The sequence below is a fragment of the Vigna unguiculata genome, chromosome 5 (assembly GCF_037176805.1).
Source record: "Vigna unguiculata cultivar grain cowpea cultivar isolate G323 ecotype 2 chromosome 5, ASM3717680v1, whole genome shotgun sequence".
Lineage (NCBI taxonomy): Eukaryota > Viridiplantae > Streptophyta > Magnoliopsida > Fabales > Fabaceae > Vigna > Vigna unguiculata.
This window is the reverse complement of record NC_140796.1, coordinates 16678322-16739956: the sequence shown is the minus strand read 5'-3', so window position 1 is coordinate 16739956 and position 61635 is coordinate 16678322. Positions and strand designations below refer to the sequence as shown.

Genomic DNA, 61635 nt, shown 5'->3' with positions numbered 1-61635 from the left:
GGGTATTGGATTGTTTTGTTGTAATGTGATTAAACCCTTATGAGATTGTATGAGAATTATGGGGTTTTGTGGTACTGTTCATGGATTATGGTTCAATTTCGCTTGGTTGGGGATCAATTTGGTGTCTAATTCGTGCTCTTGATATTTGCATTTTGTGATGAATTACTTAGCATAGTGGAGTGCAGGTTTTGGCAATTGGTTTGGTTTCTTTGTGTACATGACAGGGAACAGGTCCTCTATTCTCGCTCAAGCTAACTAGGTTCGCCTAGGCGAGAATAGCAGGAAAGAAATTTTGGGTTGTGTCTGCACATCTCGCTCAAGCGAGAGCAGCTTGCGTAGGCGAGGATTCGTGAAAATGTGAGGTTGTGCTCGAGGGTCTCGCTTAGGCGAGGAGCCCATGTTTTGAGTGACAAAGTACCTCGCTCAGGCGAGAGGTACTCGCCTAAGCGAGAAATCAGGGTTGATGCATGTGTGTTCTATTGTTTTGCCGCCTAGGTGAGAGATGTTGTGTTGAGCGAAGAGAGATCTCGCCCAAACGAGATGCGCTCGCCTAAGCGAGACTTCATACGTAACTTTGGTAGCACGCTCGCTCAGGCGAGGAAGCTTAGCTTGAGCGAGACAGGCCTGGTCGCTTAAGCTAAGGCTTCTTGCCCAAGCGAGTTTAGTGCAGCTTGTGTGTATTGTTTGTACGCTTTGATGTAAATGTGGATAAGGAGATGATGTGCCATGAGCAGGTAGGTTCATGGCTGGTGTTTAGCATGTGATGGTATGAGCGGGGAGGTTCATACTCGATTACTCTCCTGTGGGGATACGAGCGAGGTAGGTTCGTATGTTTCGTGCTCACAATTAAGAGATGTTACGTGCGGGGAGGTACATAGCTGGTGGATCACATGTGTTGGACTACGGGCGGGTAGGTTCGTAGAGTAGGACTACGAGCGGGGAGGTTCGTAAAGGTAGGACCACGAGCGGGCAGGTTCGTGTGAGCATCATGAATCTTGAGTCCATTGCTAACCTTGTTGCATGTTAGAGGTTGAAAAGCCTTGGGTTGTGTTGTGAACGTAAACAAAGTCTAATTATGATAATATGTTTGGGTGTTTTATATTATTTCAGTTAATTGATTGCTTATATTGTCGAGCTCACCCTTTCTGTTTGTGTTTGGCGATGATCGTGTATTTCTTTACATGGGAGAGAGGGCTATATTGGGGATTTTGAGTTAGGAAATTCTTAGGATTTTCATTATTTTGGCAGATTTTGGAACTTGTAATAAAAGTACTATGCAATTTTCTTTAAATTATGGCGTTATTATCACTGTGTTAAATTTTTCCCGCGTTGTAGGAGTAATAAAGTGCGACGTTTGAACTTATTTAATTTTATTTATATATTGATTTATTTTAATCAAGTAATTTACAGTAGGGATGTTACATTAGAGAGTTGGGAGAAGGTCCCAAGGTTGAAGGTTCAAAGGAAGGGCAATTTGGATCAAGGGGAAAGTTTAAAAGCACTTTTAGAACAAGGAATCTAGGTTAGGGGAGTTCCAACTATTCTTTAATTTTTTTTTTGTATAATTGCGTGTTGTACTGAATGATTAAGGTGCCTTTCACTTTCATTCTCATTCTGAATTTTCTTTGCATTTCTGGAATTTTTCCAGAAATCGACTGGCAGCATTGAAAACTAGTCAGGTGACACATGAGTTTTGTGCATGGTTTTTGCGTTTTTCTTAGAAACCACCTGGCGGCTATGAAGGCCTGCCATGCAATGTTGATTGAGTTCGTTGTTTTTTATGGTTTGTGCATTATGTGATGTTGGTGATGCCTAGATGGAATCTCTATATAAAATTGTATGGTTGTCGATGTGATTGAATGTCTAAGATTGCATTATTTGATGAAAATTGCTTGAGCATGGTCATAATTGGGGATTAAGGTTCATGTTGTGATTGGGGGATGATGAAATATGCTTTCTGGCTATGATTGGTGTGTTGTTTCATGAAAATGAGCTTAAATTGAACAAGCATGAACTCTATAAGTTTGATTGAACATTAAAGGTAATGCCAAAACGTGTGCCTTAATTGATGATTGGGGGTTTAGGGTTCGCGTAGATATAGGAAAATATGGGATTTTTCTAGAGGGACGAGTAATCACTCGTGGCAGCAAGTATCAACTAAAGTAATCATCGAATGATGTAGAATTAAGGGCCATCCAGAGGAAGATATGAATGTTGGGTTTGAGGGTTGGGATTCTCAGAAGGGTCATGGGTTTTAAATTGTTATTTATTATATATTGTATTGCATTTTATTTGAGCTCACCCTATTTGCGTGTGTTTGACGATGATCGTATAACTCGTTACATAGGAGCAGATGTTGATGCAGGTGAGGATGTGGATGCTTAGAGCCGAATAGGGGATAACACAAGGGATTTTATGGACTTTTCTTTATAATTTTGTAACAATGATTTATTACTAGTTTTTTTTTTTAAATTGGTAAACGATGTATGAAAATTATGCATTTTGAATTTTACGCTTGTAGTAACTTATAAATGTTCCCACGTCTTGGGAAAGTGTGCTGATTAAATGCAGAATATTTTTTTTTTCTAATATTTATATTATTTAAATAAGTAATATCCAGCTAAGATGTTACAACATCCATATCACCATATCCAAACTATCCACTCTTTCATATCTTCATTTGCTTCAGCTTAACCTAGTCTCCTATTTATTCCATGCGCCTTGGATGCTTGAAGGAGGATTCATAATGTGGTATCAAGAGTTAGGCTCATCCATGGTCTTTAAGAGTTAAGTATCTTGTCTATTTTTCAATTTTCGTGTTGTTATATGCTTCATTCCTTGATTGTCTTATGTTTTCACTGGTTGTTTTTGCTTGAATTGATGGCATTACTCTTTGTTCATCTTTGAACTATCATTAGATGTGTTCGTATATAAAATTTGTGTGTGCTTTTGTGTTTCTTTGAGTCTTCTTTCATTTTTGTTCGGTTCATTCATCTTAATTTTGAGTAATTTTCATTTTAATATCCATACATGTTGTCTAGAGTCGTGTGTAGTATTTTCATGTCATTATCTCTTAGTTTTACCGATTGAAAATACAAAAACATGAAGTCTATGGTGGTATCTTGTTTCTATTGTTCAAAATGCATATTACATGTCCTTTTGAGTGCTTGTCTTTTTCATATTTCAGTTCATACTTGTTAGTAGATTATTAACAAGTTTTTAGAGTTAAGTTTATCTTATGTTTGTTTGAGTTTCCAGTTCTCTACTTTGATTCCATAAGGTTTCATTCAATTTGGAGTAGCTTCATGTTGTCTTGCTTTTGTTATAAGTAATTTCATATGTTCAGTGGTAGAGTATTGGTTTCTTTGGTGCTGGAAAATTGTTGAGAAAAAGTGTAAAAGAGCTCAAAAAAGATAGAAAAGAGATGATAAAAAGAGCAAAAGAAAACATAAGAAAATTGATCAAAATATGTGCACTATGACCACTACTACTACTTGAAATTGGTGTGTTTCATTTGTTTTTTAATTTTAGCATTTCAATTCTTGTGAAGCCAACCTTCATATGTCTCGGATTTGAGCTAAATGAGTGACCTAGTGCACCATTAGCATTCGACAATTTGGAGACAATAAGCATACAATTAAATTTTAGTTTTTGTTTTTGAAATCTATTATAGTGTCATTCTTTAGGTGTTTCTTAATTGTGTACTTAATCTTGTTTCTTAGCCTTATTTCTTGCTTGTTTCAATTAAGCACTCTTGTTTTGTCTCATGAAATTCTATTTTGAGTTTAGCTTTCATTTATTTTAAGCCTTTTCTTATTTTACTTTTTTCACCTCCTTTTGGTTTTGGTGTATATCATTGGTGTAGACCTCTCTTTGGAGGTGGACCAATCTCTTGAGGCATCATCTTAAGGGGATGGAACTCAAAGCTTGAAGGGAAGTTCACAAATTAGGACTAAACACTTGTGAGAAGAGAAAGTGAAGTGGAGCACAAACACGTGTAATCTCTTGTTTTCAAACTTGTGTAATTTGACCTAATTGTCTTGGAGGAGCCTTTGATGTTCTCTCATCTCCTTATTAGAACCTTAAAGTAATTAGTGAAACATTTGTAGACAATGAGTGTGTCTTGCACCAACAAGCCTCACCATTAGGGTCGCTTAGCTTAGGAGTTTACTTCTCTTGTATTATTTATTTGTTTTTCTCTTTATAGCTTAGTGTGTCACTTCATCTTTCACTTAATTTACAAAGTTTTGTGCAAGAAAATTGAGTAACTTTTGTTAAGAAAGACTTGGTACTTAAGCAATTTAAGTTATTCATCTTTCTTTCTCAAAAATGAACTCAAGAAGTTTGCTTCTACTTCTTTTTTGAATTTCTTTGAAAGACAAAGTCTAAACCTAAAATAATAATAAAAAAAACCATAATCATGTCTAAGCATCCTTCTCTATATAGTGCAAGTGACTCTGAAAAACCTATTCATAGTTTAAAGCATGTTTCTACCATAATAACCCTATAGTTAATTACCAGGTTTACTTTTTTCACGGTCGATCGGTCATGGAAACCAAAACGATCCGGCATGAGGCTAACAAGACTCATCGTTGTTGTTCTTTTAAGTATATTGTGACATATACATAATGTAGTAAAAATACTAGCATACCTAACGCATAATTTAAAATTAATTACCATTAATTTTCACTCAAAATATGGAGATATATGTTGGTAAGTGAATTAAGTTTTCTTCAAAAACTTACTAGATAGAACAAATAATTTAATTAGGAAATTCAATTATAAAAATGAAATGTAATTTTTCTAAAAGCTATTGGTAAGAGTAAGTTGAATCGTTCTCTTTATTAATAGGCGAGTTTGTTTAGATAGAAAAAAAGTGCCTTAAAAAGTATTTATTTATAAGTGGTTTTTTTTTTTTAAAAAGTTATTTTTTCGTTTTTTACAATTATTAAAAAAACATCTTTAATTAATATTTACTTCACAGTCACTTAAATAAATATCTAAAGGTAATTTATTAAAATAAAAAAACGCATCAAAATAAATACATTATAGTGTATTTACAATTTTAGGCTTAATTTGAACAAATAAAGACACATTTAATAATTACAATATGTGATACCCTCTTTCTTAATTCCCCTTAAAACAGAAACATTTTTTCTCACTCTCTCAACTTCTCTGCAACCCAACCTTCTCCCAACCTCTCTTCTCTGTGCTGCCATCTCACAGTTTCAACATTTCCATACTCAGATTCTGGAAGAACCAACTAATAGGTCCCTCAACAGTTTCCTCCCTCAGCTTACATTCTCCTAGGTAGGTTTCATCTTTAAATTGGGTTTAGTTCTAGCTAGAATTCACTAGCTAATCTTTGAATTATGGGTCTGATCGTGTTATTCTCCATTCTCCCTGTCTTGATGATGGATCCTCTTAGGTTAAACGGAAGGATTCTGCTCCCTTGCTATTCATAGACTCCACCAATCTAATTCTTGGCAAAAAGGTAAGGGAAGCTGAATCTTTGTCCAATTTTCGTATGAAATGTGTTCATGAGTGATAGAATTGCTTGATTACGTATTTAATCTGTGTTTGGAACTGCTTGTGTGGGAAATTGAGTGTTGGATGAAGTTGAGCGAGTCTGCATGTGAAGAACAGATGAGAAATCCTGGTAACTTCGCCCAAGCGAGCAGCTCTCGCCTGAGCGAAAATACCAGTAGTTCGCCTCTGTCACTGCGCGAAGTCTCGCCTAGGCGAGCTAGAGTCGCCTGAGCGAGAGAACTTCTCGTCTAGGCGAGCTAGCTTGGCCTGAGCGAGAGTTAGATTTGGTGGAGCAGTTCAAAGATATGCAGTTGCAGGTGGTTTTGGATGAGGGAGTCATTAGATGTAACCATCTCACAGTGTCTAATGATTTTCTTACTCTGATAAAGGAGAAGCAGCCAGCGGACCCCAAGCTGTAGAGGACGGTAGAGTTGCTTGGCACTGAAAAGGCCAAGGATTTCATGATGGGAGGTGATAGGGTGCTGAGATTCAGAGGCATGGTTTGCATACCTGAAGACTTAGAGTTGAAAGGTATGATTCTTGAGGAAGGGCATAAGAGTCGTTTTAGCATGCACCCAGGCATGACTAAAATGTATCATGATCTGAAGGAATCAATCTGGTGGTCAGGCATGAAGCAATATGTTGCTCGGTATGTGTCGTCATGGTTAACCTGTCAGAAGGCTAAGACAGAGCATTAGAGACCGGGAGGGATGCTTCAGCAGCTTGAGATACCCGAGTAGAAATGGGATAACATTGTTATGGACTTTGTCATCCATTTACCCCAGACCGTGAGGAACCACGATGCTATATGGGTTATAGTAGACCGTCTCACCAAGAGTGCCCACTTCCTAGCAGTAAACTTGAGGATGTCCATGGCGAAGCTGGCACAATTGTATATCAGTGAGATCGTGAGGTTGCATGGTGTGCCGTCGAGTATAGTCTGTGATAGAGACCCACGATTCACCTCCCGCTTCTGGCAGACGTTGCAGGATGCTATGGGTAGCAGGTTGGCTATGAGCTCCGGTTATCACCCTCAGACTGATGGGCAGTCTAAGAGAACCATCCAGTCTCTTGAGGATCTCTTGCGGGCGTGTGTGCTTGACCATCTGGGTGTGTGGGATGAGGTCCTGCCTTTGGTGGAGTTTGCATATAATAACAGCTTTCATACCAGCATTGGCATGGCACCTTATGAGGCCCTCTATGGCAGGAGATGCAGGACGCCTTTATGCTGTTACTAGAACGGGGAATCAGTGATGGTGGGACCAGAGCTTCTGAGGCAGACTACCGAGAAGGTCAAACTCATACAAGAAAGAATGAGAGCATCTCAGAGCAGACAGAAATCCTATGTTGATCAGAGGAGAAGACCCTTGGAGTTTGAACCAGGGGACCACGTCTTCTTGAGAATTACCCCAACTACTGGTGTGGGAAGGGCAATTCGCTCGAAGAAGTTGTCTCCTAAGTTCATTGGTCCATACCAGATTCTGAGAAGAATTGGACCAATGGCGTATGAGATCGCCCTACCTCTTCCTTTGGCCAACCTCCACTCAGTGTTTCATGTTTCACAGCTCAGGAAGTATGTGCCTGATCCTTCCCATGTGCTCGAGATGGAAGATCTGCATATTAGAGGAGATCTTACAGTGGAGGTTCAGCCCATTGGTTTAGGAGATGTTTAAATGAGGCAGCTCAGAGGGAAGTCCATCAGACTAGTCCAAGTCATTTGGGACAAGTGGACAGGTGATTCCACTTGGGAATTAGAAGAAGACGTAAGAAAGTCATATCCACACTTGTTCTCTGATAAGTCTCAATTTTCGGGTCAAAAATTTTTGTTGTTAGGGAGAATATGATACCCTCTTTCTTAATTCCCTTTAAATAGAAACATTTCTTCTCACTCTCTCAACTTCACTGCAACCCAACCTTCTCCCAACCTCTCTTCTCTGTGCTGCCATCTCACAGTTTCAACCTTTCCATACTCAGATTCTGGAAGAACCAACTAACATGTCCTTCAGTAGTTTCCTCCCTCAGCTTCCATTCTCCTAGGTAGGTTTCATCTTTAAATTGGGTTTAGTTCCAGTTAGAATTCACTAGCTAATCTTTGAATTATGGGTCTGATCGTGTTATTCTCCATTCTCCCTGTCTTGATGATGGATCCTCTTAGGTTAAACGGAAGGATTCTGCTCCCTTGCTATTCATAGACTACACCAATCTAATTCTTGGCAAAAAGGTAAGGGAAGTTGAGTCTTTGCCCAATTTTCGTATGAAATGTGTTCATGAGTGATAGAATTGCTTGATTATGTATTTAATCTGTGTTTGAAACTGCTTGTGTGGGAAATTGAGTGTTGGATGAAGTTGAGCGAGTTTGCATGTGAAGAACAGATGAGAAATCCTGGTAATTTCGCCCAGGCGAGCAGCTCTCGCCTGAGCAAAAATACCAGTAGTTCGCCTATGTCACTGCGCGAAGTCTCGCCTAGGCGAGCTGGAGTCGCCTGAGCGAGAGAACTTCTCGTCTAGGCGAGCCAGCTTGGCCTGAGCGAGAGTTCACCCAGGATTTTTAAATTGCCACTGTAAGAGGTCTCGCCCAGGCAAGAGCAGTTCGCCTAAGCGAGACAACTCTCTAGCTTAGGCGAGACCCTTTAGCTTAAGCAAGATCCACTGCAGAAATTGAGGTTCTTCCCTATTTTTGATTAATTGCAGCTGTATTAATTGAATTTATGTGATAATGGTTAGTCTTGTATGTGATTCTTATGCATGATAGTCAGTGTGATGAAATTGTGTGGAATTGGTCTATATGAGTATGTGTTGGAGTTAGGATTTCAAGGGAAATTCTAAGGAAGATGGTTTTAGTAAATGTAAGGACATGATGACTCATATTGCTAACATCTTGACGCTCCTAATAACCATTAAGACTCATATAGAGTATAATGGATTATGTCGGGGGGAGTAGTAGGAGGTCCTAGTCTATGGACCCGATCCGTCATAGACGTGAAGGGGACTTACCTTGGGAGTGGTTGGGTGAATACCCCTTGTGCCCAAAACTCTGTAGAGTTTGGAACCGTCATAAGTGCAAGCTACCGAGAGCTCCAATGTCAGTTACATAATCCAGATATTGAGTCTGGACTGGTGATAATGTGTTATGGTTGTGGTGATGTGGATGATTCTGATAATTGTGTGATCAACTCTGATTAATGCTTAACTATCAAAATTGCGTGATTTATCCTTGATTTAAGTTAGCTTACCCTTCTTGCATGTTGTGTGTTCTATGTGTCTTTTATTTTTGCAATGATCTTCCTTATTGAATGGCGTGAGCAGATATAGGTGCAGGTGAGGATACACCACTCCTAGACAGGAGCTGAGTGGATTCCGGGACATTTCCAGTAGTAGTTGTCATCTGTCTTTCCTCTTAGATGATTAGGATGTTTTGTAACCCTTTTGTTTAGTATAGACTGTATGTATGGACAGTATATGTATAGTTATTTTGAGGATGATTGTATCGTTACTTTATATTGGCCTATTACTATTATCTGCTTCTGAATTATTAAAATATAATGTTTTGTTTAATAGTATAAAAATTATGAAAACAAGATGTTAATTTAAAAACCAACAAATTTAATATGATAAATAATATATATATATATATATATATATGTATATATATATATACATATGTATATATATATATATATACATATATATATATATACATATGTATATATATATATACATATATATATATATATATATTATACTGCAATTAAATATATTATTTATTTTGTATTGTATTGCTAAATTTTAATTATAATAAAACAAACATTGAAGTATATAAATTCAAATTAATCTTTCTATTATTAAGAAAATTCTGATATTTTATTAAACAACAATTTGGTGAGGCTGGATTACAATATCAAATATGTATTTTTAAATAATTATCTATTAAAGTAAATGACACAAATTTATAAATGATAAACATATTTTAAGAAAATATAGAATTACTTATCTATTGTCTCTCCCAGCTTTTCCTTTTATATCACACACTACATTCATTCTCGCTTGCCAAAGTCATTTTCTTGGTGACCACCACTACACACAAAATTTCAAAACTTCCTCTTCATTGTATTAATAATTCATCTAACAAAAAGATATGATTTTAAAATACAATTATTTATGCAAACAAAATAAGAAATCCTATCATATATGATTACAGTTACATTCTTAAAAATAACGAAGATACATGCTAGAGACATAAATAACTTTCGTTTATTTGTTTACGCTTTGGTTCCTGCCTACTAACAAATACTTAAATAACTTTTAATTAGTAAGGAAGTTTCCATTAAAAAATTATGATAAAAATAAAAAGCTAGCTTAAATATAGATTAATAATATATTTTAATTACTTAATCAATTAACAACCTTCCATTTTATTTAAAAAAAAAAAAGAAAAAAGAAAACCATTTTTGAAGTGAAAACATTGATATGGATGAAATGCGATATGTATGAACAAGGACGTGGAAGCGGTGGAAGTTGGGAGAATGAATTAAAGGAATGGAGTTGCCATTTGGTGTGAGGAGCGTTGAGTGGGAAGTTGTGGGGCTTCTCCCTGCACCTTGGATAAATTCTCCTGCACTTTCAAATATCTCTTGCACTTTCAAATATGTGCATTGATGACACTAATGTTTTTACTAACCACTTAAGGTGATAATATCTTCTTGGACAATTTCCTCATCTTCATTGCCCATTTATCCTGATAGCCATTCATTTTTCTTGTCAACATCATTCAAGACCATGGCATATATAAGATCATGGTTATCAAGACCATTGCAAGTATTTTTCTAATTATCAACCAACCTAAGAACTAAAAGTTCCCATAACATAAACATAAGTGAGTAAATCACTCTGGTCCAAAAACTAGGCATGAGCACCATTTTGGTTACTCCACATCAGTAATTCAAAAAAATTCAACAAAACATAGTTTTGGATGTCAACATTAGTATACCAATTCAAAGAAATGGATGTCGACATTTGTAATGTCAAAATTTTGAAAAAAAACGCAGTTCTAGATGTCGACATCCGTAGCCCAATTCAACGAATCGGATGTCGACATCCGTAATGTCAAAATTTGAAAAGAAAAACAGTTGCGGATGTCATCATCCATAGACCAATTCAATGAACCAGATGTTGACATAGCAGCATACATGTTTCACACATACCGGATGTTGACATCTAGTACCCATTGGAAAAAAATTGCATTCGACCCTAAAGAAGACAACTAATTCGTCCAGTTCATAAATCATACACAGATGGATCTAAAAAACACACGAATTAAAAGAACAGATAGACAGTGGAAGCAAACAACCATGTAAGCCAAGTAAAAATTTAAAGAAAAAAGAAAAAAAAAGAACTTGGACTTGGATATGGGTGAGAGTAGCTTGTTGTTCCGGATGTGAGGGGAAGAAAAAAAAAAGGAGAACTTGCACGGATGTGGGGAGAAAGAAAATGAGAAGCTGAGAATGTGAGAATGAAGGCAAAGACGACACAGAGCTAGGGTTAACAAATTTGGAGGTGTGCCTCTATTACTCTTTCAGTAAATAGGAGAGAGAAAAAAGTTAATTTCTTTTAGCCGAGGGATAATCTAGCCATTTATAATGATTTGGGGGTGCATGAGAACTGCTTAGAGGTGCAGGGAGAAGCCCCCGAAAGTTGTTACCTTGTTTGATTGGTATGTCAAGTTTCCTAAAAAGGCTACTTCTTCTTGCACCTTCTATTTTTCTTCACGTACTCTCACAGACTTGATAAAATTACACTTTTATCCTCTTCTTCTATGTGCCACTTCCATCTCCACCTCACAACATCTTCATCTTCTTCCTTTCTCAACCTCTTTGTCATCATTATTTTTAACACTTTCATTGCCACTCATAATCGCCACCACCTTCCTCATTCTCCATTCTTCTTAATACATGGCATTAGAGAATAAAGTGGTTAGTAAAGAGGGCATTGGAGGAGATAGACGAGAGGTGGAAAGGAGAATATGATTATACATACATTTTAAATTGGGTGTTCCAAAAAGTAAAATTTACTCATACACCTCATTTTCTTTAATATATTCCTAAATGGATGTTTCGAAAGATATTTTCAAATCTAGAAATATTTTTTGAAACACATAATTTTGAATGTATTTTTGTTATAAATCTCAAATTGGATATTTTGGAAAATATTTTTGAATCCAAAAATACCTTTCCAAACATTCATTATAGAATATAAAAAATATTTTTCAAAATGGATGATCCATAAGGTATTTTTGGATCTGGAAATGCCTTTTGGAACATTCACTCGACAATATATTTTCATTTTCTAAAATGAGTGTTCCGAAAGGTATTTCTAAATCTAGAAATACCATTGCTCTATAAGTTTTAAGATAGTTCTTGTTCACTATTTTATTGGTTTCAACTTGTGTGTTTGATGGTTTCTTTTTCTATAGCTCATTTTTCTCAGCTTTTGCATTTCACAGCTTAGTGTAATATTATGTTTGACTTCTTTGCATAATTTATATGTTTAGGATTGTGGAATTGGTTCTATTTTCATTTCCCATGTGTCACTCTCATGTTTTCAATCAAAAAACTTCAGCTAGTGCAATTTATTTCTTTTTAAGAAGGTTGTTGAACTTTTCAGTTTGATAATGATCACAGTTTTGTTATGTTTTCAAGCATTAGTTGTTTTCTCTGTTTTAACTCGTATTTGTTGTCTTGCATATTCCTTGTTAGCATTGTATTGTTCAATTTTAAGGTCTGTAAAATTTGTGTAATTATCACTTAGTCATACTAGTCTAGCTTAGTTTGCTAAATTAATTCATATTGAGTCATGTCTATTTGCTTGAATTGAATGAGTAATTGTTTTGTATTTTGAATGAGTTAGTTTCATTAGTTTATCACATAACACTTGTTTGATTTCAATTTCATTGTTTATTTGTTATTCTTTTAAAAATCCCTCAAAACATGTTCTTTTGCATTCAATTTACTCATTGCATTGGTCATGTCCTTGGATTGACCTGAGTTTATCCTTATACTACATTAGTAAAGGGCAAAACTTAGTTTTGTTTGATTGGCATGTGTGACAAAAGGCTACTATCAGTGGGTGAAAGGAAAAACAAGACAATTATGGAGATGACAATGCGTTTGCTCTTTGAAAAAGATCTTACAATTTTTTTTTGGGTAGAGGAGGTTAATACCTCTACATACTTGTTGAATATATTGTCAACCAAAGCCTTGACAGAAAAAAACACCTTTTGAAGCATGCTTAATATGGAAGAAAGCCTTCGGTGGAGCATCTCAAAATATTTGGTTGTGTATAGTATCTTAAATTAGAAGTTGGTACTTTTTTAGGGTATTGTAATAACTCCAAAGGTTACAGGATATACAATCCTTTGGTGAAAAAGATTCTTGTTTGTAGAAATGTGAGGTTTGATGAGATTTCTAAATGAAACTGGAAGACCTGCAAAGTAGAAGTCTCTAGGAAAAAACAACTTGGAGTAGACAATCTCCAAGAACAATATTTAGAAATTTAAGAAGATTTAGATGATAACGATGATGATGATGATTATTATTATTATTATTATTCAGTTAGAGACACTAAGACTCTTGCTAAAATTTATGAAAGATGCAACACTTTGCACTAGGACCTATAAAGAATATGAAGTTGTTGAAATAGATAGGTGGAGATGTATTATGCAAGAGGATATGAATGTGATTGAGAAAAATAGAACATGAAAACTTGTAGACAAGCCAACTAATCAAAAGGTTATTGATCTTAAGTGGGTTTACAAAACTAAATTTAGTCTTGATTGTTCTATAAACAAACTAAAGGCTAGACTGGTTGTTAAGGTCTATCATCAACAAAGTGAAGTTTATTTTTCATATATATTTGCTTCAATAGCAACACACAATACAATCATGTTGCTAGTTGTATTGGCATAAAAAATTAGTTGCAAAATTTATCATTTTGATGTTGAACTTGCTTCTTTAAATGGTTTGCTTGAAGATGACATTTATGTTAAATAACCTAAAGGCCTTTTTGTTCTAGGTAGTGAAAAGAAAGTCTACAAACTTCAAAAAGCTCTTTATGGATTGAAATTGGCTCCAAGGGCTTTATAGAAGTATGGATCATTGATTACTTATATGTTGATGATTTGTTGGTCATTGGCAATAGATCAGATTCTTTGAGCAAATTCAAGGATAACATGGAAACTCAATATGAAATGATTGATTTGAGAAAAATAAATTACTTTCTTAGAATGGAGATACACCAATATGATGCATGAATCTTCATTGCTCACAAGAATATGCTTTAGAAATTTCGAAGAAGTTTCACATGCAGAATTGTAAACGAGTGTGCACACTGGTTGTTGTAAATGACAAGTTGTCACTTAATGATGTTAGTGATAAAGTACAAGCTTCTGCTTATAGAAGTTTAATTGGTAGTCTTTTGTATCTTATAAGCACTAGACAAACATAATGTTTGTTGCAAGTTTGTTGTCCAAATTTATGCATTGTCCTAGTCAAGTTCATTATAATGTAGTAGAATGACTATTGATATACATAAGAGGCACAACAAACTATGGTATATGGTTTTCAAAGGATGAAATTTGAGATCTTCAAGGATATACAAATAATGATTGGCAGGAAGTTGGATGATGCCTAGAGTACCTCGGGTTATGTTTTCTCATTTGGTAGTGGTGTTTTCTCTTAGAATTCGAAGAAACAAGAAGTATTGGTTGAATCCACAACTCGGAGAATTGTGAATCAGACGATCAAATTTCAGACATCCTGACCAAAGCACTTTCCAAGATCAAGTTTGAATTGTTAAGATCAAAGTTTGGAGTATCCAAGAAAATTTAAAGTAAAAGACTTATAAAATGAGATTTTTCTATATACTTTATGTTCTTATTTTCTTTTTGCCAAGTAATGTCAGGTTCAATTTAATTATAAACCTTGGTTTATGGAAAAGGAGAATGTATGACAGTGGTTACTAAAAATTATTGGTCACATTTATTTTTGTGTAAATTTACATCTCTCTTATTTAGAGAAAATTTTTGTAACTTATATAATATTGCCCTCAGAATGTCAACTTGTAGATTTACATTTCACTTATTAATTAGAGAAACTTTTTTGTATCTTATATATTATTGTACTCAAAATATCAAACATAAAGCTTTTTGTCTCCATTCTTTTCGTGTGAACCTTCACAAATATTAAAAAACAAAACTTTTTTTTTTGTTTTTTCTAGTTATAAATATTAATCTACATAGCCACCCCTTGTTTCTTGCTTTGACATTTGAAGTGAAAAATTGGTTTGACCCTTACTAATTTGTCTTTTTTCCTTTATAAAAAGATGTTTCATGTAATGTATGTGTTAGGTTTTTACTGTCCATTTTTGTTGTTCTTAGGCTTGGATTATTTGGGAAAAGAGGGTGTTGAGACTTTTTTATTTGTACAAATCTTGAAATGGTTTCCCAACAAGTATTGGCGTCATTTCTTCATTGCTTCTATTATTGCATACATTTCCTTGATATATATTGAGGATGCTTGAAGACAGGGGCACATTTTCTTGTTGAAGAAAGTCAGGGAATGATCTTGCTGACTAAAGACGACACCAATGGCAACTATGGATGCATCCATTTCTACAACAAAAGGTTGTATGAAGTTTGGAAGACGTAGTGTAGGTAATAATGACATGTGTATGAAATGAGATTACTCAACTAAGTAATTTCATATGTATCAATAAGTCTAAAATAACATGTTAATGTGCGAGATGTGCTCTAAAGTGGGACTGTACACTAAAATATCATGAAAAAAACAAGAACAAACCAACGCAGATAAGGTCTAAAGAGATCATTCATGGTTGCTTGAAATGTGGATGGTTCATTAGATAAATCAAAAGGCATGACCAAAAATTCATACTGGTCATTTGTAGTGTGAAAGACTATTTTATGGGTGTTGTCTAGATTGAGTCTATTTGGTGGTATCATGAATAAAGGTCTACTTAGTAAAAATTGTAGTTGAACCTAATTCATCGAGCAACTCATCTATTATGGGAATGTATGCGGTCTCAAATGGTGTTGCATTTAAGGTTGTGTAATCAATACAAAAACGCCAAGTTTCATCTTTCTTTTTACTATGAGTGCAAGTGAGAAGAATGAGCTAGTGTTGGGTTTAATGAAACCTTCTTTAAGCATTTCAGAAATTAATTTGGAAAATATATTTTTTGGAGTGAGGGTAATAGTAGGATTTGGCATCTTTCTTCTTTACTATGAGTACAAGTAAGGAGAATGAGCTAGTATTGGGTTTAATGAAACCTTCTTTAAGCATTTCAGAAATGTATGTTTTTTGGAGTGAGGGTAATGGTAGGATTTGACATCTGATAGGAGGGGTCTTGGCGAAAAGTTGGATGTGATGGTCATGAGGTCTTGAAAGGGGTAGGCCATGTAGGGTTTGAAATATTGCATGGTGTTGGAGAAGGATTGATTGGATTTGGAAAGGTAGGTCGTATAGGGGTGATGATGGGGTTTGGAGGCTTATATCTAATGAAATGGTCGTGGTATGTTGGTTTTCTAGGGATAGTAAGAGGATGAAAGTCATTGCTTGTGTGGATATCAAGTGACAAAATTGGTAATAGGAGCTTGGGTAGTCATAGTGGTGTCAGTGTGAAAATGGTTTTTGAAGGATTCAGGGATAAAAGGTATGGATTTGGATGTCTAGCTTATTGGGTTTTGTTGGTAATTATTTATGGAGTGTAAATGATCAAATATGGAAAGGGGAAGTTATGGGTCTACTGTTAAGGGAAGGTAAAGATGATACCTGGTCGATGAAAAGGGAGAGTGAGGATTGTAGAAACTATTTTTAGTCTCCAATTCATCTTGGCGTTGCTCTTGGGATTTCATGTGTTGGGATGGCATTTACGATGTTAGACCGTGTTATATCGGTTTGTTTGTTCTTTTATTTTGAAAGAATATGATACACACAGATCTTCATAAACTTTGTTGTTGTTGCATGCAAGCCTAAACAAAAAACAATTATCATAAAATTAACCGAAGAAAATTTCAAAACCAATTTGTGTCCTGGTTTATCAAGGAAACTTGCGGTGGAAGCGGTTTGGTGTTGATTAATATAAAAATTACGATCAATTCCGGAGGAACATTGCATTAACATTTATTTTACCACCTTGGCTGCATAAAAAAAAAGCAGATGAAAGGAAAAGTATTGAAAGGTTAGGATCTTATGCAGTGGGTAGTGGTGAGGTAGAATAAGCACCAGACTAAAATGAAATCTGTTATTTTATGTATGAATTTCATACAAAAATATAACTCCTTATAACAATATTGAGCAATTAGAGAAAAATGCCATACTTATTTTATGTTATCTATTTTCTTATAATTTATGTTTCTGTAAATCATAAATACCTTTTTTGTCACTACTATTTTATCATGATGGAATGAAGGTCTTCAGATTGAAGATAAAGACTGGGTGAAATGTAAGAAGCCCATCTCACCAACTCATCACACAATCTGAAAGTAAATAAAAACTTAAATTACACAATTTGAAAAATCTCTTTTTATGGGCAAAGTGAAAATTTTCATATTCATAGAGATGCAGAAGGAAATAATTATAGAGGATGCTAAAAGAAATCTCCAACTTAAAACACCAAGAAGTATTTAATATTATACTGTATCCAAAATAAAGATTGAGAGACATAAATAAACTGAGATGTTTCAAACTATTTGAGTAGACGTTAATGATTGCCCATTAAACAAAAAAAAAAGTTTAAGTGAATGTGTATTATCATGAAACAAGACTTTAAGCTTAATGAAATTACAAAGTATTGAATAAGGAATTATCATTGAAAAATATTGAAGTGAAAGTCACAATAGTCGAAACACAACTTAAAAGGATGAACCTAAACATGTGTCTGTAAAAAATAGTCTTTTATAACTCTGAACATACTTGTCATTAAGAAGTATCTGAAGAAAGTATAGGTACATAAATAAGAGTTTTATATAACATTTTAGGTGTGAAAAAAATTGATATAAAATATCAATAAGTTTGTAAGATCAATAAATAAAGACTAGTAAAAAACTAAGTTCTTGTCTCTGTTCACCAAATTGCATCAAGTATTCAAATTCTTCTGGTTTATTATTTCTCTTTTACAGTTATATATTTGCACTCATTTCCTTAGACTTACATCTTTACATCCTTCAAAAAAAAAAATTCTTGCAAATTTTAAGTTTCTTTTCGGTTCTATTTTAAGATTTCAAAATGTAAGTTTAATTTATGTTCAAACTTTCTTAAGAATTTAAACTTTAGATTTTCAAATGGTCATTTTATTTTCATGAAGGTCTTCTTGATCATCTTATATAACTTTATATGTTTAATTTTGAAAACTAGATACTTTTAGAAATAAACATAAAAATGCTTTCTTTCAAAATTGATTGTTAACCTAAATTTTACTATTTCCCATAAAATTATTTAATCAAATATGGCAACTAAATTCATTTAAATTGAAAATCTGAAGATCACCAGTCTAAATAAAATATTACCATTTACATTTGTTTTAAGTTTAAAGTAAACTAAAATATTTATTTTTCACAGAAAACATCCACTCTATGAAGTCAAAGCATCAGAAAATTGAAAAACCCTAAAAAGCTTTCCATTCAAAATAACTAAATCACTTGAAGCTAGTGTAATAGTATTTGAAAGCAGTCCCATTAATATATCTAAATGTGAATGCTACAAAAATGTACTATTACAAAAATGTACTATTTCACAACCTGCATAACAGGCATTTGCCTTTTGTGAAACCTTAGCAAATATAAAAAAAAAAAAATGACATCCCAAAGAAATTAATCTGACAAATTCCAATAAAGGATTGAATACTGTAAGATGTTGACTATGACATAAACATATAAAAAAAGGAGAATTCTAACAAATGAGTGGAAGATTATATATCAGTGTCATACATCATCAACCATAAGATCATCCACTTCCAGGTAGGAATAGGGTTAATAGAGGCAAAATTAAGAAAACAAACTAACCAACATGTTAAGCTGCCAAACTAAAAATTTATCTAGTGTTCATACATGATCATATTTCTCTGATAACATATTCAACAAGTTAACGAGCCAAACAACAAGTAAACTGAAAAGGTAAACAGAATTTTACTTTCTTGTTGGATAGGAGCATTGTTTACATCTGTCCTGCTTGTTCATCATTTCCCCCTGAAATTTAGAGAAGAAAATTTGTGTCTCCTTAACTTCACTTATTAAGGTTATGTGCTCATCATTAAATACAATTTAAAAGTACAGTTTAATTTCACTTACGTGCTCATCATTAAGGTTATGTTGTCTCCTTTAAGAAGGATTCTCCCTGATCAAAAAATGAAATTCTTCAGAAAATGCACAAGTGGCTAAGATAAATAGAACAAAATTTGACAAACAGTAGCATACCTAATGTCTTTCTGCTTTTCTTTTTGATGTTCACTTCTTCAGCATCATCAAGAACTAAATTCATGTATTCATCAAAACCCTGTTTGGAAATGAACAAAATCACATTATCCTTGATTATCATCTCAGATGATCAATATCTTAACAAAGGTATACTGTCTACAACAACTACCACCATTCATCCCCATCTCCCCTATCCCCTCCCAGAACCAAAAAGGTTCACAAAATATTTTGAAGCCAAGAAAATTTAGATCACGCTGTTTTATATATGAGCTCATTACCCCATATTGCAATGTATTAAAATACAACCACATTTTAGACAGTATGACTAGAAAACTTTTGCACTTTTTTGGAAGGACCAACAGAACACCACCATTAAACTAAATTCCCCCACAATCCAATATACCGATAATCACAACCAACATATAAAGTGAAACACAAATCATAAAATATATCATAACAAGATCCCACGTAACGAAGAACTTTAATCTGATGTTAAAGTGGATAAAACAAAATTTTGATGGCCACCCATGTAAGGAAGAAGCATAAAAACCAAGACTCACAATGATTCGGCCTTCAATCCTCAAATCTTTTTGCTCAAAAAGCCAAATCTGAATGCGTGCTTTCTGCGTAAATTACAAAATAGTTAGAGCAAAGGAACAGGGGAAATTGGGGCAAACACCCAGAAACAATTATGAACTAGAATGAAAGTGGGTGGAAACTTACGCTCTGAAGAAACCTGAAAATCAAGTTCTGAAGAAAGAAAGAAGGAATGAATGAAGTTAGGTTAGAGTTAGAGCAAAAGAAAAGGGAAAGAGAAAGAGAGTATGGAATGAGGACGGTACAATGGGCTGAGTCATAACCCTCTGAACTTTGGTGCTCGCCATGGTTACGAAAGTGGAGGAACGAATGTGGTGGAAGATTGCAGGAGACGAGTGAGAAGACAATTAAAACCCTAAATTGCAACTTCTCTGCGAGAGTGAGGATGTTTTACAGGGCAATAGAGTGAAGCCACAATCTCTTCAGGCTCATGTATTTTTCTTCTTCTTCCACCTATTATATTATATACTTTTAAATTATTATGTTGCTATATTTTTTTAAAATAATAAACTATAGAATATTTACCACACTAGTATAAATTTAAATATGATTTTGAATTCTGCAGATAAGATATTTTTGTTTTAGTTTTCTTAAAAATATTATTATGTTTATTTAATCAAAATTGTAAATATATATATATATATATATAATTTTTTTTTAGTTTTATAATTAAGTATATATATGCATATTTAGTTTTAATAAAACCTAAAATTTCATTATTTCTATTAAATACAAAAAATAATTTTTTTTTATTTTTAATACCTAAATAAAGTAACTTTTAATTTTAATTTTCATATAAATTTTACTTACTTTTACTTGATAAAAATTAAAACAAAATATTGTTTTATCAACAAAACTAGTTTTAAACTTGCGTACAGGTTGGTATTCATTTGTAGTTTTTTTATGTTAATAAATATATGTTATATTAAAAGATATTTAGAGGTAAAAGAAATAAATAATAAATTTTTTTAAATTTATAATTAAGTATCGAATAGAATCTTGATAGCAAATGATTTATAGGTTTTGAAAATTCATCATATATTTAAATATAGCAAACTTTATAAAAATGTAAATGATAAAGCAAGTGAAAAAAATATAAAATAATCTCTGTTAGCGATTTGGGTCACAAGTAAGTGATAAAAGTAAGTGAAAAAAATATATATAGAACCATTGTTAGCCAAAATAATAAAGAGATTTAATTAATTAAATATATGGGTAAGAATATATATATATATATATATATATATATATATATATATATATATTTTGAAATTAAGTAAGTAATTGATCGAAGTTATATAAAAGTTATAATCTTTTCATTGTGAATACAAGATGTTTAAAAAAAAATTATTTTGTTTCTTTCTCTTTCTCTCTAACAGAAGAGAAAATCAAGAGAAAACTCAAGATGCTATACAGGTAGAAGACCACATACTAAACTTATCTATTGTTCCTAGGTATGCTTCCACTTTTAATCCTTTGGGATATTGGGAACCATTAACTATATGAGGGTTTATTGCATTTATGTTTTCATAAACCAAGAAATTCTCTAAAAAATACAAAGGATAAACTATGCATATATGTAGATAAGACTCACTAAAAATAAAAATGAGTGTATGGACAAATTAATCTAATGTGTATTGTTAGACTCATTTAATCGATGCATCGATGAACTCATTTAATATGTGTTGTAAGACTCGTCTAATTAGTATATGGGCACATTTGTCTAATGTGTATGTTAGACTCATTTAATTAATGTATGGATAAATTTGTCTAATGTGTATTGCAAGACTCTTATAATTAGAAAATGGATAGAGTTTACTTATGTGTATTAATAGAATCGTTTAATAATGTGTATGAACAAACTCGTCAAATATATATTGTTAGACTTATCTAATCAATGTATGAATCAACTCGTTTAATGTTTGTTGCAAGACTCGTTTAATCAGTGTATAGACAGACTCATCGCAGTCTAGTATGTCAACAAAGCATCATCTAACTTTGCTGACCAGTCTTTCCTAGAAGATGACACATTTTTTTCCAGATTCTTCTTAATCTCCCAGTTGGACACTTCAGCTTGTCCATTGGTCTGCAAATGATATGGTGAAGCAACTCTATGTTTTACCTCACAGTGTGAAAGAACCTTTGCCAATTGAGCATTGCAAAAATGTGTTCCTCCTTCACTAATGAGAATTCTTGGAACTCCAAACCGAGCAAAAATTTGTCTCTTCAAAAATTGTATAACTGTTTTGGCATCATTCTTTTGACAAGTTGCTACTTTCACCCATTTACTAACATAATCCACAACTACCAATATATATTCATTCCTAAATGACGAGGAAAGAGGTCCTATAAAATTTATTCCCCTACAATCAAACACTTTTACTTATAAGATAGCTTGCAATAACATCTCATGTCTTTTAGATATGTTCTCAGTCCACTGACATTTATCACAACTCTTGGCATGAATGTGAGCATATTTAAATAGAGTAAACCAATAGAATCTGGTTTGTAGTACCTTAACGGTTGTCCTTTTACCATTATAATGTCCTCCATATGGCAAATTATGACAATGCCATAAAATGCTCGTAGCTTCTTTTGTAGTGACACATCTTCTTAGTAAGTTATCTGCTTTTATTTTGTATAAGAATGGATCATCACATACAAACTGTTAGGCATCATGTAAAAACTTCTTTTTTTGCCACTTTAGTTTTTCTGGAAGAACTCCAACAACTTTAAAATTTGCCATATCACCAAACCACGGTCTTTATTGAATGAACATAAAGACTTCATCTGAAAATGTCTCATGAATATCCCCTTATTACAAGTTACATCCTCTTTAACTAATTGAGAAAGATGGTCAGTTATCACATTCTCAATCCCTTTCTTATCTTTGATCTCCACATCAAATTCTTGCAAAAGGAGTACCCAATCAATCTTGGCTTTGAATATGCTTTTGTCAGCAAGTATTTAATAGCATCATGATCTATGTAGATAATGACCTTAAATCCAATTATATAGGATCTAAACTTTTTTAAAGCATACATAATAATCAACATCGTCTTCTCTATTATAGCATAATTTAACTGTGCACCAGTCAAGACATTGCTAGCATAATAGATGTTATGAAAAACCTTTCCTTGACTATGACCAAGCACAACTCCTATGGCATAATCGCTCACATCACACATTAACTCAAATTCTTACTCCCGATGTGGAGCAACAATTACTAGAGCTGAAATCAACCTTTCTTTCAAAATGTTAAATGCATGTATACACTCCTCATCAAATTTGAACGGGATATCTTTAACAAGGAGATTGCATAGTAACTTTGGTATCTTTGAAAAAAACTTGGATGAATCTTTGATAGAATCCTGCATGATCAAGAAAACTCTGAACACCCTTTATAGAAGTAGGCGGTGGCAAAATCTTAATGACATCTACCTTGGCATATCCACTAAGATTCCTCTAGATGAGACTTTGTGGTCAAGTACTATACCTTCACACACCATGAAGTGACATTTCTCCCAATTCATAATAAGATTGGTTTTTACGCATCTTTTGAGTACAATCTCAAGATTCTTTAAACAAAGATCAAAAGATGAACCAAATACGGAGAAATCATCCATAAAAACTTCAATGCTTTTTTCCAACAAATCAGAAAAAATGGCAAACATGAACCTTTGGAAAGTGGTTGGTGTGTTACACAAACCAAAAGCATTCTTCTATAAGCAAATACGCCAAAGGGACAAGTAAATGTGGTCTTTTCTTGATCCTCTTGATTTACCACTATCTGATTATAATCTAAGTAACCATCCAGAAAACAATAATAGGCTTGTCGTGCTAACCTTTCCAACATCTAGTCCATGAAACGTAGGGAAAAGTTGTAACACCTTAAGTTAGGATATCACGAAAAGGTATAATTCTGCAAAAGTTTATAATTTAATTTTAAATGTGTAGTTCAACACATCAATTGTCTAAAAATTTTCAAATCACAACTGACAAATAAAAGAAAACTACATTGTCTTTAACATTTATTTTAAAATAACTTAAAAAATGGTATAAAATCTCAAGTTCATCTCATCCTCTCGTCAATCTACTCCATACCAAAAACATATGCATTAACACTTACTTTCTTATAACATACATGTCATACAATCATCGCACAAACAACAAACACACAAAACAAATAGGGGTAAGCTAACCACAAACAATGAGATATAAAGGAAATTTAGCCAAAGAAGACATTACAAGTAATATTAAACATCATATCAAATCAAGTAAAATACTTTAGCATGATAATCAAAACCACACTCTGGTTTTATGGTCACCTGTTCCCTAACATAAGATTCATGTTTCTAGAAATTGTCGAACCAGACATGTCTCCCTTGTTTCTCAAGGACTTATGTAACATCCCGACCGGATATTACTTAAATTAAAATTAAAATAATAGAAATAATAATAAATCTCATTTATTATTGAAATACTTTCCCAAAATGCAGGAAAATTTAAACTTTATTACAAGTGTCAAAATTCCAAAATCCCTAAATTTGTACAACGTCTACCACATTCCAAAATTATTAAAAACAAGTCACTTATTACAAAAACATCACAAGGATGAATCCGTGAAATTCCCTTATGCTAGCCTCTCTCCGGCTCTAAGCATCTACATGCTCACCTGCAACAATATCTGCTCTCATGTAACGAGTTACATGATCATCGCCAAACACACACAGATAGGGTGAGCTCAAAATAAAATTACATTACAATGTACATTACAATAGCAATTTAAAACCCCTCATACTACTGATACACCAAAACCTCAGACCCAAACATTCACATCTTCCTTTGGACGCATCTTGATTCTACACCCTTTGATGATTACTTTATCAATCCTTACTACCATGAGTGTATACTCGTCCCTCCGACTACAAGCCACCACCTCTAGTCCACATGTGGGAATGATCTTGTCACGGCCATAATCTGCAATACCAAGTGGAGTTTCCTAATACGAACCGTAGTTCGTATTTGTCCAAAGATTACCAAACTCATCGGATAACACCGAGGAGTGCAATCTTTCGGAACCCATCCGTACAAGCCACGATGTTATTTTAAATCTGTACGCCCATCCTTGTGATGTTTTTGTAATAAGTGACTTGTTTTTAATAATTTTGTGATGTGGTAGACGTTGTATGGATTTAGGGATTTTGGAATTTTGACGCTTGTAATAAAGTTTAAATTTCCCCGTGTTTTGGGAAAGTATTTCAATAATAAATGCGGTTTATTATTATTTCTATTATTTTTATTTTAATTTAAGTGATATCCAGACGGGATGTTACAACTTACGAGAAACATCCCTTGTTCCATTACTTTAATTATTTGAAATGACTTATAATAATTTTTAAATTTCAATTTTCCTTTAATTTTCTCGTCTAAACAAATCGTTTGACATTCTTTGTTTGTTAACACATGTAAGGACTTACAAAATAGTTTAAAAGTAGTAATGGTTTTAAAGATAACACTCAATTATTTTATTCATAAAAGGCTAAACTATAAATAGATTTTACATTAATCAAGTTTCCCTTTATAAAAATCATTATCTCTCTAAAAACCTTTTTTCTAAACTTCATTTGCCTTTTGTCTAACTTTTTTAACTCGTCTCTCATTTGTTTGACAATGTTTCATGATGGAGAGATCTACACTTTTGACTGATCAAAATCTAAATAAATTAAGCTCATTTTTTGTTCTATTTTTTACTTAGTTTAGCATTTTGGATTAGACGTGGTTTTAGGATCCTTGCATGTGATTCAAAATAGCTCAAATTGAATTTCTGTTTAGTTTATGATATGCTTAGATTTATGATCTGAAGTCTGTGTTAGAGCTTCATGTAAGAACTAAAGCGCTAGGATCATTCTTGAGTCATGGCTTTTTACACTAGGTAAAGGAAGTTAGAATTTTTATACATGTACGTTTATGCTTGTGTAGTAATATAAAGTTGTTTTGAGCTAAGTAATTGTGTAGAAATGATTGTTTTGTTCTTTGATTTTAAAATTTGATTGAAATTGGTAATGATTGGTTGTGAATATTTTTTAGCAATGTAATGAATTTTTTTCTTAGTGAATGAATCTGCCTACTGATGTATCAAATGAGTCAATTAAAGATTTTGAGCTTAAATTGAGTAATACTAGTATACAAATTATAAGATGAAAGAGTAAATTTTCTAAAAAAAAAAAACTTAATTAGCACATTTGATTTGTGTAGGTAGTTTCTACCATCTAATATGGCTTTGGGTGGTAACTAGTACGGTTGGGTGCACTCTGAAACTAAAAATCCAGTGAACTCTAGTAGTCTTTAGCATTGTGTGCTATATGGAGACCGTTGGGCGCAAATTGGAAATTTTATGGTAGAGAGCTCCATGTATCTGGGCGCTAAGTATTGGCTTGTGCCACTAGGCGAAAAAGGGTTCTCATTAGGTGGAGGAAGTGGCTGTTGGGCGAAAGTCTGAATTTTCTCCCTTAGAGTTGTTTAACTTGTTGGTGTTTAGTGCCTTTTTCTTGCGTTGGGTGATCCTTGTCAGCAATTAGTTTCTTTTGATTATGCTTATGATGGTTGAAATTAGAGAGTATAATTGGAGAATGTGAAGTTTTATGATAATTATAATGTTGAAACATTCATGATTGTGGAAGTTCAAACGTATGAGAATTCAAGAAATAATGACATAAGTATGATATGTTATGTTGGAATTATGATAGTTTATTGGTGATTATGATGTTGAGTGATTGTGGTATGGCTTAAATGTTAGAATATAATGATAAATGAAATGATGATGATTTTGTGATAATGGTGAATGTTAGGTTGCATCGAGGGTGTTGTGTTATACCATTATTTAGTTATTGTTTTACTTATATGTGGGTTTTTGTGATATGAATGAGAAAGGAAGAATGAGTTACTAATGGTAATGGTGATAATTTTCCTAAGTTCATTGAGATTGTGATTGGAAAATATTGGTAATTTGTGTGTATTGTATAGATGAGGTTTTCCTAAGGAGGAATACCATATCATATAGTGTAGAGTATTAATTGAATATGAGTACAAAAGGTGTGTTCATCTTGACTCTACTAAACTCACACACCTATATGGCAAAGCCATAATAAACTAACTTTGTCATGAGAGATTTGAATTTTTAGACCAGGTGGGGCCATGTAAGTTGTTATAATCCAATATGAGGATACATGACAAGTGGATGACCACATGGGTATTCAACTCAATGCAAAAGTATTTGGGAATTTAGTCTGGAGTATATCATATCTGAAGTCTATAAAAGTGTGCTTGAATGGAAATGTGTGTTCATGAATAATTTGAGTTGTTATTACATTATGCAATCTACCAATTTATAGATTTTGTTAGTTTAAAAATATCACTAGCTTATCCTTTTCTTGTTTTTCTGTGTTTCTCTTTTTTTCTATGATCACATTTTATGTGTGAGCAAGGATAGTACAAGTGGGAGAGTTGTGAAGTAGTAGGATTGATGATGATCTTCTTAGAATAGAGTAATTGCTTCTTAGCTATAAAGTTTTTGTATTGTATAAATCATCCTAGTTGATAAAGGATTTAATTGTATTTGGAAATTGTTAACTTGGGTTTTCTCATGGAGGATTATAAACTACAAGAAATGTAACATTTTGTGACAAATAAATAATGCTGAGGATGGGTTTTCTCATGGAGGATTATAAACTACAAGAAATGTAACATTTTGTGACAAATAAATAATATAAATTTTGTCACTATTAATATACTAGTTGTGACAAATTTTTTATTTGTTACAAATATTATTTATACTAGTGATAAAATGAAAAAAAAATGTCACATTAAGTTTATTATAAAATTAAAATACATCTTACTAATTTGTAAATTAATAATTATTATTTATTAAAATGCTAAAATCTTTGTCAAAATAATTTATATAATAAATTTATTTTATATTTAATAAGAAATTATATATATGTATAAGAAATTAGATGTGAAATATTTTTTTAGTTATTATTTTATTTAGTGAAAATGCAACTAATAGTGATAAATAAAATATTGTCACTATTTACATATGACTAATTTTATATTTATAACAAATACTTTTCACAAATAGTGATAAAATAAAAAAAGTCACAATAACTATATTTCAAAAAAATAAAAACACATATGTTAAAAAAAATTACATTATAAAATTAGTTTTCTTGTAATAAGAATACAATTAATATAAAAATTATTAAATATGTATAAATTAATAATTATTTTTTATTATTGACAAATTAATAATACTTTACAAATTTGATATTAGAGGAAAAAATATTAAATTATGTTATTTTAGTCAATATTATTTTTATTTTTTTAATAATATAGTTAATAGTGATAAATTTTATATTTGTCACGAATTTTATTAAAATTGATCAAATATACATATCACAAATTCATTACTACAATATTATATAATAAAAAGTTTTTATTTGATAAAAATATAATTAATAAAAACTTTATTAAATATAATCATTTAATGGCAATTATTATTATTAATTGTTAAAAACTCTTTATTTAAGATTTTAAACTCATGACCTTATATAATGATAGACCAAGTTAGACCACTCTACCACTCCACAATTACAATATGCATTTTGATATTTTTTCTTATTTAAATATAGTGTTGTACTTTTTATTAAGATTAGTAAATAATATATTCACTACAAATTTATATTTAGTATGCAAAATATAAAGTGGTGCCTACATTATTTTCTCTATCTCCCTATCTCTTTATGTCTCTCTTTATGTCTCTCTATATATAAATAAATATATAAAATAAATAATATTTTCATAGATAAAAATAAATAGATAAATAGAATAAACATAACTAATAGCAAAGTTTGTGTTACAAAATTATATAAAACAATAATTAATTATCATCACTATCATCTTCAACAATAATATCATTTTCTTCATCCTCTCTTAAATCAATATTTTCATCATTGTTTTCTTCATCGTCATTGTCAATAACTTCCATAGGCATCATTGGATTTCCATCAATTGTAGATTGGGTTAGGTCTTTTCTATCTAAAGAAAAGTCATGTTCTTTATCAAACTCATTGGATATAAATGAGATTGAGCCTATCTCTTCATTTTCTTGGCATGCTTCATTTATAATTTCTTCTGGCATATCATACCAATCTCGAGGCTTTGTTTTCACTACTACAAGCCAATTCAGATCTTTGGTATCTTTAACATAATACATTTGTTGAACTTGGCTAGCTAAGACATATGGCTCATTCGTCTTCAACTTGTGCTTACTATTAATAAGAATAAATTCATACTTATCTTCTTTGTATCCTCTCCCTTTAGAATACACATCCCACCAATCAAATTTAAATAAAATGACATTATTTCCACCAGAGTAAATTAATTCAATAATATCGGTTAAGATGCCAAAATAATCCAAGTTACCTGCATTCTTGTCACCTTTAACTAAAACTCCACTATTTTGTGATTTCAAGTACATATCTCGATCCTTTATATTAAACCTCCAATCATTTACCAAATAACTTGTATATTGAAAAATACATGAATCTGGTCCACAAGCCAAGTGAAACAATGACTCATTTTTTATGTTGCCTTCTCTTTCCAAATGTGCAACCTGATAAAAAAATAATAAGAATGATAAATGTGGTTGAGTTATATAATAACAACCAAACAAGTTTAATTGATTCTTACATATTTTTTGAACCACTGAGAAAATTCTTTTTGATGTCTTTGTTCCAGATTTTGTGAGTTTGTTTTCTCCAATTCTTGTTTATGTAGTTTGATCGCAAAAAAGACATAATTATATTGAATTACATAAAACCACAATAATATAAATGTGCAATATAAGAAAATCACTTACCCAATAAAAGGCAAAACATCATCGCAATTTTGGAGAACATAATTTCTTGCTTGCTCTTGTTTGGCTACAGTTAACTCAACATACTTTTTTGCATGCAATGCTTTTCCAACTTGTAGAAAAAATTTTAATTTTGACTTATTTAACTGGTGTACATCACCCTCATAATTTCTTCCACATCTATTTAATCTTATCTCAACCCCATCCAAATACCTCGAACAAAAGTGCACACACTCCTATGAAATATAAGCCTCAGTTATACATCCTTCTAGACGAGCCTTATTTCTTACATATGATTTTAGCCTACGAAGATACCTTTCAACTAGATACATCCAACGATATTGCACTAGGCCAACAATCTTAGCCTCATTTGCTAAGTGAATGGGTAAATGGACCATTATGTCAAAAAAGGAAGGAGGGAATAATTTCTCTAGCTTGCACAAGGTTAAAACTATAGTTTTTTCTAGCAAGTGTAAAGTGTATAGACTCAATGTTTTAGAGCACAGCTCTCTAAGAAAAAGACTAAGTTCAATTAGGGCTTCACAAACTTCCTTTCAAAGAACACCACAAATTGAAAGAGGGAGAAAATGATGTAGAAATACATGACAATCATGACATTTCATCCCAAATATTTTCCCCCCTTCAACGTCTATACACCGAGAAATATTGGATGAATAACCATCGGGAACCTTCAAATCAACTAAAAATTGACAAAATGCATGTTTTTCTTGAGATGACATGGTATAACATGCATATGGAAATGTGTAATTTCCTTCTTCAATCATTGTTGGATGAAGTTCTGAACGTATACCCATATGAGCAAGATCAAATTGAGAGTTTATGTTATCTTTTATCTTTTGTTTCAAGATCCATCAATGTTCCTATGATGTTATCACAAACATTTTTTTCGATATGCATGACATCTACATTATGACGTAATTTTAGACATTTTCAATAAGGCAACTAAAAAAAATATTGTTTTTCTTCCAATACTTTGGTAGTTGAATTTTTCCTCGCTTTCTTTACTGGAAAAATTTACCAAATGTCACGTGTATATATTTATCATTAATAAAAATATGAATATACTAATTCTAATACAAAAATAAAGAATTAGTTAATGAAAAAAAACAACAACACCATTAACTAAGAAAGATTAATAATTATTGTTTTAATTTATTTAATTAATACAATTTAAATTTAAATATTTTTTAAATTTATATATTCAAAATATGTCATTTAATAAAATTATATAATAATAATAAATAATATTTAAATATAACCATTTAGTTAGTATAAAAGATAAAATAAAAAATTAAATTATTTTATCTTTTACTTAAATTAGTTTATATTCACGTTCAAAGACAAATATATTATCTATTACTAATGATTAAATTTAAAAATAATTCTAACATGATAAGATAAAATTGATAATGTGGATAAAGTTAGTTACCAAACATAATACAATAAAATTTAGATATTGTTAAATTTATATATTCAAATGCCAATGAATAAAATTATCTCATAAATAATATTATTTTATCTTTTACTTAGATTAGTTTAGATTCACGTTGAAGAAAAAATATATTATCTACACTATTATTTAAATTTAAAAATAATTCCCAAAAAGAAGATAAAATTATAATATATTACATATTATATTAGTTTATATATTCAAAATATGTCATTTAATAAAATTATCTAATAATAATATTTAAATAATATATTTTACTTTGATTTTTATTTTTAACTAAGAATTTTTTTAATATAATAGAAAAATAAGAGTAGTTTGAAATAATGATTTTATAAAAATATAATAATACTAACCTGGTCAAATTGTTGATATTGTCGAACTATATCGTCTCCAGATAATTGTGTAGGAGGTGGACGACTTTCTTTAGTGTCATCAAAAGCTTTTGCATTATTTCTCCAAGAATGACCAAGTGGCAAAAATCAACGGCTTTCCATATAACAATTTTTTTTTTCATTTGGTAAACTTAATGACCATGTATCCTTGTTACAACAAGGACAAGCAAATTTTCCTTTAGTATTTCACCTTGATAGATTTTCGTACGCTGAAAGATCATTAATAGTCCACAAAATAGAGACATGTAATTGAAAATTTCTTTCATTGATGCATCGTATGTCTGTACACCATTATCCCAAAGTTCTTTCAATTCATCAATCAAAGGTTGTAAATACACATCAATGTCATTTCCAAGAGCTTTGGGACAAGGAATAAGTGTCGACATTATGAAATAAGGATCTTTCATGCACATTCAAGGTGGCAAATTATAAGGAATTAGAACAACTGGCCACACGCTATATGAAGTACTCATATTTCCAAATGCATTGAAACCATCACTTGCTAAACCAAGTCTAACATTGCATGGATCTAACGCAAAAGATGGATATTGTGAGTCAAAATTCTTCCAAGCAATAGAATCAGCCGGGTGTCTCATTTTCCCATCTTCATTAAAAGGCCTATCTTTATGCCACCTCATTTCTTTAGCCGTATTCGATGTCATATACAATTGTTGTAACCTTGGAGCTAAAGGAAAATAACGCACAACTTTCTGGGGTAAATTTTTTTGTGGATCTTTATATCGAGAAAATTTACAAGTTGGGCAAGAAGTGGATTTCAAATAATCACCTCAATAAAGAATGCAATCATTCACACAAGCTTTTATTTTTGTGTAATCATGCCCAAGTTCACAAATAATTTTTCGAGCTCAAAATATGAGTTGGGAACTTTATTTCTATCTGAAAATGCTTTTTTCAATAAAGTAAGTATGGCATCAATTGATTTTGCGCTCAAACCAAAGAGACATTTTATATTCAGTAATTGAACAATAAATGATAACTTGGAGAAATTTTTGCAACCAGGATATAATTCTTGTTCAACATCCTCTAATAATTTATAAAAGTTGGATTTTTTTTCATTCATTGCATTATACTTCATATTTGTTGTATAACTTGTTTCCTTACCTTCTTTGGCGTTTTTAACATTAATAGCACTCCTAATGTCATGACAGTAGACTCTGAATCCCGTCATTAAAGTTTTGGTTGTGTTCATCTTCATCACATTTCTTCGCTACTTCTACATGAAGATCCCATATAACATAATCTCTTTTTATCCCCATTGTGATCAAGTGCTCATATATGATTCTTTTAGACTGAAAGAGATTATTGTTGCACTTTTTGCATGGACAACGTATTAACTCTCCTTCCCCAAGATCGATAAATGCAAATTCAATAAAGTCGAGAACTCCTTTCTCATATAAAGGTTTTGTTCGATAAGTAATTTGCATCCAACTTTTATTCAATTCCATACCTATCAAATAAAAAAATATATATTATCAAGTTAAAAACATTTCCTATTAAACATGGTAAAAAACAAATAAAATCTTATAATCAAAATTCATGAAATCATAAAATAAATAATTAAAAATACATATTTCATAACTCACCGAAAAATGTTTGATCATCCCATTCTTTTTTTATATCATTTCATTCTTTTCTCTTTTCTGCCTACTCTAAAATTTATATAGATTTCTATTATTTATTAAATTTTATCTTTTTCTAAAAAAAATCACTATCTTTAATATATTTTATATTGTTAGTTTGTTGAGAAAAATATGTTAAAAAATTTGTTAATATGTTTAAAAAATAACAAAATTTGGTTAACTTGAATTCTTATATATTACAAACTAATTAATCGGTAAATATAACTCAATTAAAATTAGTAAATAAAACATTTGTATTTAACCATTAATCATAAGAAAAATTTGCTTATTTAAGAAAAAAATGTTAATGAAAATTTATCAATGCAATTATACAATAAAAAGAAAATTAATGATGATTTTTTTTAAAAAAATATATAATAAAGTTTGTTATTAATAACGTAACTTATAATTTATTATTATTATGTTGTTACTAATAAAATAATGTTTTAAAATAAATAAATAAATAGATAATAACATACTTGTTATTAATAACGTAACTTATAATTATGTTGTTACTAATAAAATAATATTTTAAAATAAATAAATAAATAATAACATACGTGAATTCTTAGAATGTTTCATCATAAAAATATTCAATTTTTAATTTATTAAATTAAATTAATAAATATAATTATAAATGATTATGTTAATTGATTTTATTAAATTTTTAAGGTGTGTTCATTTAGACTTGTGATAGTTATCCAAAAATTCTCAAATTTCCCGCTTTCCAATTTTTCACATTCACGTCCAAAAAATTTTCCGCTTTCCAATTTTTCACATTCACGTCTCCTTCTCACTCTTACATAAATCTTTACTTCTTTATTATAGAAACAAAATTATGATTCAACCATTATTTCATAAAATTTGGTATAATCGCAGTTGGGGCTGTAAAATTTGGTGCAATCATAGTTTGGATCTCTATTAAATTTAGCAAGTTACAGTTTCAAATTCCTCCTTTAAGATATGAGTTTCATCTTTCAAGTTTTAATTTCTACCCCTTCAAGATACTAATTTTCCAAGATATAATTCACGTTGTAATGAGTGTCGTAGATCAGTCTCTTTTTCTTCCTCTGTATGCAATTTTGGCTCATTCTTTGGCTTTTTGTCAAATTTTCATTTTGTTTTTCTTCCAATTTTAATTCCTATAGGTCCTGCACAGAGAAGAATGTTTGAATTTTAGGTGGAGTGATATTAAAACTGACAACATTGCATTTGAATAATCTCTCCAAGCGTACGAAAGCATAACGTTGATCGTGTTTATGATGTTACTGAATTCTTATAAAAAAAAATTGCCATCCATATTTTTGCATTGTATTTTAACTATGCAATAAAGATAAAGTTATATCAAAATACCTTTTTCTCTCATAGTGAATGCATTACTATAATCCAGAATCTTTATGGAGGTATAACAAGACATTGTACTTGATATTTTTAGTATAATTTAAGTGCTCAATAATGTTTCTTACTTTTCCAGTTGTTGTCCTGTTGGTTAGCATGTTTAGTTCACCACTTGGACAAGCAAGTGATATCTTCTTTTGTATTCATTTCTCTTGGTGAATAAAAAAGATCCTATAAATATCTAACATCATGACATCTTCAAATAAATTGCATATCTTTTAGAAATTTAAATTCTAGAAATAGATAGAAAATAAATTTGCATAAAGTAAAATATGAAGTTATGTATGGTTTCATCTCTGTGATATAAATTTATATCTTTTATTTCTTTCTAATTTATTGTCTTTATGGTGTAATCACAGTTGGGTTCTACAAATTTCAGCAAGTTATTGTATCAAGGTTCCTCCTCCAAGGTATGAGTTCCATCATGTTTTAATTTTCCTCCAAGTTATTAACTTATATTTTTCATTACTTTGTAATTTATTACTTTAAATTGTAATTATTTTGAGTTGTAGCTGTCTAAACATCGTCTTTTAGTAATGTAAATATGTCATTTTTTTAGATGCAAAACATGTCTAACTATGAAGAAGAGAAGCTACAAAGAATTGCAAAAAATGAAGCAAAATTTGAGGCTTTGGGAATATCACGTAAAGTTTCTTCTTTGAGAGTGTTAACTCAAAATACCAAGAATAAGAAGGGAAGAAGAATAGATGAAGAGAATGATGAGGAGTATAAGCCCAAAGAATTAGAAGAGTTACAATCTTCAAGTGAAGAAGATGAAAAGTATAATAAGAAAAATGTATGTAGTGAGACTCTTAGAATATATAAATGTTTTTGTTTAGTTTCATGACATTTCTTTATGATTATTTTTATTTCGTAGATAACTAGACCATTAAGGTTAAATTCTAAAAGAGTCGATGCTTATGAGTTAGAGAAGGTTGAGTTGGATAAGCTTAAGGAATTTAAAACATGTCCAGGTATTTGTATAACATATTTTTTCTAAAACTAAATAAACCATTACTAATATTGGTATTGATTTCTTTTTCCGAATTTAATTTAGATCAAAGTGTAGTTAAAAAGAGAGGTGGACATACCATTAATGCAAAACTCCCAAGTAAAAGAGAAGAATTAATGGTATTGGGCAAAACTTTTGATATCCAATTTCCTCCTCCCTACTTCAAGCTTTGTGGAAAACATGCAAAGTATTTCAAGGCTGAAGCAACTGTATGTATACGTCACAAAGCTCCTTTAAAAGTTAAAACATGGAAAGAGATACCTGAGGATGATTTAACTATAATGTGGAAACATATGGAGGTTAGTATAACTCTATTAATGTGAATGTATTTAATTAATTTTTATTTATGTATTTGATGTATTTTGGCAATGATATATTTGAAACTTTTTATTTTGTATCACATTTAGGATGCATTATGTTTGAAGGAAGAGGATAAAGAACATGCAATGAAACAATTGCAAAAGCAATATAGGAATAGACATCACCACTTGTATCAAACATACATCCAAAATAAAGGTAGACCAAATGACTTACATCCTAAGATTGGCATTGGTTAATAAATAACAAGTGGAATGATTCAAAGTTTAAGGTAAAGTTATTCTCTTTTTATATCTATATGTTAAAGTTGAATTTTAATTTTTTTTGTACTTTTATATTATAATACTAAATTATTTCTACATTTATAGGAAAAGGGTTTGAAAAATAGAGCTAGCCGAAGTAAACAAGAGATTAAATCGGTTATTGGCACAAAATCAATTGTCCAAAAGGCATTTGAGATGGTAAAGCTACTATTATGTTTTATATATACTAATTTGTGCAAATTTTAACTAGGTTTTATACATTTGTTTTATATGTCAGATATACAAGTTTGTTTTTGTTCTTTTATTTAATCTAACATCACATTATCTTCTTTTTTATTTTTTTCAAAAGAAAGAAGAATAAAAAAGTGAAGAATGGCCAGGTGCAGTGGAAGTATGGAAGACTACGCGTATGAAATCTAATGGAAATTGGTGTATTCCCAATGGAGGAGAAGAAATTATGGTAAGTAAAGAAAATACTCTAACTTCCTTTTATATATATATATATATATATATATATATATATATAAAAGTTATATTTTACTATTACTAATTTGTGCAAATAGGTTTCTTTATTTGATCTAATCAAATTCAAAATTTTATTCTACTATTACTAAATATTTTAAATGTTAATTATTTTGTCTTAATATTGTACAGGATAATTTGAAAAATGTGGGTGAGGTCTACAAGGAAGAAAGTTTGAAAGCACATGTACCATTGGTTAAGCATTTTTCATTTGTACTAGGAACAACACCAAATCCTTCACAAGGTATGGGAACTATATCAATCACAAAGAAAAATATAGAGAGACAAATTGTACAAAATGAAGTGGAGAATGCACAAAAAAGAGCAAGTGATCTAGAGTTAGAAGTTCAAAAATTGAATAGTATCATTCAAAATCAAGAGGAAACCAACACTCAACTTCATAATGAATTGCAATCTCAATGGCAATTAATTGAAGATCAAGAACTTGCTTTTGAGAACTCAACGTGATCAAATGAAGCAAGATATTGAAATAGAGATAAAACGTCAAATGGCTAATTTATTAGGAAACCTATCATTTAGTGCATCAAATGTTTCCTCAAAATGAAGTAAGTTGTATTATTAATATTTAAATTTTTTAATTAATGTGTCTATAATTTCATCTTTATATATTATTATTAATTAATTCTTTTATTGATAGTAATGATTTATTTTGTTTTATTTTGTAGGATCAAAATCCTTGAAGACAATATATTTATTGTTATTTTTAAGTAGCTATTTAGTTTAATTGCAATTAGATCTCATTTCACATATTATTTAGATTTATTGTTCAACATTTTAGTTTATTATTTTAAATGTAATGGATACTTTGTGTTTACATTTTATGTTATTTTATTTTAATTGATACCTTGTTTTTATTTAATTGATATTATCATTTTTAATAATAATAAATGATAAACTATTAATAATTAAAAATAATTATCACATAAAGTTTTACAATATAATAATAATAACAATAACTATTATTATTATTATTATAATAATAATTAATAATAGTTACAACTAATCTATTTTCATTCTCTTTTATATTTGTGATATCTAGTTATTATCACTATTACATATAATACTCTAGTGACAACAAATGTATCACTATTGTCTTATATATTTGTGATATTTTATTATTGTCACTATTACATAAAATTATTAGTGATAATTACTTTTGTCACAATAAACTTTGATTTTAGTGACATTTAAGATTATTGTCACAAGTACAATAGTGACAAAGATACTAATGACATCTTAATTATTGTCACGAGATGATATTAGTGACATATTTATAATTTTTAGTGATGAATATTAGTATAACTATAGTTACTTTTTCTTGTAGATATCATATACTTATGTTTGTTTATATTTTTTTTATCAAATATGTAATGCTTTAATTAGTAAGATAATCCTACTAAATTGGATTGCTCGATGTCTTTATTCAAGTGATTTTCACTAAAGCAACATTGGATTATATTTTTGAATTAATGAAAGTGAATTGTGATACACACATATATGTGGAACAAAAATATGTGCAACAAGTTTTTGTGTGATACATGATTTGTATTGAATTGTGATACATAGATATACACATATGTATGCGATGGAAATGTGAATGGAACTTTTATGCATGTTGTTTGTTTGAAGTCACAATTTTAGGATGATTTATGAATTTTGATGTGAGGTGAGTACTAAGCAAAGATCTATGTTATAATAGAGATTTCCTAATTATTGATGGTCTAAGTCACATAAACTATGACACTAAGGGGTGAGAAATTGGACGGGAGTTTATTGCATTGTGAGACAACATGTTGGAGTTTGAAAGGGTGAAACTGAACACGTTTTGGAGTTTGCGTAAGGATATGATCAAGGTCTATAGACTTGAGGTGTTAAAACAGATTAGGTGTTAAATCTATGGTGAAGAATGCTTAATATAGGTCTCTCGAAGCATGTCAGCATGTATTCCTTGAGGAATATCTTGAATATGTGGATCCATGTGTGATTCAAGTGAATGTATGTATGTATGTATTGTTTGCATTTGACGAAAAAAAAATCATAAATTGAGTTAGTTAAATCATGACTTGTTCTTATTTAAATGCATTATTGTAGCCATGATATGATATATTCTTCTTTTAGTAGCTTACCCTTGCATTGTTACCTATGTCATGACATGCTAAAAATGTATTAGATGCATGAAATAATCTTCTTGTAAAAAATGTTGTAATTGTTATTAGTTGTTGTAAAAATTACTATAAAAATATTTGCTACAATATATTAATTCTTCAATAAATACTATTATAACTATTTCATAATTGAAATGAACTTCTTGTAATTGACACAGTATTTGTAAGCAATCCAAATTAATAGATTTAAATGTGTATGTTATTAAAATGATCTATTATATCCAGCATAAAGACATTTACCTCTTGCAAAACCTTAGCAAATAGCAAATATAGGGAAAAGACATCTCAAAGAAATCAATTAACATCATAACTCATGAACCAACAATTCGTTCAATTAGCTTTGTAAACTAAATTACAAAAGTTTAAGTTAATACAAAAGAAATCTAATCCATGAGATATTTTACAAAATTTCAACAAATATGTCTCAAATTTTAAAAACAAATCATATAAAACAAGAGAGAACTCCATATCAACAAACCATGTGTCCATCTTGAAGTCATATAAAAGTAGAATTCAATATATCCAAAATTAGTAAAAAATAATATTTATAGAAAAGTTTATAATCAAAAGAGTGAACAAATTAATGGATACAAAATAAAAATAAATATGTACAATGACTTTATTATTATTAAAAGGAGATGAGTTGAAAACTGAAAATAATTGTAAATTTAATATATATACAAAATATTGGTCATCCAATTCTTTCACACTTAAGCATTTACACTTCTGAATAAAAGGAAAACTAAGTAAAGAAATATAAACACCAAAAATGAAAACAAAAGACTAAGGTTCCCATGAAAATGTTGTAAGCAAAACAAGATGTGAATAATGTAGATAAAGTGTTAAAAAAAGACAAAGCAATAAAAAATTGTATTTTAAAATATGTAAACAAAGGTTACAAACATGGTCAATAATAGTAAAATCATAAATAACTCTCCTCAAATATTTAAGATTTTTAAGATGGAAGGTATTAATAATGAATTTCATAATTTAATTCAACCTTATAGCACCCTTATGCTATATTGTCATCCCTATCCACCAAAATCATCACTGAACCAAATTAATTTCGATCTTAGTTTCTTTATATACGAAAATCATATCTTAATTTTGACAACCAAATCAAATCCTAACAGTGTGTTTGGATGAGATAATTTAAAAGAATAATTCATTTATTTGGAGAATTTGAATTTCTTTAAAGTAAAATGACTTGTTTGGGTGATGAAATTAAAAGGAAATTGAAATTGATGAATTTTAAAAAGGTATTTCTAATAACTAAAATAGTAGAATTTGAAATTCACTCAAAAAAGAAGAAAATTAAAATTTCACAATTTGTGGAATGTCTCATTGTTCAAGATGAAAAAAAGGTCAACACCAATCAAAATTTGAAAAAATTTGGTCAAGTCAGCACCGACCGAAATTTGGCCAAATGTGTCCAAGTTGGCAGTGGCCAAAATTTGACCGAAATCGGTCGAGTCAACCCTCGTCAAAATTTGGTTGAATCAACCTCTGCCGAAATTCATCCGAGTCAACCTGTTCGAAATTCAGCTGAGCCGACCTAGCCAAATTCGACTTAGTTGTCCCAGCCAAAATTGGCCAAATGCGACAGAGTTAATCTGGCTGAAATTTAGCCAAATTCGATTGAGTCAGATCCAACAAAAGTTTGAATAAATTTGACTAAATTTGGCTGAGTTGACCCTTACCTAAATTTGGCCAAATTAATTAAGTGTACACCGATCAAAATTTGACTAAAGTCAATAGAGTAGACCCGACCAAAATTTGACCAAATTCAAATATTTTAAATTCACGATAATATTTTTTAAATTTAATTTCAAAATTTATATACTAAAATAAATATTATTAAAATGAAATTTTATTTTATAAGAGAAATTTAATTATTTTATCCAAATAAAAAATTGAAAAGTAAGGAATTCTTATTACTTTATCCAAATAATTATTTAGAAAAGGAGAGAATTCAATTGTAAGAATTTCAAATGCAATGCATTTCAATTTTTTAGAATTGTTGAAATGTTTCATCTAAACACAATACATTTTCCCGATTTATCATTATTATTCTTGCACCATCAAAAAATTTCTGGAACACCACAACATTTCAGTCTTAAAACACCAATATATGTGAATAGTTTGATTTTTGGGACAAAAATATTTGGAATTCAAATATAGGAAAATGGAATGATATCAATTTAATCCTTTGGACAAAAATAATTATGATAAAAATGAGTAAGATGATAAAGAAAAATATGTAATGAGTACGAAAAATTAATTACTTGTTAATGGGATGACTACATGTATCACAAAATATGATTAAATACTTTCATTTATCATTTTATTAATATAAAAATCTATATTTTATTTCACCATACATTTTCAAGAATAATACATTTAATAGTACATAGCTACATTTTGTTTCACGGTTTATTTTATATTTTTTGTTTTTAATTTACTTCTAATAAATAAGTATTAATCCAATCTTTTTAATTACATTAATTTAAATTTGGAACTAAAAAAGTATACAAAACTTCTTGCTTTTCTCAAACTTAGTTAAAATTAATGTAGACCAACCCACAAGCCAATTACTTAGAACATACCAGACCTATTAACTCATGTTAAGTTAATAACCCAAAGGTCTTATTCAAACCGACAAAAAATCATTCATTCATAAAAAAAAAAACGAATTATGTACCATGTGAGAATAATGCTACTAAAAGCAACAATTAAAGATGAGTCAAGATATAATAACATCTTAGAAGATTAATGACCTTAATCTCTCTCCAGTTAAATAATATATTTATTATTGCAACAAAACACAAAAAAATGCACAAATTTTCCTAGTTACAAAATTCTAAATTTAAAAAATTATAGAACAATTGTTTTACCAGAGACAAATCTATATTTCAATTTTTTCTTCCTTCATTTATCAATTAAATTAGTCAGATTCAATCAACAATTTCTAACCATACTTAAAATAAAATTTAACCAACTTTTCTTCTAGTATCCTTCAATTTATCTAATTCATCAACTCTCCCGTCTACTTTAGTGTTTGTCACATTCATTTATCTTATAATTTTCTCGATATAATATATGAAGTGCAAGAAAAACCAAGGCAACTTTCAGCAATTACCATTTTCAACAAGAATGAGTAACATGATGTCAATTGCATCAGTGACAGCAGCATACTTATTATTGCAAAAATGTTACAAAACAGAGGCTCGTAATAAATGAAAAATAACAGCGGTAGCCGTCATTCATAGGCATGTCATAAATTTGAATAAAACATTATGTCGAACCTCCCCGATGAAGTTGAGATGAAGCCAAAAAAACAAACAAAAAACTAGAATAAACTAATATCTGTTCCAGTAGGTTCTGCGTCTGAACCAGTTGTAGTCAGGCAAACGCTGAATAGGACCCATGGCAGCAATAGCTACATCCTGCAGAGAAACATACAATACAATGATATCTCACCACCATGGTAACTATCCAAGGAAAAAAAATTGGTATCTCTACCGCTAAATATGTTTCAATCATTACCTTGTCATAAATAAACCTGTTTGCAACCCGTTTAATTGTACTGGCATCAACCGCATCAATTCTAGCAAACAACTCAGCAAACGGGATTCTCCTACCATAGGTAAGCAGCTGAAACAGAACATGAACATGGATAAAAGAGTGCAAAGACGAGGTCAAGTATAATATAATAAAAATGGTTAATAATTCAACGGCGTGTTTCCATTGCATTCACTGCAGCATATAAAACTATAAATTTATCTATCATGTATATATAGAATCAGGTCAAAATATTGTAGTCAATGTGGATGTTTTCTCTCCATTGACATTATAATAGTTGAGTGAAAGTGAATACCAATGCATTTTAAAAAATTTTAACACATTCAATTCATGACTACATTAGTACAGAATGGTTGTAACCATGCTATGCTAAGTAACCATGCTATGCAAGTGTCATTTTCTGAGCTTATGTTTATATGCTGACATTGAGAAGTTTTATATGAACGAAACCTGACAAGAACGAAGTTTTATAAAACATTCTCCCATGTCCCTCTACTCCTCATGGGGTTATGTGTAAAATCTATCGTACCTGACGGCCAATATCTTCAGCCACTGGACTTGTTCCATCAATGTGTAGTAGCAACGAAGATTTCAACTGTAAAACACACACAAGTGAATAGAACAGTAAAAACACCGAGAAAAAAAATACTAATTAATGCAACACTAACATAATTTTTGATATAGATGAAAGGAAGTACTATAACTACAGAGCAACAATAACATTTAAGGCTTATGAATGTCAGATTTAGCAATCCATGACCTTTGGGCATACCAAAGGAAATAAGCATTACGTGAGCCAAAATTATTTTGTTGGAATGGTAGCATTGTGAGCAAAACTAACATTGGATTCACAATTCTTAATGTATGATTCTAGAGGGTAAAAATTAATTATCATAAATTTTGTTGAAAAGAAAATATTAGCACTGTCATGCAAACTGAACTTAACATATTGCACACAAGGAAAGATACATGGTAAGCATTTTCTCCTTACATTAGAAAACAATTTTAAAGAATTTCACAAAACAGCAAAAAATGACATGACATCAAAAATAGGAAATCCATGGAAGAGTAAAATGCTGTTCAGCTGTAACATATTCCCATCTTTCACCTTTTTCATTCTGTATGACATAAACGAGTAACATGAATTTGCTCTCGTATAATCCAGTAAGTTTAAAAAACTGATACATCTTTCATACATTAATTTAATTTAATTTAATATGAAAACAGAAGGTGTTCAATAAAGCACACAATATGTCATCAAAAGAAAAGATCCAGAGTGACAGAACAAATAAGATAATAAGATCCATTTACCTGAAATTTTCAACATTTAAAATATGCACCAGTTGTCCTTACATAATTTAAATCCAATTCATTACAACATAAAATTGAATGTTTTAGTTTTGAAAAGGAAACTACCTCAAGAATGAGACAAATGACATGACAAATATCAGTTGAATACAAGTTCTCCAGAATAAAATTGTATGTAGCGCAATTGGTAAAAATAACTCCTAATTCCTACTGTATCTTGGACAACGAATGCAGTCATCATAGGTGAAGTTTAACATACAAAGTATATGCCAAATTCTATGTCATATTATACTAGCAAACAAGGGAATCAGTAGATAGAAACCCACCTGATTACAAGCACGTGTAACATCATCTTCTGAAACACGATAAGCCAACTTGGTTGTCTCATACATTATTGCATATGACAAATCATCCAAGCTATCAGGCTGAAAGCACAATAAATCGAGAGGAAAAAAAGTTTTATCAAATAAATGATTGAAGATAAGGATACAAAGGAAATGAAACTAGAAAAGATAGAGAACATATACAACATGGTATAACACAACCTAATAAACTATTCTTGCAAACATCAGACTATAAAATCATCCATCACATTGCTGAGACACAAATAACCATTATATTTATATTTTCAACACTGAAGAAAATCCTCAGAAGATAACAAGTAAAATAGCATTATATTCATGAATAATGAGGGGTGGAGAGTTCATATAAAGTAACAAAGTCTTATACTCAACTTCTCAGGTAAGTCTTAAAAGAAAATTTTCGTAAGTAAAACTACACTACATCTTACCTTAGCAACGGCATAAACACCAAAAAGACCTGTGTCCTTGTAATTGGTATTGAAAGCCATAATGCTCTCTGCAACTTCATTAATACCAACCCGTTGAGCTAACTCAGAACTGTTCACAGTCAAAATGGATTAAACAAGTGAGAATCCAGAGAGTCATATTTCTATTTCTTTTATTTTAATTATATATAAGGGAGGATGGGGATGTATATATAAGGGAGGATGGGGATGGTTCAAATCACATACCCCATGTGTTTACCACCTCCTGCAGTCTTATTCCAAGAGCCCAACATAGCTTGCATGACCATGAGAGCAATGGAGTCTGGGTCCTTCCACGATGCCCCCTCAAAAGCCACAGCAAATTGTGCAAGGGGAATATCATCATCAAGCATTCTAACCTGTTTTCCCAAGCAAAAGGTAGACGAAAATGGTAATTAAATATACCAACAAGACAGTTTCCAAGTCTTCCAACGTAGCTAACAAAAATATTCTTACCTCGGAACCAGTAAAAATAGCTGGCTCTTTAGCAACTAATTGAGCCGTGGTAGTGGCATCTGTCGACAACTTAGTAAACAACTTTTTCACTTGCTCAACGATATCCTCATGCTTGACAGCTCCAGATGCAGCTATCACCTTTGAAAGCAAACCCACGCAGAACACAAGTCACAAAATGACTGTCTTTAGAGTTAAACATAAACAACATGCAGAGCAGCCATCACTGACAAGAACAAACATATTACATAACCATATTAATTTTCCACGTACCATCCTAGGAGCCGTGTAATGTGTCTGAATGTAGCTCTGCAGATGAGCTTTGGTGATTGTCCTAATGTTCTGAGCAGGTCCAAGAATGGTCCTTCCAAGAGGAGTGTATTGGAACGCAGTTGCGTGTAAGTGGTCAAAGATCACTTCCTCAGTTTGACCCTCAACCTATAAGCAGTTTCATTAAATAAACCCTTCATCGAAATTGACATCATAATCATCATCATGAACAACAACGGCCTCATCCCAATAAATTTCCACAAAATCAACATCCAAAGAAAAAGGTTTACTTACGAACACCATCAGTAGAAAATACACTTGGCCCAATTAAATGTGATCCCTTAATCAAGTCATTCTATTCACTAACATGATGTGGCTATAAGATAAATCCTGAGACCTCAGTTCAATATTAAATCACACTATAATAATGAATGAAAATATGTTGATGATTTCTAATTAATTGAGAGTGCAAAGAAAGCGATAATTGAAATCTAAACTCGAACCAGAGAAAAGAGGTTTGCTTTACCTCCTCCATTTCACGGAGAATGACATCACGTTCGCGGCTGATGCGATTTTCCTCAAATCGAGAATTCTGAAGGATGTCGGCGAGGATGTCGAGGGCTTTGGGGACATCGCTATCAGTAACCTTGGCGTAATAAGTGGTCTGTTCGCGTGAGGTGTACGCGTTGAGGTGCCCTCCCATGTTCTCGATCTCTTCCTCAAGCTCACGCGCGTTGCGGCGCTCGGTGCCCTTGAAGATCATGTGCTCCAGGAAGTGCGCGGTGCCGTTGGTCTCCTCGGTCTCGAAGCGCGAGCCGGCATCGATCCAGACGCCGACGGTGGCGGTGCGGGCGGCGAGGGAAGATTCGGTGGCTACGCGGAGGCCATTAGGGAGCGTCGTGACGCGCGTCTCAGGTGCAGCGAGGATGCGAGTGTGGTCGGAAAGCGTGGGGCGCGGGGAGCCGTGTTTGAGGAAGCGGGGGTCCGGGTTCTCGAGCTGGCGGAGCTTGGACTTGATGGCCTCGGCGGCGCGGTCGTAGATCATGGCAGTGGGGGGTGGGGGAGCGGGAGGGGAGGCGGAGGAGGAGACGACAGCGGGGGACGCCGAGAGAGATCGGAAGGAGGAGAGCGCGGAGGCCCGCCGGTCAGAGCGGCGGGCCGCGGAGAGGAGGCGGTTGAGGGACATGGATCCGCGCTGGAGTCTAGGGTTTCACGGTGGGAAAGGAATGGCCAATGTATGGAATGGTGTGAGAAAGAGAAATAGAAGTTTAGTGTTGAACAAGTATTCTAGTTTGTGAGAGAATAGGGGACATATTTGTCACTTTTTTCTTTCAGTGAAAATTCTTCTACACTGTATTTAGAAAGGCAAATATGTTTTCACAGTTTGTATGGTTCTTTTGTTTTGTACTTGTTGAGTGTATTTTTAAATATCTTCTTTTTGTTATTGGATTTTTTTTAATTAACTATGTACTGTAAATTTATTCATTTTTACCATTATTTTGAAAAACGTATCAACATAGTTTATGATTCAAGATTTATAATTGAATGAAAGTGTAATTTTACGATGTTATTAAATAACTTTTATTTTATTATAAGTAATCTATAATAATATATAAAACAATTTTTTTTAACATTTTAAAATTTTAATTTTACCCTTTAAAATATAATTATTTATTAAATTTTTAAAAATTGACTGTTATTTTAGAAGTTTTTTTATAAAATAGTCTATATTTGCTCTTTTTTTTCCTATTTATCAACAATTATTTTCTCATCTTTTATGATATATTTCACTTTATTTTTGATAAATATAATTTTATTTTATATATTAACTTAATAATATTACAATATTATATCTACTAATATAATATCACGCATATTTAAAAAATGTGTAAACACATGCGCAATAATGCCTACGTTTACTAGTAGTAATAATAATAATTATAATTATTATTATTATTATTGTAAATTCCATTACTGAAAATTAATGAAAAATGTTAGTTTTCTTAATATTTATATAAATTCTTCACAAAATCAATTGAGCAAAATACGTTGTATCCCTTAATTGTTTTTCTGACATATGATTCAATTTTACCTTATATTCTCAATCTTTTGATCTCTTTGGGGGACATGTAAAAGACATTATGATGTTCAAGTAAGTGTTTGGTCTTAATGGATGTGATAAGTGCACATAATTCAAAAGTGTTCAATGTTTCACCTACATGTTATATTTATAGTGTCTTTAATGGGTTTTTACTTTTTGAAAGGCCTAATAACGATCCAATAAGGTTCTAACCTTGCTTAATGTGATAATTTGTGTTTTATCCTCGTAATCCTACACTGCACTCACCATTCAGTTTTAGGTGTTGGGCTTGGCAGTGCCTATTCTTGAATTGGTCGATTAGCCCCGATATGTACAGAAAGTAAAAAGTTTAAGGAAAAACAATGATATTATTAAAGAGTAAAATGTGATTCACCATTAATAAAAATCCTAACATGAAAGATGGAAAAGGATATATGATGTAAACCCTTAGCCAAAGCCAAAAGGGACCAATCATAAGAACTATGGTTAGACGTATACAAGAAAGAAGAGTGGATTTCAATTGAGTTGAGTGGACCCAAGCTCTTATTCTCCTAGGCCAACATTATTTATAATTATTAGAGTAGGTTTCCTTTGGGCCAAGTAATATAAGATTTTGTGGGCTTTGTATTTGGGCCTTGTTTGAGCTTTAGGCCTAATAGAGCGATTTTGTGCCTAGAAGGTTGGGCTTTGTGTGTGGAACGTGAATTAGGGTCAACTTGGGCTAGCTTGAGCCTCAAGTTAACCTAATTGTTGTTAGCTTACTCTCCAAGGTAGGGTAATACTCTCCTTTTGTGCCTAAACATGGGAAAAGCATGACCTTGTCACATGGCAAGTCACACTAAAAGCATGACTCTTTTTGGTTCCAAATTTAAGAGTTTGAATTTGAATTTGCTATCCTTTTTTTGACAACTTTAGGGTTTATTGACCTATAAATAAAGGCATCCACCTCTTGTATTTTTAACTTTGAGATTAATGAGATGTTGCCAAAATTGCCATTCTACTTATCTTGAAGTTCTATTTATATTAGTTCTCTCTTCTAGACCTATTTAGTTTCCTTCCTTAGGAGTTGGTCTCACCACTCACTAGGACAAACACCATAGTAGATCCTTCACATACCATTTCTAACCTTATTTCAAGCTTCCGCTCCATGACACCTCCATCAACCAAGCAAGAGTTGAAAAAACTCAGAGGAATGTCGTCATTTGGTATCTAGAGCCATAGTTCTTCAAGAGCTAAGTGTGTTATCCTCCATATTTTGAATTTTGTGTTGTTAACATGTTGTTCTTCGTGTTTTAAGTTGGTTATATCGATTGTTTTGTGCTTACATGTCTTTATATTCAATTCAAATTACTTATTCATCTTGAACCATTTGTTTGTGTGCTTTTAGGATTCCTTCATATATGTCTGAATGTGTCTTTGGTTTTTCTTGAGTTTCTCTTCATTTTGTTCGGTGAAATTGCTTTATATTTGAGTCATATGTTGTGCCTAGAGTCATGTTTAATCCTTATTTTGTTTTAATTTCACTTGTTGATTGATTGAAATTGTGAAAAACATGTTATTTTTGCTTTGTTATGAGAACTGAATCATATATGTGCCTTTGAGTGCTTTTATTTTGCATTTTTGAGTTTAAACTTACTACTAGATTATTAGTGAGTGCTTAGAGTTGGTTTCCATTGTCTTTTGTTGAAGTTCAATTCATATCTTGTTGATTGCTTTATGTTTCCATTTGACTCTTGCTTTTAGTTGTTATCCTTGGTTAAATGCAAAATTTGTTGGAAGAAAATGTGTGGTGTAACGATTAGTCGAATTGTTTGAAAGAGAAGTAGTGAAGAAAAATGTTCAAAAAGAAAAATACATCTGATAGTTGAAAAGAAAAGTGTGAAAATCATGTGTGTGTTGGCCGCTACATCTAGTAGATTTGAATTGTGAAAGCATTTTTTGTTATTTGATCTTTTGATCTTTGAGTTTCATCACATACAATTCACAACTTTTGTAGTTTTAGTGTCGTTACATCCTTGTTTTGCTTCTTCTTTGAGTAATAACTAATAGTATACATCTTATTCTAGTTGTTTTTGGTCTTTGAAATCCATTATAGTGCCTATCTTAGGTTATTTCCTTTGAGTGCTTCCTATCGTATTCTAAACCTTAATTTTTTGCTTGTATTTCTTGATTATAAATGAGTATGTCTCGAAAATATCCTCTTTGAATTTAACATTCCTTGCTTTGATTCTTTGTCATCTTCGTTTGGTTGTTATTTATTGGTGTTGTTAGATAATGATTGTGTCTTGAAGGTTTACGATTGCGAAAAAGCCTCATCTAGGACACACTTAGTTTAGGTGCTTTAATTTCTTACTTTATTTGTTTTTTTTTTCTTAGTACATGTTGATTCAAATTTCTCTTTCAATTGAGAAGATTGTGCAAGAAGTATTGGGATAAATTTTGGTTAGGAAAGACTTGGTACTTAAGCAATCATAGTGATTCATCTATCTTTTTTGGAAGTGAACTTGAGAAACTTACTATCTTCTTCTCCTTAGAAATTTCTTTGAAAGAAAAAGCAATCCAAAAATCATGTCCAAAGATCCTTCTTACCAAATTGGTTTTGACTATAGTGATGAAGCTCCAAAAAGTTTGACAAAAATCACTCAAGAGCTAAAGTGACTACAAATTTGGAGAAAGCAAGAGACCATTTAAAAAAAAAAGATAAAATTGAAAGAGATGCCTAACTTGACACCAAAAGATGAAAGGTTACAAGAGAGGATAAAGAGTAGGAGCTCCAAGACTCAACGAACCATGTTTAAGGAGGATAGTAGACTTGTAGACAATGTTTATCAACCTCCTTCTCCACCAAGGAGAGATAGAAGAGAACATGTCCCAAGAGAAACTAGGGTAGATCTTCCTCACTTCCATGGGAAGAATGATGTTGAGGAGTACCTTGAATGGGACATGAAGGTGGAACAACTTTTTTCTTACCACCAAGTGAATGAGGAGGGTAAAGTGTCATTGGCCATCCTTAGAGTGTGTTTGGATAGAGTATTTTAATGAAATAATTCATTTTTTTGAAGAATTTAGATTTCTTTGTAATGAAATGTTTTGTTTGGATAGAGAAATTAAAAAGCATTTCAAATGCAAGCATTTTTTTGAAGGATTTCAATTAGCTAAATTAGTAGAAATTCAAATACCCTTAAAATAGGTGGAATTTGAAATTCTTCTCACTCAACATCACATTCTAGACGATCCGGACGGGCCTGACGACTCGAACGTACCCGGACGGGCCCAACGACCCAAACGTACCCGACAACACGGACGAGCCTGACAACCCGAAAGGGCCCGATGACCCAGACGGGGCCGACGACCCAGACGGGGCCGACAACCCAAACGGGTCCGATGACCCAGACAGGTCTGACGAACCAAACGGGCCCGACGACCTAGACAGGTCTGACGACCCAGACGGGCTCGATGACCTGGACGGGCCTGACGACCTAGACGAGCCCGATGACCCGGACGAGCCTGACTTAGACGGGCCCAACACCCTGGACGAGTTCGACGACTCAGACATGCCCAGCGACCCGAAAGTGCGGGACAATGCGGATAGGCCCGACGACCCGAACGAGCCTGACGACTCGGACGGGCCCGACGACCCGGACGGACGCGACGATCCGGACAAGCCCGACGACCCGAACAGACCCGATGACCCGATGGTCTCGACGATCCAAACATGCCCGACGGTCCTGACGACCCGGACAGACCTGACGGTTTGAATGGGCCCGTACGAGTCTCAGGGCCGTCTAGGTCGTCGGGCCTGTCCGGGTCGTCGGACGTGTCCAAGTCGTTGGGCCCATCTGAGTTGTCGGGCCTGTCCGGATCCTCGGGCCCATCCTAGTCATCGGACCCATTTAGGTCTTCGGGCCAATCTGGGTGTACGGGCTCGTCCGGGTATTCGGCCCCGTCTGGATTGTTTATCCCGTTTAGCTCGTCGGACCCATCTTGGTCGTTGGGCCCGTTCGGGTCGTCGGACCCGTCTGGAGCATTAGGCCAATGACCTAGACGGGTTGGACCGAGCCATATTAACGAACTTGACGGCACAATCGTGCAGTATATGCCGTCAGGCCTCTAGATCATTGGGCCACCCAGCCTTTCTGGGCTTCCTATTTGGTCCAGCTCAGGTGGGTCGTCGGGTCTAACCAATCCGGTTGCGTATTTGGGTCTGCCCGACCCATCTAGGTTGTCGAGCATGCTTCCAAATTTATCATGAACTCATAACATAATTAAGCGTAAAATAATTATTATTAAAATTAAATTTTATCTCACAATAAATTCAATTTTTTTTTCCAAACAAGAAATTGAAATGTCAGGTATTTTAATTTCCTTATCCAAACAAATTATTTAAAAAATGAATGGAATTTAATTGCAAGCAATTCAAATGCAAAACATTTCAATTTCTAAGCATTATTGAAATGCTCCATCCAAACACAAGGTTAACTTCTAGGGATATGCCATGTATTGGTTGACATCCCTAAAGAGGGAGAGAAGGATAAACAATGCTCCCGTAGTGCAATATTGGAATGATTTGAAGAGTGCCCACACGAGGAGACATTTTTCCTCTTATTATCATTGAGAGCTTATAGACAAGCTCCAAAGACTCCAACAAAGAACCATGAGTGTAGAGGAATATAAGCAAAAGATGGAGTTGTATATGATGAGCGCTGGGAGAAGGGAGCATGATGATACCACCATTTCTAGGTTCGTAAATGGTCTCACCACACGCAAATAAAATGGTGTCGATGGTGCAGCAACTCCTAAACTTCTTAAAAGTTGACAAACCAATCTAAAAGTGAAATATAAAAGCAATAAAGATCCTAATGGAGTGTGATAAGTTTAACATCCTGGTCAGATATTACTAATTTAAATAGAAATAAAAGTATAAATAATAATTATTCGTCATTTAATAAATCTCTTTCCCCAAAAACGCAGGAAATTTAAATCTTTATTAACGCACATAGTTCCAAAATTCACAATTTAAAACTGAACTATTACAAGTTCCAAAGTGTAAACATCCTTCTTAAAGGAAATACAAGAAATGCATGCTTAATTAAAATAATCCCCATGCTAGCCTTCACTCTGGCTCTACGTGTCACCAACACCACTTGAAACATCATCTACTCCCATGTAACAAGTGACACTGTCATCGCCAAACATACACACAAAGGGTGAACTCAATATAATTAAACATGCATAAATAATTATAAAACTTTCACCCAAAGCATTTAAAATTAACTCAAACCTCTTTTGAGGACCTTCACCCTCAAGCACTAGAAATCATGACCTTCCACCATGTTCATCCATCGTCTACACACTTTGATAATGACCTTAAGATGGCTCATGCTGCCACGAGCCACCACTCGTGGTTCAACCTCTACGAGCCTCCAACTCGTAAGCCAACACACGTGGAAATATCACGCTACGAACCACCATTCGTAACAACCAGGTGGAGCTAACCAATATGAACCACCATCCGTATTATCACACAGGATTCCCAACATCACTAGTCACAACCCGTGAGTGACAATCAAGTGGAGCTAGCCAATACGAGCCACTACTCGTATGCTCCCTCAGGATTTCCAACATCACCGACTACCACCAGTGATTGTACGTGTTCACAATGCATTATGAGCCACCACTCATAAACGAGCCTCAACACATCTCAACCCAAAGCCATAATCCTAAGCTCGTGTAATCCCCGCAATACGTTCCTAGTTCAACCCATACCCCTATGCTAAGCACCGCCAGGAGATAAGTCGTTGCAGTCCGCTTGGTGGGCACCACACGCTGCTAGTCACCACGCGTTCCAATGGCCACTGCCTACATAGTTATCGCCTGACGAAATCATCCTCATTGCTAGGAACTACGCACACCAATGACCCTTTTTTTTGTAGTTATCGCCTAACAGTTCAGGCGTCACTGTCAGGTGCTACACTAGTACAATGAGTTTTACTAGTTTAGGCACAACATAACAGATTTTAGCACACTCAAAGCATCAAAAGCACATTGCAGAATTGCCAAGTTACATACACCCCATTCAATGGGTCTTGAAATCCATATCTTTTATGCCTGATTAACATACTTATTCCCATATGCATTCAACTATTTAGCTATGCCATCCCTTAGAATTAACTAAGAAAAAACCATGATCCTCAACAATATACCATAGTCACCCAATCATACCTATATTCCATCACTGTCCCAAACATTGCTGCAATTTCCAATTAATCCAATGCAGCATACCAACTACACTTTAGCATCACCACATGTTCATGCACCCATAAATAGGACCTCATTAATTACAAATCAAATGTAGGAAAAAGAATAACCATGCTTATGATTAGGACATAGACCAATCACTGCAATGTATTATGACTCATGCCACCCCATACTAATATCAACCATCATGCACTAATTTCCTCAATTCTTATCGCATTCCACATCTAATTACTCCACTTCCCCAATCATGTTTATTACTTAAGATATACAAGGTACCAAGATTCCATTTTCTCTTATTTTCACATATCTAATTCCACTTGAACCCCCAAAGGAACCCTTCAACTTGAGTCCGACAAAATCAACCACTAAGACTACTATCATTAAATGTCACCTAGCGACAAGCTATGTGCCGACAAGCGGTGCAACACTTCTTGGGAAAATCCCAGATTGCTACTACACCTACGCGAACCTTAACATCCCAAAATTCATTTTACTCGCCCAATTTCCCTTACCATCATTCTTTCACACGTTTAACTCCACATATAATTGATTGACATTCAATTGCACAAAAAAATACAACCCATTGTAATCCAAAATCATGCTACTCAAAATTCCCAAATCAAGAGAAATCCTCATACTCATGAAATCACCAATTTTTCACATTGTAGTAATCACAAGTTCATATCACACAATTAGTTTATCAACACATCTATTAAAGGTATGAGGACCCTCCAATGAGTCCTTAAAATCGCCAGAAAACCCATGAAACATAGAAAACAAGCACACATGCGCGCATCGCTTGGCGGCAGTTCATCACTGTCAGACGGTTCTTAGTAGAAACCAAGAAACTAGGTTTATTCAACATGAATCGCCTAACGAGCCTTCAAAGCCGCCAGGCGATTTCTAGAAAAATTCCAGAAACTCAAAAATCCAGACTTTTTGCAGAAGGAAAGAACACTCATTCATTTCATACATCACATAATTACTCGAAATAAAATTAAAATCACAATTGCAGCTCCCATAACTTGGATTCCTTGCTCCAATTGCTTTTCTAGGGCTCTTCTCGCATAGAAAATTAGCCTAACTTCAATACACCACCTAGCCTTTTCAGAATTCTCCTTTTTGGTGCTTCAACCTAATAAAACCCATTAAATAAAAAAAACGAAAATTAATTAATAAAATTAGTGATGGCTATTCAAGTGCCATTATCATGGTAGTTTCTTTGCTCTTCTAGTTTCTCTCTAAGAGAGCTAGGATTTTATGAGCTGGGGTTTTATGTAAAAAGGACTATTTCACGCTAGCTAAGGTTTGAACTCTCTTCCACGCAATTATCAAGCATATGCACAACCAACCAACCAATTCATGTTTCGTGATAATTCATACTCATCTAGGAATATATTATCACACTCCATGGTCAAGCATACATGAAAAATAATTAAATAAATTAAATTAACACACTAAGGGCATACACAGGACTCAACACAACCAAGTCCTCTCAACCACTTGAGCTAATACTATTTGTAAGACCCAGAAAAATTAAATAAATAAATAAGTATTTATTTAATAAATGCGACAGCGGGAATCCCTAAGTTATTGAATGTGGAGAGAGAAGACAAGGAACAATGGTAGCTTAAGTGATAGAGCATGTTGACAGTGTAAGGAGGACTTTGGTTTGAGTCTTGTGAATGCCATTTGTGGGTTATTTTTATTATTTAATTATTTTGCATGCAAGCATGGTTGTGGGATAAGAGGTTATAAGGCATGGTGCGCATGAAATGTTAAGAAACATGAATTGGCTTGATGGTGGTGCATTGACTTAGCTTTAACATGGTTATGGGTTTGATCCTTGGTAGACATGAATTAAGTTTTCTTTTTGCTAAAATTATTTTTGGCATGGATGAGAAGGGTCAAAAACCCTAGCCGTCTACAAATAAGGTATAGAGGTTGAAAAACAACCAAGTAATGGATAGTTGATGTACATTAAACTCCTCCTGATTGGATTTTTCGTTTTGGGTAATTAAGGGAGAAATAATGAGGCTAATGATGGAGGAGAGGGGTGAGAATAGGGTTTTAATGAAGGCATTTTCGTATGGCTACCAAAACGGAGTTGGAGAACCCTAAAACAACACTGAGGAGAGTGTCAAAATGTTGAAATGAGTGCTCAAGGATGGAGATCAAAGGGTAGATCATTTGTGAAACATGGAAGGACTCTAAAAGCACTTTTGTAGCGGGAAATTCATGTTAGGGGAGCTGCATCTCGTGTTTTCAATTTTGATGAATGATTCTATGTAGTATGTATGCATGTGGTTCAATTTCTACGTAAATTGTTCATGTTTCTGGAATTTTCCAAAAACCGCCTGGCGGTCATGTGTGACCCGCCAGGTGACGCATGCTCTAGACCTAGTCTTTTGGGTTTTCTGTTAAGAACCGCTTGGCGGTGAAGAGTTGCCGCTATGCACGTGGTGTTTTGTTGACGAAAAACACAATTTTTCGTGTTTTTCCGGAGCAGGTATCGCCGGGCCCTAGTTTTGTACCACCAGGCGTGAGCTTCCTAACTTATGGGTGCTAGGCGTCACCGTTTTTCTAGTATGCACAGTTTTCGTAAAACTATATTTCTTGGTCCGTTAACCGTCTGATTTTGGTAAAATTTTGACAGGTAGTCCATAACATGTTTTTCTTCACTTTGAACGGTGGAGATTTGATTTGAAGGTCAGTAGATAGAGATATATGTTACTCATGATTGCTTGCTTGGAAGCCTTTAAAATGCATGAATAAACTCTTGATAATTTCAAGTAACTACTAATGTGGCATGAGTTGGAAGCATGATTGGGTTATGTTGTAAGTCTCTATGAATTTGAATGTTCCTTTGTGTTAGTTACATGTTGAGAATTGGTTTATTGGTGAATGCATGTGATCAATATAAATTAAATTATTTCATAGAAGGTGTGAAGTGCTATATTAATTTGCATTGGTGCATAGAATCATATACTTAAGTTGTTAGAGGGTTTTTGCTTTATATTTGATTTGAGCATACATTATTCATAGGTTGAAAATGTATTCGCTATAATTCTGTGAATCTTTTATGATTGGGAAATTAGGGTTCATTTTGGAATTGGGGATGAATGAACATGATCTGAAATTTGATCATTTATGTGTTGTTTTCATGATATTAATGGTACTGCAACCAACATGAACTCTCCTAATGGCATGTAATTATATAAATGTGTTAATGATCAATAAAAATGGGAGGAATTACATGGTTGAAGTTGGCGCAGGGGTAGAAATCTGGGCAAGAACCCAGATTTCGTATGCACCGCTTGGCGGCGCATGAACTGCCACCAGGCATCACATCAAGACGGTTGGTGTTCTGAGTTGATTCTATGAATTGGTGTGATTTGGGGTCATCAGGTGATGATATGCATAAACTAGGAAAATGACAAATGCAGATGAAAGGAATGTGTATAAGTAAGACCTCTAATTATATATGCGCATGTGTGATGATTGGTATCAATTGCATGAAAAAGTAAAGGTTTATTTGATTGGGATGTGATGAGGTGACTATTTTTAGTTATTGTGATTATGTGTATTAGTGATGCGTGCATAAATACGGTGGTAGTAACTTGCATGTTGGAAAAGATTAAGTGTATGGTAAAAATGCATATGTTAAGTATGAAATGTTGGTAAAGGGATGTGTGCATTGTTATTCATTTATAAGGACTATGATTAGATGAGTGATATGATTATTGAATAAGTTAAGTGTTATGTTGGCTGAAATTATAGCCGTGCGAGTATAATTTATATACAGTTAAATTTATAACTTGTATGCATGCTTGAACTATTGGGGGGTGCTGAAACCCCGCTGTAGAGTGCTAAACTAGTAGTTGGCACGTGTATAGCACCTAGCGGCAAAGGTATGGCCGCTAGGCGATGGAAATACCAGGGAAGTTCTTGGAACGCGTGCCACCTAGCGATGAGGAGTGACCCGCCAAGCGATAGCCCTTTGTCAGAGGCTCTTCTTGTGTTTGGCGCTTGGCGGTAATAAGGCTTCGCCAAGCGATTTGCGTTGGAATGTCGCCTGGCGGCGCTTAGGCAATGCCAAGCGGGAGCATAGAGTGTAATGTGTTAGTGTGGCTTGCGTTTTGTATGTTGTATTGTGGGACTTGGACCAGGAGATGCTTGGGTCATGAGCGGGGAGGTTCATGGCTAGTGGTGAACATGTGATGATATGAGCAGGAAGGTTCATATCTAGATACTCTCGTGTGGGGATACGAGCAGGGAGGTTTGTATGTTCCGTGCTCACACTTGAGAGATGTTACGAGCGGGGAGGTTCGTAACTGGTGGATCACGTGTGTCAAACTACGGGTAGGGAGGTCCGTAGAGTTGGACTACGAGCGGGGAGGTTCGTAGAGGCAAGACCACGAGCGAGCAGGTTTGTGGGAGCATCATATATCTTGGATCCATGGTCAAAGTAATTGCTTGTGTGGTGTGGATGCACGTGGTCTACAATGCTTCAATGATACCTTAAAGGTCGGCTTGCTAGTGTTCCTTGAGTTATGGCTTGGAACGTATCCCTTGAGTTGTGGCTCGGGATAGGGGTTAAGCACGTGACATTTCTTGAGTTGTGGCTCGAAATGGCATCCCTTGAGTTGTGGCTCGGATTGGCGGATGAACACGAGGAACTTTTAAGTTGTGGCTCGGGTTGGCGAGTGTTGCCGGTGTAAGTGTGCGAGTTGTGGCTCATACGGTGGGTCCAGATAGATTGCCCTCCTTGGTATGAGACCAACGAGTTTGGTAGTCTTGGTACGTTATGAATGATATTTGTATTGGGAGCTCCACCTAGCGTTACAGAGTATGGTCCGTAGCATGGTTTCCCGCACCCGTTCTGCTAGTTGTGGCTGGTAGGTGTGGCAGCAAGACATCTTAAGGTATTCATTAGAAGACGTAGAACACATGTAACATGGTAGTGGCCATGTGTTATGGAATCAAAGGATGAAAATTCCTTTGGTGTGTTCGTGTTGCTATAATCGTTTCATATTATGTGTATGGTTTAAACTGTTAGCTCACCCTATCTGCTTGTGTTTTGGTGATGATCGTATATGTGGTACACGGGAACAGATGATGTTGCAAGTGGGTCTGGTGAGGCATAGAATCATGTGTTCAATGTTTTGAAGTTATATGATCATCATGGTCATTATTTATTGAATATGTGAATGATGTATGAGTCATTCCACACAAGGAAAACTTCGTTAAAGCATGAAAAAATAAATAAAGTAATACATTTAAGAAATATAACAAGTAACAAGTTTCTATGCTTCATGTTTATGCTTAAAAAATATGAAATAATTGTATATAGTTGTCTATTTAATTTATAAGGCTGAAGTTGTTCATTGGAACTTGAAGAGAGTGCTTCAAAGTAATATGAGAGACTAGTGTAATAATTGAGACATAATAAACAACATTATAACCTTAGAGCATAATTAAAGCCTCATTTGAGAAGAGTCTACATGTTACGAGACATATATTTAAAGTCACCTTATATAAAACAAAATTGCAATGGTTTGTCTCAAAATATGGTTTGATTCATGCAGCTTAAGAGTATAAGCAAGTTCGATGTTGACCGTTATGGTTACATACTTAGATGTACTCATGGTTTACCATGTGCATGTGGATTACCAAGATATAAAATTGGCAATATACCACTTACTGTAGTGCATGTTATATGTATTAGACTTAGCTTCTTTGATACATTATCATGTGAGTCAATTTTTGAGTTGTTTATACTACAAGAATTTGATGTCATTTTGAATCTTTTTTAAAAAGGTTGACATTGCTAGTAAAGACACAATTAAAAACAAGCTATATGAAATTGCATGTCCATATATGGTATCATTATGTGCATAAATGGAAAAAGTCAAAACTGAAAGGTCCTAGAAAAAAAAACTTAAGCTAATAAGTTTGCAAGGTCTACAAACACGACTCATCCTATTTTGAGCGCGTTAATCTCAAACATTATATACATTACAATTCTTTTACTAGGAAGTCAAATAAGGAGAGAGGAAAAACTAAAGTCACAATGGACATTGAATTAGACATGTCAAAGTGAACCAACCTGGGTGAGCCGGATTGGCTCATCACGGGTTGGGTTAAAAATGAGTAAGTCCAACCTGGCTTACTTTGTGGTGAACCATAAATTTTACAATTTGACCCAACCCACCACAGGTTGGTGGGTTAAGTGGGTTGGCTTACCAACCTGTGTAAATAAAAAATATATTTTTTAAAATTGTTAAATATTCATATTTTTCTCTAATTCTATGAATAACATGTTCTGCCGTAATATATGAATATTTAAATAAGCAATAAACAAAGCATGCATATATATGTTGAAAGCATATATATATATATATATATATATATATATATATATATATATATATATATATATATATATATATATAACTCTTTCCACATTTGTGTCGTTTATTTTCATCCAAATCAACACTTCACATTTAACACAATGTATAAACAAAAGAAAACAACTTTGTCCTGAAGTATAATTGGTTTACTCAAAATAGCCAATGAATGAACACATGTCGTGCAATCTCACCACTACTTGGGACAAAATCTTCATCATAAACATTTAAGAAAAAACCCACCAAACATATCCATAATAATTATACCTTTTTCAAGTTGGCTTTAAATTGTTTCAATTTAGTATTTTAAAACTTCTTTTTCATCAAACAATATTGTTTAAACAAAGCCAAGGATATGAAGGAAAAGGAACATAAAGTGGATAGATAATTCCTTACAATTTAGGCATCAAATAGATGTAGAATATCCCAATTACAATAAAAAGTCTCATAACAACCAAAGCTAATGTCATGTAACTTCCTAAACAACCCAAAAACAATCACCATATTCAGTTCTTCTCATGGTTCCAGAACACTCAAAGTAAGTGGTGCAATGAATCCACATTCAAAAGAGTGCCTAGCAAATGACAATCTGAACAAACTATGCAACAACATCATTCAATTGAAAAAGTTAAACTTCCAAATCACAAGCTAATTTTTAACACTCTTGACATGTAATCCTATTTTAATTGTATATGTAGAAACAAAAGAAAAGTGGCCAATTAAGAATAATAATGCTACAAAGGATATAATAACCGTTCCTACATATTTCATCAAACAAACATTAATGATACATTAAATATTTGAGCTTAATTTCGGCCAAATATGTAGTCAAGTTCAATTAGCCCACAAAATATAACAAGGAACAAAATTGACTATAACCTACAAATTATCTTCAGAGGTAAACATCTTCGATTTCTTACTTTCTTTTTGAATTTCCCTGTCTTCATTGATTATATAAGGTGATTCTAGTTCATTATCTTTTTTCATTATGTATATTATCATTCACATTAAGACTTCAATTAATAGTTTCACATTCCATGTTGCACATTAATTTGTGAAAAAAATAAAAATAAAAAACTTACTAAAAACAACTATCAACACATAAAAAAATCTGACCAAAAAGATGAGATGAGTAAACATACTAGAGAACGATTGTAGCAGAAGATGATCATAGAGGAGGAGTAGCGTTGATGCAAACCACCAAACAAGCACCTTGCCGCAAACTAGTGATCGACGTGGACCAGTTGGGTCGTAAAATAGTGAATGGGCACCAATGTTGAGCAGCATCGTGCAGACCACTAAGAGCACTGACGAGTACCCACGCTATAGACCACCGTCAACACCAACTACATGGAGCACCTAAGTTGTAGACCATCATTGGGTCACATGACCCAACGACCACCACGCCTTAGATCGAACGACCATCGTCGAACGACCACCACGCCTTAGCCTTAGACTAACACGTGGCACATTATTAACGACATTAATAATTTTTTTTTTCTGAAAGGAACCTAATTGAGACACTTTTTCAAAAATTAGGACACAATTGATACCTTTCTAAAAGTGGGGACCAAACTAACATATTCAAATGAAAATGTGTACTATCTAAATGTTATCCATAGACCAACTGAAGTAAGCCATCTTATGTCCTAATTCTTACACAAATACATTACAACATTAGGATATGTCTCGCCACATTTCAACACAAATAGTAACATATT

At 32.8% G+C, this 61635-nt stretch overlaps 2 protein-coding genes and 1 pseudogene across 3 annotated transcripts; 1 reads left to right on the top strand and 2 right to left on the bottom strand.

The window, feature by feature from the left end:
* Window positions 1-16828: 16828 nt before the first annotated feature.
* LOC114183869 (uncharacterized) lies at window positions 16829-20031 on the bottom strand. Of its 2 annotated transcripts, XM_028071030.2 has the most exons (7): window positions 19855-20031; window positions 19736-19762; window positions 19573-19635; window positions 19013-19091; window positions 18887-18932; window positions 18729-18784; window positions 16829-17077 (listed from the first exon to the last, which is right to left on the bottom strand). In XM_028071030.2, the coding sequence occupies exons 1-6, from the start codon at window positions 19894-19896 to the stop codon at window positions 18775-18777; spliced, it is 267 nt and encodes an 88-aa protein (XP_027926831.1). In that variant the 5' UTR covers window positions 19897-20031; the 3' UTR covers window positions 16829-17077; window positions 18729-18774. The 2 variants fall into 2 exon arrangements, with proteins under 2 accessions (XP_027926831.1, XP_085529305.1); XM_085673179.1 differs by lacking the exons at window positions 16829-17077; window positions 18729-18784 and having other exon boundaries at window positions 18883-18932.
* Window positions 20032-28357: 8326 nt separating this feature from the next.
* Window positions 28358-37106, top strand: LOC146886152 (uncharacterized; annotated as a pseudogene).
* A 4735-nt stretch (window positions 37107-41841) lies between these two features.
* On the bottom strand, window positions 41842-46443 carry MPPBETA (Insulinase (Peptidase family M16) protein). Its single transcript, XM_028073027.2, has 9 exons — window positions 45693-46443; window positions 45170-45334; window positions 44900-45037; window positions 44651-44802; window positions 44408-44516; window positions 43944-44042; window positions 42839-42904; window positions 42274-42381; window positions 41842-42173 (listed from the first exon to the last, which is right to left on the bottom strand). The coding sequence occupies exons 1-9, from the start codon at window positions 46350-46352 to the stop codon at window positions 42087-42089; spliced, it is 1584 nt and encodes a 527-aa protein (XP_027928828.1). The 5' UTR covers window positions 46353-46443; the 3' UTR covers window positions 41842-42086.
* Between the last annotated feature and the right edge of the window lie 15192 nt (window positions 46444-61635).

Bases quoted from the DNA above. Each gene is read 5' to 3' on its own strand.
- MPPBETA (XM_028073027.2), bottom strand. From the start codon at position 46,352: ATGTCCCTCAACCGCCTCCTCTCCGCGGCCCGCCGCTCTGACCGGCGG. The intron at 45,038-45,169 runs GTACGTGGAAAA...TTGCTTTCAAAG, and splicing joins ATTACACGGCTCCTAGGATG to GTGATAGCTGCATCTGGAGC. The intron at 42,905-43,943 runs GTGGGTTTCTAT...TGTGTTTTACAG, and splicing joins TTACACGTGCTTGTAATCAG to TTGAAATCTTCGTTGCTACT.
- LOC114183869 (XM_028071030.2), bottom strand. From the start codon at position 19,896: ATGGCGAGCACCAAAGTTCAGAGGGTTATGACTCAGCCCATT. The intron at 19,763-19,854 runs GTACCGTCCTCA...TTCTTTCTTCAG, and splicing joins GGGTTATGACTCAGCCCATT to AACTTGATTTTCAGGTTTCT. The intron at 19,636-19,735 runs GTAAGTTTCCAC...TAATTTACGCAG, and splicing joins TTTTCAGGTTTCTTCAGAGC to AAAGCACGCATTCAGATTTG.